The sequence below is a fragment of the Vicia villosa genome, linkage group LG1 (genome assembly GCF_029867415.1).
Source record: "Vicia villosa cultivar HV-30 ecotype Madison, WI linkage group LG1, Vvil1.0, whole genome shotgun sequence".
Taxonomy (NCBI): domain Eukaryota; kingdom Viridiplantae; phylum Streptophyta; class Magnoliopsida; order Fabales; family Fabaceae; genus Vicia; species Vicia villosa.
Genome location: NC_081180.1, coordinates 109,173,913 through 109,234,860, shown reverse-complemented (window position 1 = coordinate 109,234,860; position 60,948 = coordinate 109,173,913). Strand labels below are relative to the sequence as shown.

Here is a 60,948-nt window from a genome sequence, read left to right as displayed (position 1 = left end):
ACTCTTGTAGTCACTATACACATCGAATCTCGATCCAAATAAGTATTGCCTTCAAAGTTTTAAAACAAAAACAACGGCGGCCAACTCAAAATCTTGCGTCAGATAATTTCTCTCATGAATCTTAAGTTGCTTTGGAGCATAAGCTACAACTTGTCCTTTTTGTTTCAACATAAAGCCTTGCAAAACCTTCCTTCTTCTTAACCAACAAAAACATATGCACCTCTAGACGACACACTCGAACGAATCAACCTCTCCTCAAACAAATCTTCAAGTTGACTCTTCAACACTTTCAACATCATAAGCAGACATCCTATATGGAGTCCTCGATACAAGACTAGTTCCAGGAACTAAATCGATCGAAAAATCAACTTTTCTTTCTGACGGTAAATCACTTACATCTTCAGGAAACACTTATGCAAATGCGCCAGCTATCGATAATCCCCCAATCGTTATTTCCTCATGAACATCCAAAGTTGCAAACAACCTAAACAACATCGCACCATCTTGCACAGACTTATTCACTTCCAATATTATCAAGCTGGTAAGACAAGTCTATCTCATTCCAATACGATTCCGTCTACTATCAACAAGAGATTAAGGGTGATCAGTTCCTCAATTTGTCAATAGATAGCCGACAACCATAATGGTAGCGTAAACCATCGTTACTTAACTGCAATAGAATCCTTTACGTCACCAAAAGTACCATACTTCATTAACTCCCAAAATCATCTGAACATGCTAACACACACCTTGTGATAACATTAGAACATAATTCCTTTACACCACTATCAACACTTTTTATTCTTGGAATCATACTCGTCCCTTCGCATTTCTAACTCCGACTTGAACGTTCCAACAACTTCGACAACTTTTCCAATCTCTTGCCAAGGATCCCTTGACAAGGTCTACCGTAATTCTTCGCTTAATAATTATTCTTACGTCAACATCCTACGCAACAGTTACTTAAACTGATAACTTCACAGTCCACCAATAATGCTGAATATGACAACTTCCTAAATTCCATCTTATAACAATTGTCCTTATTCCAAGACGTTCCGACTTGTTAAACAACCAAAATCTTAAATCCATGTTACCTTCGAATTCGGAAACCAACAAACTTCTACATTGCTTGCTCTGTCTCCTTAAGAAATATATTGCACCAAAAACTTACAACTGAAACATATCCAAGAAGCACAGCTTCTTCCCTACTTCGCTCAAACTAACCCTGCAACAAAACGAACAAGTACCAACAGTGTTTCACACACATGTCGCATACTAAGGAATAAAACACTAACATCATTCAACTGTCACACAACTCAACTGACTCGACAACATGGCCGGACGGACCGACCTGCTCTGATACCACTAATGTAACACCCCAAATTCTACCCAAAAATATCATGCGAGAAATCAGAGTATTTTAAAAACTATCAACAATGCATTTGGGATATCACATTTACTTCCTATAAACAACTCATAAACAGATACATAGCACTTTAATCTCAGAGAAGCACAAAACAACCTATAACAGCTCTTAGACAAACCAACTTCATTTTAATATGCAGCGGAATCATAACATTCGAATTTATAAACAAATCATCTTATTTAATCGGAAACAACTTCAAACATCATAGTACTTCTCATTATCCAATTTGGAACTCAACAACTAAAACATGAACAACATAGAAACAACAATATAGACAACCCCCGAGTGCTACGTATCAGAGCGACACACCAACCAGACACGGTGAATCTACAAACTTCCACAGCTATACTTGAGTACCTGCCCATTTCCCATGGTAGGGGAAACATCAGCAGAAGGGGTGAGATATCAAACATTATAAAGGAAAGTATGATAATACATATAGCAAAGATAAAATCATACACAACAATAATGTTAACTATCAACTATAACAATGTATTCAAGTTTACAAGTATGTCATTCAAGCACATAATAACATATACTTCATAATCACAACGTAAATTAATACAACTATCAACAATGGCAAAACATGGTTCATATATTCCACATATATACATATATCATTAATACATATATATATTTGCATTCTCATCATATACGTTTCATTTACATATATCACCAAAATCATGTATCAAACATCACCAAATTTAATTATCACATCTCATGCACACATAACAATCACCTAATCACATAATTACATATATTCAAACATCACATAACTCCAATGTAACTCAATGCAAGACATGTGACTCTATGCATGTGGTACCCAATATGGACCCAAAGTTCCACCGCTTCCGATTCATATAGAATCTAGCCACGCTTCAGATCCGGACAAGACCAAAGCCACCAAATGTAAACATATAGTTTACCGCTTTCCGATTCACTCTAGAATCCAAGCCACGCTTGTGTTTCAAAGCAATTCCACCTATGTTTCAAGGCACACTATGATATGAATGTATGTACAATCTCACAAATATATGCAATTAAGATCATCTCTACCATCTTAACTTTCCACATATCACAACAATTCAACTCTATGAATTATCCACCAATTGTACACAACATTCACAACACACACACATCATTCACATATGAGAGGCCAATTAATCAATTACGATTCACACAATCCAATTAACACTAGTAATCATACTATCTCATGTTAATTCTCATTTTTGTCAATTATACATGAACACACATTTTCAACATCAAGCAATTAGTCATTAGAATTAATGCTAACCAACTAACCATAAAGAATCAATATCAAAACAACATCATTGGCATGACAATATATATTTCTCAACATACATATTCAAGCCAAAACACAATTACAAACAATTTCTCAAAATACCGTAATTTACCGATAAACCGAATAATTGGTCCAAGTTCAAGTATATTCCAATCACATAGACTTATTGGAATCAATTCAACTAATAATTTAACTATCCAATTAATAATTAAACTATATTAATTTCAATTCAACTATTATATTTCTATTCCATTATTTTCCAATTCTATAACAAAACCCATTATTTCACTATCAATGGTTTACTCACAACAAACATAACAATCTAATACACATAGATTATCAATTGCACACAACTTATCACATTTATATTATCACATTCCAACAATCATCAAATACCCAAAATTGCAACATAGAAGAACATGGATATCAAAGTATAGAATTAAACCCACTATAACATACTATCATACAACCCTTTAGCATGAAAGAACCCCACCCTTACCTTGGCAAATATGAAATCTTTCACCATAGCTCTAAGCTTTTCTCCAAAATAAATCCTTCAAACATAATTTGGAGACACACCTAAAAACCAGTTCGGAAATCAGCTTATCAGACGAACTTAAAATCCTCCAAATCAAAATCGCTCCGGTCAGAACTTACCTCTATGAGTCAGGAACGTTGTGTCAAAACCACGCGACGATCCAACGGTTGGATTGAGAGATACATCCGTTTTGCTAAGGTGACTCAATGCTAAAACTTGCTGCGAAAATGAGGTTTCTTCTAGTTTTTCTCTTCCACCATTGTTCTCTTCCCTTTTGCCTCTTTTCTCTTCTTCCTATCTTTTCCCCCAAATGAAAATAGTAACCTCTAAAACCCTAACCTTCTCTTACTATCTCACTTATGTCAATTGGGCTTAACCCACCAATCCATCCATTATGTTTCTATCACTTAGGCCCATTTAGTTATATCTCTCTAATAACTCAATTAAGTCAAACAACACAAACACTCACATAATTAAATACTTAAATAATTATTATATCACATAATAACTAAATAAATAAGTTATTATTAAAAACACCAAACAATATAATTACTAATATAATTAATAAAAATATTAATAAAAATCGGGATGTTACAACTCTCCCCCACTTAGAATATTTTCGTCCTCGAAAATACCATCGACACAACCATCTCATCTCCAAAACTACACTTACTCTCCCCAGAATCACACGAACACAAAGGCGTTCCACACCTTCAACCATACAAAGCTTCAAAATACAAGCTCTCAAAAGATCCTCAAGTTACTGAATCGTCTTCTCCGTTTGACCATCAGCTTGCGGATGATAAACAAAACTCAAACACAACTTAATAATCAAAGTACTCTACAAAACTTTCCAAAATCTAGAAGTAAACTTCGGATCTCTATCAGAAACAACACTCGATGGAATACCATGCCAACTCACAATCTTTTCAAAATACAACTTTGCAAGTCTCTCCATCGGATAATCCCTGCTTATCGGAATAGAGTGAGCAAAATTCGTCAATCCATCTACAATGACCTAAATTGCCTCACAATTAATCGATTTCCTAGAAAAACCCAAAACAAATCCATAGAAATGCTATCCCACTTCCACTCAGGAATGGACAACGGTTGCATCAAACCAGACGGTTTCTGATGTTCAATCTTTGACTTCTGACAAGTCAAACACGAATACACAAATTCCGCAATATCCTTCTTCATACCTCGCCACAAAATAACTTTCTCAAGTCTTGATACATCTTAGTAGCACCAGGATAATTACTCAACCACTTTGATGCCCTTCATCCCAAAAATTCTTTTTCAAATCCGAAACATCTGGAATACAAATTCAATCACGACATCTCATGACACCGTTCTCGTCAATCCGAAAATTATCACCTTATCCTCAATCAATCAATTTCATCTTGTCAACCAATTTCAAATCCGATTTCTGACCTTCTCTAATCTCATCAAGAATACCACAAGTAAGCTTCAACATACCAAACTCAAATCTCGAAATTATTCCAACAATTCCAATTCTTGAATCATCAACATAGACATATGCAATTATTTCCTACTCAATGCATTGGCTACAACGTTCGCTTTTCCCGGATGATAATTCAAAGCAAAATCCTAGTCCTTCAAGAACTCCAACCACCTTCTCTGTCTCATATTCAACTCTTTCTAATCAAGCAAATACTTCAAACTCTTGTAGTCACTATACACATCGAATCTCGATCCAAATTGAAGGATAGAAAAACACTTAGAAAGGGGGGGGATTGAATAAGTGTGACTTTAAATCTTGGACGATAAAAATAAATTGCACAATTATTTTTATCCTGGTTCGCTGTTAACGAAGCTACTCCAGTCCACCCCCGCAGAGATGATTTACCTCAACCTGAGGATTTAATCCACTAATCGCACGGATTACAATGGTTTTCCACTTAGTCCGCAACTAAGTCTTCCAGAGTCTTCTGATCACACACTGATCACTCCAGGAACAACTGCTTAGATACCCTCTAAGACTTTTCTAGAGTCTACTGATCAACCTGATCACTCTAGTTACAATCTGCTTAGTTCACTCCTAAGACTTTCCTAGAGTATTCTGATCAACACGATCACTCTAGTTCCTTACAACTTAATATAATCAATTCTAAGAGTTTACAAATGCTTCTTAAAAGCGATAATCACAACCGTGATATTTCTCTTAACGTTTAAGCTTAATCTCACTAATATATTACAACAGCAATGTAGTGAGCTTTGATGAAGATGAAGATTCTGAGTTTAGATTTGAACAGCGTTTCAGCAAGTTTGATATAAGTTGTTTTGGTGCAGAATCGTTAACCTTGCTTCTCATCAGAACTTCATATTTATAGGCGTTGAGAAGATGACCGTTGAGTGCATTTAATGCTTTGCGTGTTCCGTACAGCATCGCATTTAATGTTATACGCTTTTGTCAACTACCTCGAGCCTTGTTCACGCTGTGTCTACTGACGTAGCCTTTAGTAGCTTTTAACGTTCCTTTTGTCAGTCAGCGTAGTCTGCCACCTGTACTTCCTTCTGATCTGATGTTTGTGAATACGACGTTTGAATATCATCAGAGTCAAACAGCTTGGTGCATAGCATCTTCTGATCTTCTGACCTTGAAGTGCTTCTGAGCGTGATACCATCTTCTGATCTTCAGTGCTTCTGATCTCATGTTCTTCTGATGCTTCCATAGACCCATGTTCTGATTCTGCTTCGACCATCTTCTGATGTCTTGCCAGACCATGTTCTGATGTTGCATGCTGAACCATTTGAGACACAACTTCTGAGCGCTGAATTATGCGTACTCTTTATGTATATTTCCTGAAAGGGAAATTGCATTGGATTAGAGTACCATATTATCTTAAGCAAAATTCATATTATTGTTATCATCAAAACTAAGATAATTGATAAGAACAAATCTTGTTCTAACAATCTCCCCCTTTTTGATGATGACAAAAACATATATAAATGATATGAATTTGCGATCAGAAAGAGTGGACGGCAAAAGACAAATTACACAGCTATAGCATAAGCATATGAATATGTCTCCCCCTGAGATCAACAATCTCCCCCTGAGATAAATAATCTCCCCCTGAAATAAATACTCGAAGAACTTTAATAAAAGACTTCCCTGATTATTTCGGTAGAGACGATCATATAAGCTTCTGCCTTCAGAGAATTCATAGCTTCTGACTTCTGCTTCCATTGGACAGCTTCAGAACTTGAATTTCTTTAGATCCTTAGAACACTCACAGCTTCTGATTCCTGCTTCCATCGTGGACAGCTTCAGAACTTGAATTTCTTTGATCTTCAGAACATTCACAGCTTCTGACTTCTGCTTCCATTCAGGACAGCTTCAGAACTTGAGTTTTCTGGATCTTTTAGAACATTCATATCTTCTGATTTCTGCTTCCCTCGGATAGCTTCAGAACTTTGAATGTCTACCAACATCACTTCATGCTAGATTTGTATCAGAACATTGTTGAATGTACCAGAGCATCATCAGAGCATCTCTACATCCTGAAATGTTACAGAACAAAAACTAAACGACAAAAGTCAGCATGAACGAGTTAGAACATAAAATGTATGTTTGAACACATTATATGTATCAGAGCCATATAGGCTGAAATAATGTATCAGAGCAAATAATGTATCAGAGCCATAACATTATATGTATCAGAGCAAATAGAATTTTGTCAGAACAGGATAGACAATGATATTCTATTATCAGTGCTTCTGATTCATTCTTCTTTCTTGCTTCTGATCTCTGAAGCTTGACAGCACTCAGCTTGCTTCAGTTTCCAAGAGCTTATTCCTTTTACAGAATAACGCTTCTTATGGTTTTGCTTCTAGTGTTTGCTTCTGAAGATTTTCTTCACTTCTTTATACCTGCAAAACACTTAAACCATATAGAACTTGCAGTTCTTGTTAGTGAATGTGTGGGAGCTTTACCCAGCAACTGATAGATTTAATCAAATCATTTATCATTTATCTTCTCCCCCTTTTTGTCATAACATCAAAAAGAATATTTAAAAAGATTCAGATGCATAAAACGACAAATAGAATCACTGGAATGTAAATCAAAGAAACTTTTTCATTGATAATCAAAAAAGGTTTACAAGACAGGAATGCAGGAAAACAGATGCAACAAGGAAAGGAAACTACAAAGACCAAAAGACTAAGATCCTAGCCTACGCACAATCCGCGCCAGAACATCATGAATCCCGTCAGTGCTTGTAGCTTGCCTTGTCATGAAGGAACGAAACTCAGCATTGGCTGCTTCTTGCGCGTCCAAACGAGAAGCCAGCATAGCTTGATTCTGATGAAGAGTTTCCAAGGTCTCCATCAGAGCTGAGGTTTCACCAGAAGAAGAAGCACCAGTATTTCTGCCCAGAGGGACAGCAATCTCAGCAGGGTGATCTTCTGGAAGATCTTCAGCTTGTGCATATTCCATTTCCTCATCTGAGTCTGACTCAGAAGGAGCCTTGGCATATTCTGGTTCAGGCAGCTCAGAAGTTCCATCTTCCAATGCTTGAAGAATAGCTGCTAGGTTTGTTGGAGGAGTAGGACCAGCAACTTCAGCACGATAAACCACTACTGGAAAGACCATGAGAGGTGCTTTTTCAGAAGGGTTCATTCTGAACCAGTTGAACAGCCACTGAAAATCTCCAGTCAGCACAGGAAACCAGAGCACAGAAGACCGGGGTTTCCACACCACGATATCTCTGCAGAGATTTTCTTCTTCCAACTCATCTGCAGGTATCTTCTCTTCAAGAACGCTTCTGTTCCTGATGAGACAGTGGTGGCTGCTTTCACCCACTTCCAACTGACGACCACGAGGACCAGGAGCTTCAGACAAGATCCTTCTCTTAGTGTCAGTAGCCTTCACCAGAAAGTCCTGAAGAAAGGTATCCCAGAGGTTGCTCATAGCATACATATCCAGATGGTTAAGGTAGGCAGCACCCAGGATCTCCAACCAGCCGTTTACATCAGAATGTAAACGCTCCAGAGAGGATTGAGTAGAAGGGGTTGGAGGGATTATGGTGAATCTGAAGTCTGGACGAACAACACTATAGGGATTAGGTGTTCTGGTGGGAAAAGGGTGTGAGAGAGGTGAAGAAATATCGGATGGAAGGGTTGAAGGAGAGGAGATATCAGATGGTGAAGAAGGTGGTTCTGAGAGGATGAATGAGGAGGAAGAGGTGGTGGAGGTCTTTGAAGAGGGGGTTGATTGAGGGGAACCGTCAAGGGGTTGATACACTTTGAGAGGGTCATAGGAGATCCTAACTCTTTTAGGTTTGGTTTCTGGTTCAGCAGATGCCTTTCTCTTTTGTTTCCTATCATTGTCTTGATTCCCAGAGCTTGACGATGGATTCATGATGAATTTTCAGATATTGGAAACTGCTAGGGTTTATGATATGAAAAGAGAGAGAGAGACGAAAAAGAAACCGAATGCAGAGAGAGAGAAATATGAGAGGGAAAAGAAACGTTTGAAGAGTATAAAAAGAAAACTGAAAGAGAGTAAATGATGAAAAGCATTTAATGTTACGTGACTTGAGGAGAGATAATAATGACAAAAGACGTGATTTGCACAGTTACCTAAGTAGACGTCCCCTCAACTGCACGCACGCTTGTCCAGAAATAGTGAACACGTGTTTACCATCTGGATAGCCAGTTATAGCTGTCTTGCTTTTAAAGAGATTCTGAATCAACTTAGACAATAAAACGTTAGTAATAACTGAATCACAATTTCTAATTGATTTCAACCAGAACTTCTTATAAAAGTAATTTCATTTCAGAAGATACTTATATATAAGAGTATCTTATCTTCTCATTCTGGGCTTGTTTCTGAAGATTTATTTTGTCCCGATTATATTAAATCCATCTGGTCTAGGAACAAGATCCCAAACATCATTCCTTGTAAACTGATTCAGTTCTTCTTGCATAGCAATTATCCAGTCTGGATCTTCTAGAGCATGATCAACAGAAGTTGGCTCGATCAAAGATACAAGACCTAATTGACAGTCTGCATTGTTCTTAAGGAATGCTCTTGTTCTGATTGGATCATCCTTCTTTCCAAGAATGACATCTTCTGAATGACCAGAGATGAGTCTGGATGATCTTCTGACAGATGGTTCTTCAGAAATGCTTAGATTCTCCAGAGAAGCTGATACTTGATCTTCAGATTCTTTGCTTCTGAGAAGCTCTGCTTCTGATGCGTTGCTTCTTGGCTCAACAACTTCTGATATGTCAATATCACAATCTGCAAAATTATCAAACTGCTTTGGTTTTTCAGAACCAAGCTTATCATCAAACCTGATATTGATTGATTCTTCTACAACCAATGTTTCAGTATTGTATACTCTGTAGCCTTTTGAGCGTTCAGAATATCCAAGAAGGAAACACTTTTGAGCTTTGGAATCAAACTTACCAAGATGATCTTTAGTGTTCAGAATAAAGCATACACATCCAAAAGGATGGAAATATGAAATGTTGGGCTTTCTATTCTTCCACAATTCATAGGGAGTCTTATTTAGAATAGGTCTGATAGAGATTCTATTCTGAATATAGCATGCAGTGTTTATTGCTTCTGCCCAGAAATGCTTAGCCATATTGGTTTCATTGATCATGGTTCTGGCCATTTCTTGCAGAGTCCTATTCTTTCGTTCTACAACCCCATTTTGCTGTGGAGTTCTAGGACAAGAGAAATCATGGGCAATACCATTTTCTTTGAAGAATTCTTCAAAGGATCTGTTCTCAAATTCACCACCATGATCACTTCTAACCTTTATGATTTTACACTCTTTTTCAGATTGAATCTGAATGCAGAAATCAAAGAACACTGAATGAGTCTCATCCTTGTGTTTCAAGAATTTTACCCATGTCCAGCGGCTATAATCATCTACGATGACTAATCCATATTTCTTCCCTCTGACAGATGCTGTTTTGACTGGGCCAAACAGATCAATGTGCAAGAGTTCTAATGGCCTTGAGGTAGAAACAACATTCTTGGACTTGAATGCAGGTTTGGAGAACTTGCCCTTCTGACATGCTTCACAAAGAGCATCTGATTTGAATTTCAGATTAGGGAGTCCTCTGACCAGATTCAGTTTGTTAATCTGAGAGATCTTTCTCAAACTAGCATGACCTAATCTTCTGTGCCAGACCCACTGCTCTTCAGAAACAGACATAAGACAAGTCACCTTCTGACTCATAAGATCTTGCAGATCTGTCTTATAAATGTTGTTCTTCCTCTTGCCTGTAAATAGGATTGAGCCATCCTTCTGATTTACAGCCTTGCAAGACTTTTGATTGAAGATTATATCATAACCATTGTCACTTAATTGACTGATAGATAAGAGGTTATGAGTTAATCCTTCTACAAGAAGTACATTAGAAATGGAAGGAGAGTTACCAGACTTTATAGTTCCAGAGCCAATTATCTTGCCCTTCTGATCTCCTCCAAACTTGACTTCTCCTCCTGACTTAAGCACCAGGTCTTGGAACATAGACCTTCTTCCTGTCATGTGTCGTGAGCATCCAGAGTCCAGGTACCATGACATGTTGTGCTTTGTCCTTCTTGCAGCCAAGGATATCTGCAATAGGAATAATCTTATCCTTAGGTACCCACATTTTCTTGGGTCCTTTCTTGTTAGATTTTCTCAAGTTCTAATTGAACTTGGGTTTGACATTATAAGCAATAGGAGGAACAGCATGATAATTTTTAATATGAGTTTCATGATATTTCCTAGGTTGTGTCACATGCTTCTTGGTGTGTGTTATGTGAAAACTTTGTGCATGTGAAGTGTGCCTAATATCATGAGAGTGGCCATACTTGAACTGATCATACAATGGCTTGTATGTGAGTTTCATTTCATCAACAGGTTCAAGTTTGTATGGGGTTTCACCCTCATAACCAATGCCAACTCTTTTGTTTCCAGATACGGCATATATCATAGAAGCTAGCTGACTTCTGCCAATACTTCTAGATAAGAACTTCCTGAAACTTAAATCATATTCTTTCAGAATATGGTTTAGACTAGGAGTGGATTTTTCTGAATTAGAAGGAGATCCAACATCATTGGATAATTTTAAAAGTTTATCTTTCAATTCAGAATTTTCCAATTCAAGCCTCTTTGTTTCAAATTCAAATAGCTTTTTCAGCTTTTTGTATTTAATACAAATCTGAGACTTGGATTCCAGAAGTTCAGTTAATCCGGAAACTAACTCATCTCTAGTAAGTTCAGAAAATACCTCTTCAGAATCTGATTCTGATGTAGATTCTGATCCGTCATCTTCTGTCGCCATCAGCGCACAGTTGGCCTGCTCATCTTCTGAATCATCTTCTGACTCATCCCAGGTTGCCATAAGACTTTTCTTCTTATGAAACTTCTTCTTGGGATTTTCCTTCTGAAGATTTGGACATTCATTCTTGTAGTGTCCAGGCTCATTGCATTCATAGCACATGACCTTCTTCTTGTCAAATCTTCTTTCATCAGAAGATTCTCCACGTTCAAATTTCCTTGAACTTCTGAAGCCTCTGAACTTCCTTTGCTTGGTCTTCCAGAGTTGATTTAGCCTTCTGGAGATCAGGGACAGTTCATCTTCTTCTTCAGATTCTGATTCTTCAGGATCTTCTTCTTTGGCCTGAAAAGCGTTAGTGCATTTCTTGATATTTGATTTTAATGCAATAGACTTACCTTTCTTTTGAGGCTCATTTGCGTCCAGCTCTATTTCATGACTTCTCAAGGCGCTGATAAGCTCTTCCAGAGAAACTTCATTCAGATTCTTTGCAATCTTGAATGCAGTCACCATAGGACCCCATCTTCTGGGTAAGCTTCTGATGATCTTCTTTACGTGATCAGCCTTGGTGTATCCCTTGTCAAGAACTCTTAATCCAGCAGTAAGAGTTTGAAATCTTGAAAACATCTTTTCAATGTCTTCATCATCCTCCATCTTGAAGGCTTCATACTTCTGGATTAAGGCTAGAGCTTTAGTCTCCTTGACTTGAGCATTTCCTTCATGAGTCATTTTCAAGGACTCATATATGTCATAGGCCGTTTCCCTGTTAGATATCTTCTCATACTCAGCATGAGAGATAGCATTCAGCAAAACAGTTCTACATTTATGATGATTCCTGAAAAGCTTCTTTTGATCATCATTCATTTCTTGCCTTGACAGCTTCACGCCACTGGCATTTACTGGATGTTTGTAACCATCCATTAGAAGATCCCATAGATCACCATCTAGACCCAGAAAGTAACTTTCCAGTTTATCTTTCCAGTATTCAAAGTTTTCACCATCAAATACCGGCGGTCTAGTATAACCATTGTTACCGTTGTATTGCTCAGCAGAGCCAGATGTAGATGCAGGTGTAGGTGTAGACTTTTCACTTTCATCAACCATCTTTTAAATGAAGCGTTTTTCTCTTCCTGAATCTTTTCTAAACACGGTTAAGTGCTTGCACCTTAGAACCGGCGCTCTGATGCCCATTGAAGGATAGAAAAACACTTAGAAAGGGGGGGGATTGAATAAGTGTGACTTTAAATCTTGGACGATAAAAATAAATTGCACAATTATTTTTATCCTGGTTCGCTGTTAACGAAGCTACTCCAGTCCACCCCCGCAGAGATGATTTACCTCAACCTGAGGATTTAATCCACTAATCGCACGGATTACAATGGTTTTCCACTTAGTCCGCAACTAAGTCTTCCAGAGTCTTCTGATCACACACTGATCACTCCAGGAACAACTGCTTAGATACCCTCTAAGACTTTTCTAGAGTCTACTGATCAACCTGATCACTCTAGTTACAATCTGCTTAGTTCACTCCTAAGACTTTCCTAGAGTATTCTGATCAACACGATCACTCTAGTTCCTTACAACTTAATGTAATCAATTCTAAGAGTTTACAAATGCTTCTTAAAAGCGATAATCACAACTGTGATATTTCTCTTAACGTTTAAGCTTAATCTCACTAATATATTACAACAGCAATGTAGTGAGCTTTGATGAAGATGAAGATTCTGAGTTTAGATTTGAACAGCGTTTCAGCAAGTTTGATATAAGTTGTTTTGGTGCAGAATCGTTAACCTTGCTTCTCATCAGAACTTCATATTTATAGGCGTTGAGAAGATGACCGTTGAGTGCATTTAATGCTTTGCGTGTTCCGTACAGCATCGCATTTAATGTTATACGCTTTTGTCAACTACCTCGAGCCTTGTTCACGCTGTGTCTACTGACGTAGCCTTTAGTAGCTTTTAACGTTCCTTTTGTCAGTCAGCGTAGTCTGCCACCTGTACTTCCTTCTGATCTGATGTTTGTGAATACGACGTTTGAATATCATCAGAGTCAAACAGCTTGGTGCATAGCATCTTCTGATCTTCTGACCTTGAAGTGCTTCTGAGCGTGATACCATCTTCTGATCTTCAGTGCTTCTGATCTCATGTTCTTCTGATGCTTCCATAGACCCATGTTCTGATTCTGCTTCGACCATCTTCTGATGTCTTGCCAGACCATGTTCTGATGTTGCATGCTGAACCATTTGAGACACAACTTCTGAGCGCTGAATTATGCGTACTCTTTATGTATATTTCCTGAAAGGGAAATTGCATTGGATTAGAGTACCATATTATCTTAAGCAAAATTCATATTATTGTTATCATCAAAACTAAGATAATTGATAAGAACAAATCTTGTTCTAACACAAATAAGTATTGCCTTCAAAGTTTTAAAACAAAAACAACGGCGGCCAACTCAAAATCTTGCGTCAGATAATTTCTCTCATGAATCTTAAGTTGCTTTGGAGCATAAGCTACAACTTGTCCTTTTTGTTTCAACATAAAGCCTTGCAAAACCTTCCTTCTTCTTAACCAACAAAAACATATGCACCTCTAGACGACACACTCGAACGAATCAACCTCTCCTCAAACAAATCTTCAAGTTGACTCTTCAACACTTTCAACATCATAAGCAGACATCCTATATGGAGTCCTCGATACAAGACTAGTTCCAGGAACTAAATCGATCGAAAACTCAACTTTTCTTTCTGACGGTAAATCACTTACATCTTCAGGAAACACTTATGCAAATGCGCCAGCTATCGATAATCCCCCAATCGTTATTTCCTCATGAACATCCAAAGTTGCAAACAACCTAAACAACATCGCACCATCTTGCACAGACTTATTCACTTCCAATATTATCAAGCTGGTAAGACAAGTCTATCTCATTCCAATACGATTCCGTCTACTATCAACAAGAGATTAAGGGTGATCAGTTCCTCAATTTGTCAATAGATAGCCGACAACCATAATGGTAGCGTAAACCATCGTTACTTAACTGCAATAGAATCCTTTACGTCACCAAAAGTACCATACTTCATTAACTCCCAAAATCATCTGAACATGCTAACACACACCTTGTGATAACATTAGAACATAATTCCTTTACACCACTATCAACACTTTTTATTCTTGGAATCATACTCGTCCCTTCGCATTTCTAACTCCGACTTGAACGTTCCAACAACTTCGACAACTTTTCCAATCTCTTGCCAAGGATCCCTTGACAAGGTCTACCGTAATTCGTCGCTTAATAATTATTCTTACGTCAACATCCTACGCAACAGTTACTTAAACTGATAACTTCACAGTCCACCAATAATGTTGAATATGACAACTTCCTAAATTCCATCTTATAACAATTGTCCTTATTCCAAGACGTTCCGACTTGTTAAACAACCAAAATCTTAAATCCATGTTACCTTCGAATTCGGAAACCAACAAACTTCTACATTGCTTGCTCTGTCTCCTTAAGAAATATATTGCACCAAAAACTTACAACTGAAACATATCCAAGAAGCACAGCTTCTTCCCTACTTCGCTCAAACTAACCCTGCAACAAAACGAACAAGTACCAACAGTGTTTCACACACATGTCGCATACTAAGGAATAAAACACTAACATCATTCAACTGTCACACAACTCAACTGACTCGACAACATGGCCGGACGGACCAACCAGGCTCTGATACCACTAATGTAACACCCCAAATTCTACCCAAAAATATCATGCGAGAAATCAGAGTATTTTAAAAACTATCAACAATGCATTTGGGATATCACATTTACTTCCTATAAACAACTCATAAACAGATACATAGCACTTTAATCTCAGAGAAGCACAAAACAACCTATAACAGCTCTTAGACAAACCAACTTCATTTTAATATGCAGCGGAATCATAACATTCGAATTTATAAACAAATCATCTTATTTAATCGGAAACAACTTCAAACATCATAGTACTTCTCATTATCCAATTTGGAACTCAACAACTAAAACATGAACAACATAGAAACAACAATATAGACAACCCCCGAGTGCTACGTATCAGAGCGACACACCAACCAGACACGGTGAATCTACAAACTTCCACAGCTATACTTGAGTACCTGCCCATTTCCCATGGTAGGGGAAACATCAGCAGAAGGGGTGAGATATCAAACATTATAAAGGAAAGTATGATAATACATATAGCAAAGATAAAATCATACACAACAATAATGTTAACTATCAACTATAACAATGTATTCAAGTTTACAAGTATGTCATTCAAGCACATAATAACATATACTTCATAATCACAACGTAAATTAATACAACTATCAACAATGGCAAAACATGGTTCATATATTCCACATATATACATATATCATTAATACATATATATATTTGCATTCTCATCATATACGTTTCATTTACATATATCACCAAAATCATGTATCAAACATCACCAAATTTAATTATCACATCTCATGCACACATAACAATCACCTAATCACATAATTACATATATTCAAACATCACATAACTCCAATGTAACTCAATGCAAGACATGTGACTCTATGCATGTGGTACCCAATATGGACCCAAAGTTCCACCGCTTCCGATTCATATAGAATCTAGCCACGCTTCAGATCCGGACAAGACCAAAGCCACCAAATGTAAACATATAGTTTACCGCTTTCCGATTCACTCTAGAATCCAAGCCACGCTTGTGTTTCAAAGCAATTCCACCTATGTTTCAAGACACACTATGATATGAATGTATGTACAATCTCACAAATATATGCAATTAAGATCATCTCTACCATCTTAACTTTCCACATATCACAACAATTCAACTCTATGAATTATCCACCAATTGTACACAACATTCACAACACACACACATCATTCACATATGAGAGGCCAATTAATCAATTACGATTCACACAATCCAATTAACACTAGTAATCATACTATCTCATGTTAATTCTCATTTTTGTCAATTATACATGAACACACATTTTCAACATCAAGCAATTAGTCATTAGAATTAATGCTAACCAACTAACCATAAAGAATCAATATCAAAACAACATCATTGGCATGACAATATATATTTCTCAACATACATATTCAAGCCAAAACACAATTACAAACAATTTCTCAAAATACCGTAATTTACCGATAAACCGAATAATTGGTCCAAGTTCAAGTATATTCCAATCACATAGACTTATTGGAATCAATTCAACTAATAATTTAACTATCCAATTAATAATTAAACTATATTAATTTCAATTCAACTATTATATTTCTATTCCATTATTTTCCAATTCTATAACAAAACCCATTATTTCACTATCAATGGTTTACTCACAACAAACATAACAATCTAATACACATAGATTATCAATTGCACACAACTTATCACATTTATATTATCACATTCCAACAATCATCAAATACCCAAAATTGCAACATAGAAGAACATGGATATCAAAGTATAGAATTAAACCCACTATAACATACTATCATACAACCCTTTAGCATGAAAGAACCCCACCCTTACCTTGGCAAATATGAAATCTTTCACCATAGCTCTAAGCTTTTCTCCAAAATAAATCCTTCAAACATAATTTGGAGACACACCTAAAAACCAGTTCGGAAATCAGCTTATCAGACGAACTTAAAATCCTCCAAATCAAAATCGCTCCGGTCAGAACTTACCTCTATGAGTCAGGAACGTTGTGTCAAAACCACGCGACGATCCAACGGTTGGATTGAGAGATACATCCATTTTGCTAAGGTGACTCAATGCTAAAACTTGCTGCGAAAATGAGGTTTCTTCTAGCTTTTCTCTCCCACCATTGTTCTCTTCCCTTTTGCCTCTTTTCTCTTCTTCCTATCTTTTCCCCCAAATGAAAATAGTAACCTCTAAAACCCTAACCTTCTCTTACTATCTCACTTATGTCAATTGGGCTTAACCCACCAATCCATCCATTATGTTTCTATCACTTAGGCCCATTTAGTTATATCTCTCTAATAACTCAATTAAGTCAAACAACACAAACACTCACATAATTAAATACTTAAATAATTATTATATCACATAATAACTAAATAAATAAGTTATTATTAAAAACACCAAACAATATAATTACTAATATAATTAAAAATATTAATAAAAATCGGGATGTTACACACCATATATCATAGTTTTTAATTTTAACACAGGTAGACTGCCTTTGAATTAATTGGAGTTTATGCTCACATTTTCCATGGATGGAAGCTATGAATCAAACCAAACTCTGATACTAATTTGTTGGGCAACTTTAATTTTTAAGTTATTTCACAAATTGAAGAGTCAAAGAAAGATAAAAGTAATTTTGAGAAAGAAGTGAATTGATTGAATGATGGATACGAAGTACATAGAAAGGTGTGTTTATTTAGTTCAAAAAACCATAACCAACTAACTAACTATAAAACACATATTGTGACATTTTTCTTGTATTCCAAGTCATTCTAAACACTTTGAAATTGCGACTAAAACCAAAATACAAAAATCTTACAAAAAATTATTTAATTATTTTACAAAATTTTTACAGCCCTTTTAGACTGAAACCTTAAAAAACCCATGTATAAATTAATTTTTTTATTGTTTTATCTATAATATATAATGTTTTGTATTATATGATTTTTAAGCATTTTTTGTTGTTAATATGTTAGGAGTTGAGAAAAATTTCAGTAGTGCAGAAGAATTGTTGGATTATTCCTACGAAGATTTAACTACTAATGTTTAATTAGTGTGTTAAAAATATAAAAACATTAAAATATTAAATAAAATTAATTTTCTTATAAGAGTAGTCAAATTTCGTTTGTTTCATAAATAAATATTCTATGAAACACTTGTTATTAAAATATCTAATCAATAACATGTTAATAACTTTTAATTGACGTCATCATATAAGTAGATTTTATGATAATCTATATATCATTTTACACAATGATCTCTTGGAAAACCGAAATGGTCATTTGTCATTTGCATTGTAAAAAATTATGATATTAACGTGTTAGTTTATTGAACAATTTTGTTGGCTTTTAAAATCTAATGCTTCCAATGGTGGGGTTTTAAACCTAGTAAAAAAAAGCCAAATTGTGATTTTTGAATCAGGTTGCTTTCGACGTTAACTATGTCATTTGCTTAAAACTAAAAGACATTAGAAATTTATTAAACAAATGTTAAACGCCACCCTTTGATCTAGAAAAATTATGGTCTCTATATGAGGTGTTTATTACTTTATCTGTGTCGATTATTGTCAGTAATAAGATGATTATAAAATAGGTTAATTAAGTATTCCACAAGTTATAAGGAGAGATATAAGTGATTTAGGTTAATTAAGTATTCCACAAGTTATAAGGAGGGATATAAGTGATTTAGATGAAAATTTTCCCTCTAACATAGCAGGAGTAATATTATTCTGAGTTGTTTGCAAGGTTCAAAGAGAAATATCCAAAATCGAATCTCAAGTTGAAAGGCACACATAACTAGTAGATATTCGTTCTAATCAGAAGAAGGTAATTCCTCTCTCCAACACATCAATCACCATCTGATCCAATCTAACGATTGTCTGCACAACACGTCACATTATACACGAGCAATTTCAACAACTTTTAGTATATAACGGTAAAGTGCGTCATTTCAAGTATTCAAATTCATTCTCTCTCAAACATTACTTTTGATTTTTCTCATTAACTTAGCCTTTAGAGTGCTGACCTTGTAGGCTAGTTCTTCTCTGTCGCATCTGAAGTATTGATCCACCGCAGCAAGACATCATCGCTATGTTACTGTTCATTTCTAGTTCTTGACAATATAGTGGCGTTGTATGTGAAAACTGACTTCTGATTCCTACTAAATTTCTAAGAAAACCCATCATTTTCCACCAAATATCCAAATCATCCATCTAAACCCACACAAAAAAATTCTGATATTCCAAAAGTTGGTCAAGGAGCATTCCAAACTCTCTCGTTCTTTAGATCCCCACAACATCCTCACCAAGGCGAACCATCACACCGTCCACTTTCTCTACCTATTATATCTGAATAGGAAATGCTCTCAAGTCATTCAGTTGTTGCAAATAAATCTCAAAGTACAGAGCGCCAAAGACTTGTTAAGCAACATCTACAACTTAACGCATCAACAAAGCTCATAATTCCTAGCTAAAAGGATATCACCATATCATCAAGTTGGACATTGAGCAACTTAAGGAATTTGAAGATTACACACTTGTTCTTAGACAAGTGGGAGATTGAAGAATTTTGTCTTTCAATCAAGTGTATTAATCTAAATATAATTGGAAAATTTATGGAGATAAAATATTCAATAATATTAGATAATCATAAGGCTTTGCCAGAAGCCAATTATGTTTTATTAGACAAAGATATTTGACCAAATACTAATATTATTGGGTCCTATGAAGTCACACAAATAGTAACATACAGATTAAATTGGGAGGATATGGATTAGAAGAGAAATTGGGAGGTTATGGATTGGAAAAGAAATTATCTTAAAAGGGATTATTAAGTCACATAATGTATGACATTATGGGCTTAATCAATCCTCCTCCATTTAAACCTATGATGATTTCTGTTTGGGCTGCTTTTTTGTTAACTGAGGTCTATGATGATTTATGTTTGGTCTGCTTCGTTATTATTTGAGGCCTATGAATCTATGATATTCTGAGTTGTGACTTAATAGTGCTTATTGATTCAATTAAGTTGCCTTGTTAGTTGTGATTTAATAGTGCCTATGATGAATTCTATTTGATCCGCTTCATTTGACATCAATTATCTGAGGCCTATTTTGTTACCTGCTTGTGTATTTACTTGTTTCTGAGACCTATTCTATTACCTCCTTGTATATTGCCTATGATGAAATTAATTCTGAGGCCATTATATGTTGCCTTGTGAATTATTACGAGGCCATTATATGTTACATTATACTTTACTTTATGCAATAGGTATAAGATGATCTTCATCAAATGGGTATACCCCTTCTTGTATCTAAATCATACTCAAGCAACTACCTATGAACAAGAGTTGTCTAACAACTTAAGTTCCCTCTTCCAATTGTATCAAGATACCTATGGAACGAATGATGAGATTACTCATATTGTATATGAAAGTCCAGAAGTAGGATTTACTTTTGGATTGGGTAGGAGGAATTTTGAGAGGTTTTTAGAAACTATTGTGGGTGATAATAATTCAAAATTTGATCTTGAATTATATCTTGAGGACCCTCCTTTGAAAGTTCCCCCTAAAGCTAAATTTGATGTTTTAACATGGTGGATAGGGAATGCAGCCAAGTATCCTGTTCTTAGTAAATTAGTAAAGGATATCCTAACTGTTCCAATTACAACTGTTGCTTCAGAAGCAACTTTTAGTGCTGGGAAAAGGATTATTGGTCCGAAACGATCATCTATGAAAACTAAGACAGTTTAAATGGTGTTTTGTGGAGGTGGCTGGGTGAAGGAGAAGTATGAGATTAAGAAGGGTTGTACTGCTTCAATTATAAGTAAATTGTTCGTGTCTTTTTTAATTTAATATGTATATTGGTTATTATTCTATCTCACTAATAAATTTTCTATTTGTAGCTTGAGGAACCACAAGATGAGCCTTTGACATATTATTTTGGTGAAGATCCGGGTGTCGCTTCTTCTACAACTGCAACTTGAAGATTTGTATTTGCAATGCCAATGATGAGATTGTTCTGAGGCATCATTAATATAATGTAATGCTATTTTGTACAATTTTGAAAACATAAGTTTCATAACTTATGATTTAACAATGTAATGTTATTTTGTCCAATGGTGATACAACGTGTATCAAAATTATGCACAATATTATTTAGTTTTTCAAACCATTTGGATACAGTTTGAAATTATGTATCAATTTTATGTTATAATTCTGAAATTTCATTTTTTTTGTATATTTCGGGTGGTCCGGTTACCCGGCCGAAAATCATCAGACCGGTCTCGGTCTTCACTACGGAAGTAATGTAAATTTGGTCCGGTCTCGGTTTACCCGAACAAATCAGACCGGTTTCGATCCAAAAAAACCATCCCTCTTGTGGTTCGGTCTCGGTTTACCCGATTAGGGTTTTGGTCCACTCCTCAGGAGAGAAGATACTCGGACCGGACTGAAAACAACCCTATTTGTATTGAAAGTACACCCCACAGATGGTGGATAGAAGGTGCCCCACCCACAGGTGATGGATAGAACGTGTCCCATAGGTGTTCCGTTAAAGAGTATTAACTACGGGGGAGCATTGTGTATAGACTCACACTCGAGAGGGAATGTTGAAAATCAAATGTAAAGAAGAAGTCTCACATTGATTAAAAAAGAAATGTAAGGTGTGTTTCTCACGAAAGTGTGTCCAAAATATAAAATGTTCTCTAGTGTTGACCTCCGATTTGTCTCCAACACTATGTTGGGCAGCAAGTATTACTGTTTACTCTAGGTTGAGACTTTTTTTTAGTAAACTCAAGTTTAAATGATCAAGTGTCTTCGTGGTAAAAGTTGAGTTCCCCATAAAGCAATAGAATTACAAGAAGAGATGTGTTATGCTTACACCAAATTCAATTACACTGTATATACACCTTAGCTTTATCCTAACAATTTTTTTGCGACACAGAAACCTATGCAAAAGAATAATTATTAAAAAAATTCAAAGGCAAGTCTAACCATATATACATACGGTATAGTTGTAGCTTTTTTTATGTAAGCCTAGCATTTCTCTTACAAGAACCATAAACTACTACCACCTTAAAAATATGTGAATGGGTGTCTATTACCTCTGAATACATGTTCAATTTATATAACTACTTAGGTGCACTATAGTTTACGGTGCACCTTGTTATTTCACATCAATACATCGTAAGAGAGGATCAACGGATCATAAACTACTCTTGCATGTATTTATTTGTGTGACATAGATTCTTGTAACATTAATAACATTATTAAATTACTGATTTAATATTATAAATAGTAAAAAGTATGATATATTTAATATTGTAAATAATGAATCTAAATTATTATAATATTATGTATTCCCTCTGTTTCAAAATAAATGTCACATTTGAAGAAAAAAATTTGTTCAAAAATACTTGTCACTTTACATTACCAATACAATTTTATATTTAATCTTCCAATTATACCCTCTAATAAATACTCTTAATTTATTGTTTTCTCATTTAATATTAATGTTATTTCGAATACACCAATACCAATAGTTAATCAGAATAATTTAGTAAAGTCACAATTCTCTCTTTTATTTATTATTGTTTCTTAATCTGCAACAAAAATTTAGAACGAAGAGAGTAATATGAAATAGTAACTTTTTTATAATAATAATCATGTATATGATTATCGTTATATGTCACCCTCGTTATATTCAAATATAATTAGTAACAGCAAATAGATTCAATACTTCATATTGATTTATTTTAGCTCGGTCATGCATTTACAGTCATACTCGATCATGTATATAGTCATACTCGATCAATGAACATGTGGATATTGCTCATTTGCTCTCGCGAATGCGGGAGGAAGATTTTAGTTATGTTACTCATGTACCTTTGCATAACTCATGGAGTACCCAATTAACTTCTTATGTATAGGCCATAGTGATTTTAAATCGAATGATAACTTACTTCACTATTACTATTAGAAGGTTGTCAGAATCGAGTTTTTATCTTGACTCTTTTTGACTAGGTAAAATCGAAACGTAAAATCATAGAGTTTACCTCATATGAAAATTATATTAAATTTATATATACGACATATATATACTTACATAATATTTTAAATGCATTAATTATTTAAAATTTTAACTTAATTATAAAGCAAAAATATATTATATCATCATAATAAAGTGTAATATTCACAAACTTGTATCAAACTACATAAATTGCCCACCAAATCATAAAAATATAACATCCAAATTATTATAAAAAAACAATAGTTTCATAAGTTTTTCAAGTTCAAAAAAATAAATCTTTTCATCATCTTCTTCAACTTAATAAAAAATTCAATCCTTCTACAACATCATGTTTAAATATTAAAGATTATTTAATATTATAACCAAGATATGAATGTGAATAAAATTAAAAATCCTTAGAGAAAATTTTATGGGCCAAAATATAAAATTTGATTTATAAATTTTGACAAAAAAAGTAAAATCAGGTCAAAGAGTAAAATCCAATGATTTTACATGATTTTACACGATTTCACCGATTTTAGAAAGATTTAAATCACTTAAAATCGTTCCAGAATACGATTTTACATAAAAAGGTTTTTACCTGCGATTTAACACGAAATGCTGACCTAAAAATGTGAAATCTATAGAGTTTAGGTTTTAAATCGAGATTTTAACAACCTTGATTAGAATAACTAACACTTACATAATAATGACTTACATCACTATTACTATTAGAATAACTTACACTTACATAATAATGTTACTTAATATTTTCATAGTGGATTAATCTTCTAATGATATTGCAACTAATAATATTTATACAAATGTAAAAACTTGATTTCTCATATTAATGGCATACGAAATATAATCATTAATATATTTTAATAATAGTCTTTATGCATTTTTGTTGACTTTTATTATAATAGATACTTAGAAAATAACATCCTTATAAATAATTAAAAATCTTTTATTATAAATAATCAAATTCAAATTATAAATTCAAAAAATATAAAAATATTGATCTATAAGACTTACACAAGCAAGTAACACATGTGACATAAGATACTTAAATAGTGTAATCTACTATCTATTTATTACTAAGAAATTGACCAAAGTGTCAAAATTACCCTTCCCACTAAAAAATATTACACTACAAATTGGACAAAATAGTAACTAACAAAATCACCCAACCACTTTTCTATTGTCCAATGAAAATCAACTTTTTTGCCAAGTGTCAATTGCATATTTATGATTCAACTTTTTCTCCCAAACACACACCTTCTCTCTCTTACTTAAAATTTCAAATTTCTTTTACATTTCATTTTTTCACACTTTCTTACTTTCATTTTAATTTTTCTTAATTTATTTATTATCACAAAAAATATTAATAATATATTTTTAAATTTTAATCTTACTAAAAATTTCAAATTTCTTTCATATTTCGTTTTTCCATACTTTCTTACTTTCATTTTAATTTTTCTAAATTTATCTATTATCACAAAAAATATTAATAATCGATCATTTAATTATTATCCCCAAAAATATTTAATTATTTCACGGGTCACTATCAACTCAATATTTAATTTTTTTAATCGATCATTACACATTTTCTCTATCTTAATTAAAATTTCAAATTTCTCTCACATTTTTTTCACACTTTCTTACTTTCATTTTATTTTTTTCTCTATTTATTTATTATCTCACGGGTCCCTATCAACATAATGTCTATTTTATTTTAATCAATCACTGTCTTTATTTGAGAGATAATATCTTTATTTTTATTTTTTTCTCCATCTCACGATTTTTTTATTATTATTTAATACAATTAAATTTCCATGATTATTGTTTATTTTACATTTGTTTTTAAATATATTTTATATCGCATCAAATAATTTTTTTATTTCACGGGTCATTATCAACATAGTAGCTATTTTATTTTAATCAATAATTACTATTATTTGAGAGATAATTTTTATTTTTAAATGTTAATATTTCATTTTTATTATCTTCATCTTATGGTATCTTTTTTTATATGATTATTTAATATAATTGAATTTATATGATCATTTTTCATTTATAATTAAACCATTCATTTTTAATTTATACGTATCTAATTAAATTTTATTCAATATTAAATAAATTTACCCGTGCTATATTAAATAAATTTACTAGTATTTCTTAAACATTAAATTCTCCAATATTTGTGAATGAAGTCCAAAAGAAGAGTGGTAGGAATCCTCATTGACTGATCCAGTGTGTTAGGGTTAAACACTTCAACAACATTGTTTAGAGTGCATTTTTAACAATAATTAAGAAATAAATATTTGTGTAATTATTTCAAAGAATTTATAATACAAAAAAACCATGCTTCCATAACTATTCAAACCTAAATGACATTATTTATTCTCACTTGTGACTTGTGAGAAGGTTGAGTTGAGGTTGTTGAATAGAAATAAACAGACACTGAACATGATTACTTTGATACTCCCAACAATATAACCAAGACACTCGAATGATACAGATGCTGATATTGCAGAGGCTTTAGGAATGAAATGTTGCTTAAGAATCGCAAAGGATATGCTATTTCTGAATGACTCAATCTATAAGCAAAATCAAATTCGTTGAACTTAGAACCTTTATGAAGAGGGACAGCTCTACCCCCCGTTTAATTTTGGAACTACTATGGAAGAGAAGCTAATGCAATGGCTCACCTCTTTAGCTTAGGTTTGCTGTTTATAATCCTTACTCTTTGGATGGAAGATCTTTGACAAACTGATTGCATTCTTGGTTTCAAATTTGAATGATACATTCTTTATTTTTCAGTCAAAAAGTAAAGGTAATGTAATTAGGGAAAATCACAAGTAACAACATATTAAAAAAAAACATATACAATGGGGGAAGAGTAGCATATAGTTGGAAGAGGGTCATTGTTCAATTGAGATTAGAATCTTCATAAATTGTAAGAAGTCTCCTTTAGTTCTCTAATATGTGCACAACAAACTGCAAATAGACAGACAGACTAGTTTCTCGAGCTGAGTAAAACGACAATGGCCAGCTTTCAAATATTTTACTTGCAATGGAATATAATTAACCAGGATTTTTTTATAAAACATAATTACTCTAAAAATGCCAGGTTCAACCAGTTATCTCAGTCAGGACTACGGAGTGCCTGATGAAGGAACCAAAAGTTACTTTTAAAGCAGGTACAGAAAGTAGCAATGTGCAAGATTCTTTAGGGCGGTGAGTGAGCAACCTTACCCAGAAGCCACGAGTAAATCACACCCATTGACAATCAAATAAAGAGTTTTTACAAAGAAATATGATTCTTGTAACCAAGGGACTGAAGCCCAATTGAATACAAGTGATATGTACTTTGCCAAACAAAAACGCATAAAGCCTATAATCATAAATTTGATCCAGGTACAAACCTTTCACTTTCTTGTGTATGAAAAAACTAACAACCCTCAAGATACGAAATGGATTTATTACATTGAAAATCACTTTTAACTGAACAAAAGAGTAAGCTGAAGAGCAAAAAAGTAATTCCTCTTAACTATTTCTTGCTTCTACCACAGTCCCATGAAAATATAAACTGAACAATAGGGATCTATCTAGTGCTGAAAATTGACCTGAAACAAAATTTTATAAAATGCTCCTGGTCTTATAGCTCGATCAGCGTACCTGGGAAGGTGAACATAGCAGTCCAGAAGCATCAGCCCCTATCACTGAAATATCACAGACAGCACAAAGCTGCCCCTCCTGGCTTGGCACAAAACGGGAAGTACAATATGGGCAAGCAACATCCTTCTGTCCTCGATAGATTGGCACATATGTTGCCCCACAAGTAACAAATGGGTTTCGGAAGTCATAGTTCAACTGTGTGGCATCAGTCATATTTCTTTCCGCAGCTGCCAGCACTTGCCTTGCAGTCTTCGCTTGGTTTTCAATGGTGGGATTTGTCTCAAGCAGCCTCCTAGCAAAGTTAGCAGCGGTGGCAAGGTTCTTTGCTTTGTAGCAGACACTCATTGCATTCAACAAAGCTAACCTCAAGTGAGGCACCTGAAGGTTACAGTGAGTGAAATAAGCAGCAAGCTCCTGCTGTCTCACTGGATTGTCCTTAGTTTCTCTCCTCTTCAGCTCGATCTGCAGACCCAAAACATACTCTTTGACTATGATAATCAGTTCCTTCACATCATCCACTTCCCTCCTTGACTCCACCACAATCAAAGGAATTGTATGAAGAATATTAACAAATGTCTTAAGAGCCTCGGTGAATTTCCCGGCAGTAAAAAACTTATAACCAGCTCTAAGTTTTTCATCAAGCTGGGATAATTTGAAAGGAAGTGCTGGGGGGCCTCTCACATTTGTACTAGATGAGTCGGTCCAACCTCTTTCAACTGCAAGTGATATGATTGGAGCAGATGAAAATGCACGCAGATAGGAATGACTGCCAGTATGAAGATCGAGAAAAATGGATTTTAAGGGGGCAAAATTCCTTATCCCAAGTTGTCGGTTCAGCAACCTCATTGCAGTATCGAAATTTCCAGCAGCTGCATGCTCAGCTGCAAGTGATGATTTCTGCACCCATATGTGGCTCACTGGCATGCCAGGTGTTGGGGCGACAAAAACTGAAGACTGTGTGCCAATAGAAGCTTTAGGGGTGTCGGCTTCAGGGCCCAGCTCTAAATCTTCCATCTCCCATCCACCTTCTTCATCATTTTCTTCAGCCACTTCTCCGTGTTCCAAAATTTCGGCAACATCTCCATTCTGCAAGGCATCCACATCAGCTATGTCAAGACCCTCACCCCAGTCTCCATCAGCAGCCTCGTACTCTTCTTCATCGGCAACTCCCCGACCTGTATTGTCAAACACGCCATCAAACATGCCTCGCATAACCCTAAGAAGGGGCCAATCACTTCCACCCATGACGGGTGAAGGAGGTATCAAGAGAGACGGTACTTTCCCCTCAGGCAAAGATGGAACATTATCTCCAAGTTCAGTTGCAAGCCGTTCAGCAACATCATGCAACCCATGGACTGATGCAGCGATGTAAGCAAGAGGCAAATGGCCCACCTTCTCCAAGACCTTGACGCGTTCTCGAACATCACCCATATATAAGGCATTGTGAAACTGGCCCATTACGTCAGACTTCACTTCAGCAATTTTCAACATCTTTGAAAGTTTCTCCGAGTTGCCTGTTACAAGATAAAGGAAAGACAACCTCTCGAAATTTTTTGTCTTCTGATAAGCATACTCTACTATGCCAGCATTACCTTGGCGAAGAGCTTCAACCCCTAAGCGATACCAGTAGTCTTTCTCATCAATTGCAGTGGCTGATGCAACTGCAATTTGAATGTTCCCGCTTTCTAAAGCCAAATTGAACCGGATTTTTTCATCTTTCACAAAATGCAGAGCCACCTCAGGAAAGCCCTTCTGTTGAAGATAAGCAATCATAGCCTGCCCACAGAGTTGAGAGTTCCTTATCATGTTCATAACATGGTCATATTTCTTTTTGAAGAGGGAAAGCTTAAAAATATATTCAGTTGCATCAATAGTTATTACACGGCTTTTTCCATCCCGGTCCAAACAAAAGATTATGTTTCCTGAAACCTTTGTGATATAAATGGGAACGTCCAGTGTTTTTATAATCCCGTTATCTCCATTGGGAAGACAATATTTAATGTGATTTAGTGTAGTATAAATGAAAACACCATTGTCATCCCAAGCTCCACTTTTTACACGGATTGTTTCATGGAGAGTGCATTGGTGCACAAGTTTCTTGCTAGCTATTATAATGGCATGCTTGCTAAGCAAAGCAACATGTTCCATGTCATTAGACCAGACAACGTATTTGATAAAAGGGGTCTGGAGATCACCAAGGACAATCCTCTGTTGAAGATCAAACACAACAACCCTATCCTCAGACCTACAAAGTAAGTTGCCTGTTCCTGCATAGAATATAGCATCAGTGGCAATTGGAAGGGCGCTCTTTTTAACAACCTCATTCTTCAAACTTTTGATAAGGACTTGATTGGTGCTCTTCTCAAGCACGGCAAACCGATTACGAGCAACAAATACTGCGGATCCCCCATGACCTTTTTTTGCATCTTGCACATCTCCCCTACCATAACCATCCTTTGATATGCAATACAACTCATAAGATCCACCATCTACATCTGAACACAAAAGAAATGCATTTTCAGTTGGGCTATAGGAAAGAGTCTTTGGACTTTGATTCAAGCTTAAGGAACCCGGCCGTCGAAATGGAAGTACTTGTACATCTCTTTGTGTTGAGAATTCATAGAAACACAAGAACCGATCTTTTGTGTAGAATAAAGAATCCCCACTAACCGTGAACGCAGGCCTTTCCCTCTCCAACTTAAAAACAATCATACCACTGTCATGACCAGCCGCTAACAAATTCATTTCAGGATGTGCAGCGAGAATCCAAAACCTATCATGCTCTCGGCGAAATGTTTGAATTCCAGTTCGCTTTGTTGCATCCCATATCCGAATACTTTTGTCTTCAGAATTTGACACAATGATATCCTGTTTGGCATGGAACATTACACATGAAACATTATTCATGTGCCCTCTCAAAGTATCTACTTCCCATGCCTTTGTGTCTGAAAAAACAGATAGTTATTTTATTAGCAGCAGAAGCTAGTCACACTTCAAATAATACCAAACCAAGTTTTTTTTGCGCTTTCACTATATATTTCATCTTTTAATGCATACAAATTACAATACAATAACTGACTTGACACAAGTTTTTTTTTAACCCCCGACAAATACATGTAATATAAGTTTGTCCACACATACAAACACATGTTAAGATAGTATTATAATCAGAATCACATCAATACTATATGAATTTATGAAATGCAATAAACATAACATATTAACATCCAAAACAAGAAATGTAAAGCAAGCTATTATATGTAAACAATGTCATATCCCAATTAATCAATAACCGAAGAATGTTTTGATATTTACCGTTCATCCTCCAAATCTTAACCTGTCTATCATCAGCAGCAGAAACAATAAGAGGCAGTGTCGGATGAAAAGAAGCCCAATTAACACCCCGGTCATGACCTTCCAACACATACTTAACAACAGCATCAACCCCACCAAAGAGATCAGTATTCATCTGACTCAACCTAAGTATATCATCAGCCGGAGACGCACTCTTCCTCTTAAGCGACCCAATATCCCAAACGCGAACAGTCTGATCCAACGACGCAGACACAACGAGATCGTCCTTGGGATGAAAAAGCGCACACATAACATAATGATTATGACCAGTCAAAACAGAAATGCAGGTCCTTGACTGCCAGTTCCAGATGCGAATGGTTTGATCGTCACTAGCACTCACAATCCAAGGACTCTCGTGATGAAATTGAACGGTTCGGATGTAATCTAAATGACCTAATAGAGTGAACAAACATCTATGCAGTTTGTAGTTCCAAACCTTGATCTTGTAATCATCACCTGCCATTATAAATAAATCTCAAATTCAATTAATAACAACCTAACCTAATCTAATTTAACCGAATCTATAGATCTATGATTTTTTGAGTGATAGAATTGAATAATGATACCTCCGGAGACAAATAGAGGTTGAGAATTGTGAAAATGAACGCCGCGAACGGGACCGTCGTGTTCGTCGAATTTGTCGATGAGGGTTCCCATGCGGTAATCCCATAACTGGATGACGCCGCTGTGGAGACTGGCGAGGATCCAGGGTCGTTTCGGGTGGAAGCTGAGACCCTTCACTCTGTTACTCTTGGTCTCGAATTTGGTCAACATGTTGTAAATCCAGGTTAAGAGTGGTGTTTATGGGGAGGATTGGAGATTGGGGAGTTTGGGTTGAGGGAAGAAGAAGGTGGAAAATGGAGATCGGGAAAGAGGAGGATTGAGATCTGGGTGGGGAGTGAGATCCTTGTTGGTACACTCTTCTCGAGCGTATCCGATTTACTAGTCTGTCCTCTCATAAACCTATTTATTTTTTTTGCAAATAGTAACTTGCTTGTTTCTTAAGTTTTTTTCTTCTCACCTTCCTATTTTAAAAAAAATATATGTGTATTTGTGATTTGTTGAAAAATAGGAGATGAGAATGATGATTTCAACAAAATTGTTGACTAGTTATTAGAATATAACATTTTGTCTATAAATCTTAATTCAATTTATAAAAGTTGAAATTGTTAGATTGGGCGTCATCAACAAGAATTTACGGTTGTATGTGACTTTATAATAGTTATTACAATTATGTATAGACATAAAAAAAAATAGTGCATTTTTATTTTTCATTCATGGGATATTTGATGAGCATTTGGCCCATCTGTAGGGGGTGTATTAGAGAAAGTCGAGAAATATGACATGTGTTAAATTCGAACAAAAGCACCTTCTGATTTAGGATAGAAAAAAATTAGATATTATCTAACCGTGAGAGAAACCAAAGTCAATCTAAAAAAGTGTCAGACTACTGTTAACATGATAGTTCCCAAAACCAATAAAGGAATTCAGCGTATAAATGGCATGTTAGTAGTTTTATCGTAATTTATCTCTAGGTTCGTCCATTACGCCTTAACATTTTATAAATTGTTGAAGAATGAGTATGTGTCTGAATGGACCTCAGAGTGTTAGACAGCTTTCACAAGATTCAAAGAGGTAGAGGTATTATCATATTCACCTATTTCGTCTCTGGGATGGCAAGACATTTTTCATTTATTTGTATGTGTTATTAAAAGTTGTGGGGGGGGGGGTCATTCTAGTTCGCAAAAATGAGGCCTCCTGAGATCCAATGTATTTCATCATAAAGGTATTACAAGGGCCAAAAGTGTGATATTAAAGATGGAAAAAATTGTTTTTACCGTTGTACTCACAGTAAGAAAAGTAAGACATCATTTCTTGGCACATCTCGTTATACTAAGGAAGAACTACCCAATCAAAGAAATTATCTTTAAACCGAATTTAGCAAGAAGGATGCCAAAGTGGAATGTAGAGCTCTGTGAATCTGACATCTCCTACGAATTGTAGAAAGCACTCAAAGCATAAACTTTGGTCGACTTCATTGCAAAAACCACCTTCGAGGAGTCAAACATACTTTTGTGGTGGATAGTAATCATGGATGGCTTTTCCAATGCTAAAGAAAGTGGAGTTTGACTTCTTCTGTTGAGCGACCACGGTCTCATGTTGAAGGTCGTAATAAGGTTTAAATTTCCAAGGTTTAACAATCATACATAGTATAAGGCTTGCTTAGCCAAACTGCATATACCATTTAAGATGGAAGCTAAAGATGTTATAATGAAGTATAATTCACAACTGGTCATATCGCAAGTAAGAATGGAGTAACAGGTCAAAGATGTAGTTATACAATAATATTTAGATCTGGTAAAAACCATTATGGCCAAACTTCACAAGGCATAAATCTTTCATATACCGATCAAACATAATTTGAAGGCAGACCACATATCTAATATATCTAGTTCCAAAGCATTAGATTGTTGTAAAATTGCGATTCATGAGGTGTTGTTAACCCTTATTATAAACTACAATTTGAACGTTGTCCACAAAGAGGTCGAAAGAGAGGACATCCTAACACTTGGGTGACACATATTGCCAAATACGTCACAGTTGGAGAATTACTAGAAGACAAAAAATAAAGCTTCAAAGGTCTGAACAAAGTCTTGTTTGTACTCACTTACTGAAGGTCGTCTCTACATATGTGGCTTCAGGAACCCTTTATTGAAATGCTTGACGAAGGATGATGGAAGGAAGGTCCTAGAAGAAATTCGTAAAGGTTTTGCTAGACAAAACTTAGGCAGGCAAGCATTGGCAAGAAAAACTTAATGATCGGCTACTATTGACCGACGATGAACAAAGACGCAAAGACATAGGTCTATAAATCCATAAATGTCAAAGGCGTGGAGACGTAAATACCGCTCCCCTGACAGAGATGGGTACATTATCCTCCCCTTAATTTTTTTCCTAGTGGAGTGGACATCTTAGGCCCTTTCTCGAATTGTCCAAGAAAATTTAAATATTTGATTATCATCGTTGATTACTTTACAAAATGGATTGAAGATAAACCATTGGAGGAGGTTATGGATCATGATATGTTGCAAGTATATAGCAATACTGAAGTAGTATAAAATATTTATCTTTTCCACGAAGACCAATTTTCTAAGTCATGGATTCTATCACTTCTATGTTTAGCTCGATCAATCAAAATTTAGTTGGGAAATGATTTTGAATAAATAATAATATGCTTAAAAATGGCCTATAGTACATGACTTCTACCTCAAACAGACTCATATAAACCCCTAAATTCAACACGAAAAATGAACCAATTATAGAAAGATAGAGAAATTTGGTAAACGCCTACTTTCTTTAGTGTATTGTCCTGTCTTAAACAAATAACCTACCCATTTTCGTTGACATGGCTTATTTGTTTAAGATTGATATGCGTGCGAATATTATAATGAAGTTTTCTCAGCTGATCCGTGACACACTTTCGTCACCTCAAACTCAATTGTCAAGAATTCGCATTCGGATATCGATTCACACCTTTTCACTGTATGAATGATATCTGGAATATTAATACTTTCGTAAATATATTTAAGTTGAAAGCTTGAATCCCAATATAACTTTAGGTTCTCGTATCAAATTTACAAAGAGTTTACATGAGCTTTGTCATAAGACAATCCTCGTGACCCTTAGTCCCTAAAAAACTACACAAACAAGGTAATCGTTAAAACGGTGAAAGCAAAAACATACATAGTGTTCCTATAAAAAAACCTTTGGATCACCTCCCGGAAGTTAATCCAGTGAGGTTGTAACTCTATTGTGTAAGACTAAGAGGGTGATTGAATGGATTAAGGGATTCGAGTTGCATGGTAGTAGTATGCGTGAGCTCAAAAATGAATGTCTTGTTTATCCCTCATATGAGAGCCCTTTATTTATACCTTTGTACTGGTGAAATGAAGCCTCTATGGAGTGACTCTTGCAGACCCCTAATAATGGCGGCAATCGTAACTTTTGTTGTCATCTTCATGGAGCATAACACTCTGCATAACGGCCTTGATGTCCTCTCGTATCTGTAATTGTCGCAACTGACTAGGGAAAGCTGGCGACCGAGGTGTTGATTCACTTATCACTCTGACTTGGTCAGTGCCCTAAGTAAGGGTAACGCTCAGGCCTACTCGCATGAGTGCTACAAGCCGACTTCCTTACTACGGCTACTAATTTCAGATCTTGAGTTCCTAAATCGGCCTAATTATTGTTTGTATGTACATAAGCCCCTCGATCTCAAAACTCGTAGGGATGAAGTGTTCGGCCATGAAAACCATTAGAATTCTTGGGACGATTTGGGAGATCAGCCTCCTCGTGATCCAACGGTCATCAAGGTTGTAGCGTACGCTAGTGGACTTTCAAGAGTAGTTAAGGCATGTCTTTTCACCTTATGGACTAATGATGACTTTTCTCTCCCTCACATCTCTGTTCCTTTCTCACGTAACACCTTTCCCTTTTTCCTTCATTTTTACTTTTCCCGCAATGGTTGTCATTCGAGGGTGTGATGAATCGGAGAATATATTTGTTCCCCAAAATGCTCAAGAGAGAAAGGCTCTCTGGGAGCAATGTATGAAATCATGCGAGGGACACTTAGGGCAAAATGAAATCGCCCAAATCATCAAAGACGTTTATGGAAACCTCTATGAATCATTTAGAGATTCTGACTCGAAATCCGAATCATCAAGCTCTGTAGAAGTTTTAATGGATATGGGTGGCTCCTTCATAGATTCATAAGTTTTAAGCTACAAACAAAGCACCGTCAACTATAGTGACATAGGATAACTCCTTGCTAGTATAAACCTCCCATCCATTAGGAACGAGGAGGATGTTATCCTGGAAACTTGTGAGGATGGTGAGAGAGCGTATGTCTCTTTCGCCCAAAAGGTATGGCTGAAAAATGCTTTTATTTTTACATTGGATTTCTTGAAGACTTCAAGATTAAAATTGCTTTCGCCAACTTTGAGGCCAACCTTCTAATCGCCTTGAACATAGCCTCAGTTCAACTGCATCTTAATGGTTGGGGATTTATTAAGGCTTTCGAAGTTATTTTTAAAGTTTTAAACCTACCATAGGCCTATTTTTTTCCTTCTTTGAGTTGAAAGGTGCCAACAAGGGAACTTGGGTCACCCTTAACGGATCTCCCAGACAGAGCTTCCTTCGGGCTTATATCTCCGACTATAAAGGATTTAAAGATCGGTTTGTCTGGGTAAAGAGTGGCAACAGATGTCTCAGAGTTCTGTATATGGTGGATTCTCGATAGTGGATGCTCTTTGAGAGAAGATGGTTTCTCGATAGCAGGTGCTCAAGACATATGATTGGTGACATCTCCTTATTCTATGACTTTGTGGCTAAGAAGAAAGGATATGTGACATATGGTGATAACAAAAAGGGAGCTATACTCAGTAAAGATAATGTAGGTATTGTGTTTGATGGTGCAGGTATTTCTTCGGAGAGTATTCTAAAAGATTCGGATGCAAAAAGTGTTAAAAAGAATGAAAGCCTCATATCGGAGAAAGTTGAGGAGAAATCGGATCAAATAACCGAAGAAAAAGAGGAAGATCATCCAAGTGATAAAATTGATTTCCCCCTTGAATGGAAGTCCTCTAAGGATTATCCCATCAAAAATATTATAGGAGACATCACAAAAGGAGTTACGACACGGTCAAAGATAAGTAACTTTTGTTATCATTTCACTTTTGTTTCTCAAATTGATCCTAAAAACTCCAAAGATGCCTTACTCGATGAACATCGGTTCTTGGCTATGCAAGAGGAACTAGATCAATTCAAGAGAAGTGAGGTTTTGGATCTTGTCCCTCCTCCGCGAGACCATCGAGTAATCGGCACCAAATTGGTGTTTAGGAACAAATTAGACGAAAACGAAATTATAACTCGCAACAAGGCTCGTTTGTTGCTTAAGGGTATAACCAAGAGGAAAGCATCGACTTATGCTCCAGTCGCTCGACTCGAGGCTATACGCCTTTTGCTCGCCTATGCATGCTCACAAAGCTTCAAATTATTTCAAATGGATGTTAAGAGTGTATTTTTAAATGGCTACATTAATGAAGAGGTGTATGTATCTCAACCTCCCGGTTTTGAATACTTTGAGTATCCTAACCATGTTTATAAACTTAAGCGTACTTTGTACGGTCTTAAACAAGCCCCTAGGGCTTGGTACGAGCGTCTTAGCAAATTCTTAATAAATCAAGAATTCTCAAGAAGAAAGGTAGACACAACCCTTTTCATTAAGCATCAAAGAAAACACTCTACTTTAGTTCAAGTTTATGTAGATAACATTATTTTTGGGTCTACTAACATGTCCTTGGTTAAGGAATTCTCTAAGCTAATGCAGGGAGAATTTGAGATGAGTATGATGGGGGAGTTAAACTATTTCCTCGGACATCAAATCAAGCAACTCGAGGAAGGGACTTTTGTAAGCCAAACGAAGTATTGCCATGAGCTACTCAAGCGCTTCGACATGGCTAACTCCAAGGCTATGGATACTCCCATGCTTACCGCAGTAAATCTGAATCGGGATGAACATGGTAAGTCGATTGATGTAAAAAGGTATAAAGGTATGATTGGCTCTCTTTTTTATCTCACCGCTTCTCGTCCCGATATTATGTTTAGTGTATGTATGTATGCCCAATTTCAATCATGCCCTAAGGAGTGGTATTTAAAAGGTGTAAACTGCATACTTAGGTACCTTTGTGGTACTCCAAAGTATGGACTTTGGTTCTCCAAGGGAAGTGATTGTTCGTTAGTTGGCTATTCCGATTCCGACTTTGTCGGTTGTAAATCGGATAGGAAAAGCACAAGTGGGACTTGCCATCTCTTTTCAAATTCCTTAATAAGTTGGCATAGAAAAAAGCAAGTTTATGTTGCTTTATCAACTCCTGAGGCAGAATATGTCGCTGTCGGAAATTGTTGCGCTCAAATCTTATGGCTCAAACAACAATTGCTCGACTTCGATATTAAACAAGATTGTATTCCTATCCTTTATGACAATACAAGTGTCATTAATCTAACAGAAAAATTTGGTTCTGCATTCACACACAAAACATATTGAGATTAGACACCACTTCCTTAAGGATCATGGAGAGAAAGGTGACGTCGTATTTGAGCATGTTGAAAGCAAAAATCAACTTGCCGATATCTTTACAAAACCACTTGCGACTGAACCATTCTTCCATATCCGTAAGGAACTAAGCGTTCTTGATATATCAGACAGGCTGCAACCTAAATAGGCTGCATTGCTCTTATTTATGCTTGCCATTTCATGTATTACTTACCTTACTGTCATACCCCAAATTTGACCCACTAAGACTTGTCCCTTCTTATTTATTTTCATTGGCACATCATTTAAAATACATATGTATTAAAAATATATATATATATATATATATATATATATATATATATATATATATATATATATATATATAAGTATGATCAAGATTGTAAAATGGGGGTGTACATTAAAAGTGTGTATTCATTAGGGCATATTATTTATAAAATATGAGGCCCCTCTTCAAATATTCAAAATTATTTTGAAAATTGGATTTTATAAATTCTTGAATTCATTTACATTGACATCTTGAATTTTATAAATATTCGATCTAAAGTCTATTTTAAAATATAATAGTTTACTCTTAAATTATTTATATATTAATAAATAGCAAAATATTTGCCTATGCTTCATATACTTTCAATTGGCTTTTTATTTCAAATAAATAACGTAGCACAATTGGTAAGGAAGCAAGACTTGCAAACAAAAGGTTACAAGTACGAATCTTGCTTGATAAACTTTAGTTATTTTTTGGCTATTTTAATCATATTTGCACCTGGACACAAGTATGTCCAGGTTCTTAATCTTGGTGACCAAGAAAGTCTTTGGGTTGGATCATTTCCTTATTTAGGATTTTTAACCTAATTTCAATTCTATAAATATGGTACTCTCCACCTTTATTTTACACCAACAATCATCCAGAAAATCCATAATATATGCAATTTTCTAACTTTGATTTTTTTTAACAATTGTTTTTTTTCACAATCTTTTACTATCGATTTTTTTGGGGGTCAATGATTTTTATGGGGGTGTTTGTTTCAAGTTTAAAAATCACATTCCCAGAAAAACGTGGATAAGAAATGAGAATACCCATGTTTGTTACAAGATTGAAAATAAGTATTCCTGGATATAAAGATTTCAAGGAATAAGATAACTTCTCATAACTTCTCATATTCCCATGAAATTATTCTCAAGTAAAATGATGGGAAAGTTCCCATGAAATATTATAAATTTTTTTACCCACCTCTCACACACAAGTCAATCCACCCACTCAAAAAATCTTGCTTTCTACGTGCAGGATTTTCATTCAACAACATCATTTTAACCAATCTATCACCATTACTATGTTACAATACCATCTCTAAAAACCATGCCCATGTTTTCACAATACAAACATAAAACCTTCATGTTTTCCCATTCCCATAAACCAACTAACACAACAATAATCTCACGAACATAAACTCCCACCATTGCTAATATCAATACAATTACTACAAATTTGTATAAAGTTTGTTTTTGCAGGAAAATAGAATGGAAGAACCGATCCGTGCAGCTCGCAAAACACTTCGATCAACTATGTTGAGAATAAATGCAAGTGTGAGTGTGGATAATAGTCCCATATTGGAAATGCATGTGGTGACTTGAGCATATATAAGTGGGAGAACCCACTCACCTATTACCTTAAGGTTTTAGGTGGAGAAGTGGTGTGTCTCCCACAAAGGTGTGTTGCTCAAGTGGAATATCCCAAAAATTAAGGAATGCTCCTCACTCGACCCTTCCTCAATTGTTGCGCTAACAAATGGTATCATGAGCCTTTGGTTCGATAAAGGGACCAACTTACTCGTAGTTGAAGAGAGTCAACTGATACATGTAGTTGAAGAGAATCAACGGATACATGTAGTTGAAGAGTCAACGGATACATGTAGTTGAAGAGTCAACGGATACAAGTGTATGTGGAAGAGGAGTTTCCACATGGAGGGGGAGCATTGTAGACTCACACTTGAGGGGGAGTGTTGAGAATAAATGCAAGTGTGAGTGTGGATAATAGTCCTATATTGAAAATGCATGTGGTGACTTGAGCATATATAAGTTTGAGAACCCACTCACCTATTACCTTAAGGTTTTAGGTGGAGCAGTGGTGTGTCTCCCACAAAGGTGTGTTGCTCAAGTAGAATATCCCGGAAATTAACAATGTTTCCAAACTCGACCCTCCCCCGATTGTTGCGCTAACAAGCTACAGCCATTTCTGCGTGGAACCCCCGATCGATGCGACCATGCAATCGACGGCGCATTCGCCCTGCCCAACTACCGAGCCGATCTCCTCATTTCCACCACCGCACCGGCCGTACCCTTCATCACCTCCCTTCGCCGGAATCAAACGCCCACAACGCCGACATTCCGACCAGCCACCTACGAGCCCCGCCGCGAACAAACTTTTAGAACTCACGTGGAGCTTTCCGATCCGGTAACAATTTCTCGCTTTTGTTTCTTTTTTCGTTGATGTTTGATTATGAGATTTAATCTGAGACTGTATTAATTTTGTAATTTATTAATTTGAGAAAAGAATAATGTTGGAGAAGAAGAGAATAAGACCATGGAAAGAGAGAGAGATGAGAAAGTACATTTGTATTTTGATACTGATAAGTGATAACAGTGTCGCGGTTGTTCATTCATATCACATTAAATTTTGTTTTTTTTTTTAATTTTTATCAAAAGCCAAGTGTCATTATGTGAGTGGTGTTTTTTTTTTTAAAGTTCTTACCAAGTGTTAAATTTTATTCTGTTTATTTTATTGTTGCAAAGTAAATAGAGGGAGTAGGAAACTCCACGTTTTTTTTAGTTTTTTCCATTCATTTACTTTTTTTATTTTTTTTATTTTCTTTTTTACAATTATTCAATTACTTTAGTTTTTTTAATTTTATTTTGGATGATGTAAAATAATCATAATTATGATTAATAGGTAATGGGCCTTAGGCCATATTTTTCTTTCTTATTACTAATTCACACCTCTTTCTACTTTGCACCATCCTTTTAATTCATTTATTCAATTGATCTTTATTAACAAATACAAAAAACAATTTCCTCAATTAAAATTCACTCAACATTTCAAACCAATTTTCTTCGCTACGTGCGACAATCACTTCTTCTCGCTCTGTGCGATCAATTCATTCTCTCCCCCGTGTGATTAATTCAAACTCAAACACTTTTTCATAATCTAAAACTAACAAACAAAATATTTGAACTACGATTACTCTGATCACTCAATAAGAGGGTACATAGGCATTTAGGAAACCAAAACGAGTCTAATTATAAAAATCTTTATATGTTTGGTTTTCTTGTAGGTTTAAGATTTTATTCTTTACCCTACTTGTCACTGTGTAATTTAAGCCGTAAACTTTAACCCTAAAAATATTACCTAAAGAGACATTATTAACCTTAAGGAAGGATTAAGGGTGCCTAACACCTTCCCCAAATCCTAAATTCTCAACTTACCTAGAAATATTTCTTCATTAGGTTTTCTCCCATATTTTCCCTTATCCTTAGGATAGAATAAATATAGGTGGTGACTCTGTAATTTAAGTTAAAATCTTAAAATTTAAAGTCGGTCGTAACACTTACTATTTGCAAGCTTTAGTGAGGGCAATTTGTCGTATAATCTCTGTAAAGGTAATATCCTTCCTATCTAATCTCCACTCTTGATCATGTGTAAATGGTAATCTTGACTTGATTAAGTGTATTTCATCTGTTTTGTTAATTGCTTTGTGCACAGGGTTATTAATTATTGTATGACTAAGTGTACATAACATGAAATTTGGAAAATTTTGGATTTTAGATTGCATGAGTCGACCATACCCTCTTAACGGTCGACGCCTACTGAAGTGTTTAATTGTCCTCTTATTTTTTCTCTGTATGCATCGACGCATGACATGTTTAGGTCGACGCATTGCTGATTTTCTCAGCATCCAACGTTATCTTCTTATGAGTGTGGTTGTGTTTCAAATCATTTCCTTTACTCTCTCTCTCTCTCTCTCTCGCCAACCGAAAACCCTCTCCTCTCACAAACCCTAAATGCCCAAACCTCCAAAACTCATCAAACCACTCCAAGACTTAGCCATGGCTTCAAGACCCAACAAGAGGAGAGCATTCAAAGGTAGTTCTTCTCAACACAACTCTGAAACTCTGGTAAACACTCTATCTCTTATCTTTGATGATATGGTTGAAATTTATGAGAAAAAGTTTGCTAAGAGGAAGATAGTGAAGCAATTTGTGCTCTATTTGCAAACTATAAATCGTATGCATCTTCAGAAAGTAATTGACTTGCTTAGGTTTCAGAACATTTTCTCCTTTCTAGAATTTGATACCAATTACAATGAAGAGTTAGTTAAGTTGTTTTATGTTAGAACTTAAGGAGACTTTGAGAGTTTTAACTTTGAATATAAAATTGCTAACAAGGTTCTAAAGGTTAACACAAATGTTTGAAAATAATTTGGGTTGTATCCATAACCATCTCATGCAATTAAGATTTTTGATGCTCGTCCATTTCTTGGGTATGATTTCAAAAGTGCTCTTAACTCTATGTTGAAATAACCTACCATCAAAGAGTGATGAATAGCGATTTGTTCCCAAGTGTGACCATAGGGACGTCGTGCCCACTTGATTGAATCCTTCAATGGACAGTGTCTCATATCATTTGCCCTAAAAGGGTGGATTTTCAAGGGTTGATCAACCAGAAGTACAACTTATTTATGCCATTAAGAACAAAATCATGATTCATTGGCCTTACTACTTTGCTAGCAGGGTGTTTGATCTGAGAGATTCTGGTAGAGGCACTGCACTGTGTTATGCTTCATTCATTCAAGGGATTCTAAATTGAGCTAATATTGGTGTGCCTGACCTCCCGTTTGTAGCCGTGACAACTGACCAAGGGTTCTATCATAAAACTTTTACTATGATGGGTCATCATTAGGATCCAACGCATGCCCTACATCAGTCGATGCATGATCATTTCAAATATCATCCTACCACCCTCGGGAGCGCTCACATCGACCCATTTGGTCGACTCATACTGGGAGTTCAAGATTTACAACTTGCATCAATGCATGACCTGCAACGGTCGACGCATCACTGTATGAAAATTCATCCCACCAGTTTAGGGTTCACTCGCGCCGACTGGCATACTGGAGCGATCGACCGCTCGTTGTTTGTGACTATTTTTATGCTATGCTTTTTGGTCTTTAGTTATTGGATAACACATATATACATGGTTTACATCATTTTTCAGATCAACAAGAAAAAAGTGAAAGATATACACATTGTGCTTCATCATCTTCAACCCCTCATGTATTCATCATCAATTACACATAACAATTTTTGTTAATCAAAGTGCAGAGCTGTGTTGATAACGTCAAAATTGAAGATTGAGTTTCATATTTGGGTTGAGGAAGTGTGGGTTTTTTCTTGGATAAAACCATTGGGTTTTTTTCCTCTAAGATCTTGAAGATTTGGGGGGGTTTTGCACAAGACTTTGCTTCATCGAATTCAGCCGAGTGAAAGGATTGGGAAACTGTGGGTTTGCTCAATCAAGTAGCGGTAACCGAAGGATTATGAAGAAATATTTTGGGTCATACATCGTTCAATCAAAATCAGCTGAGTGAAAGGTTTGCAGAACTTCGTGTGCGTGCAAACGAGTAGCGCTAACTAGAGGTTAGTTCGAAGAGTTTGACATACTTGGTTCAACTCGAATTAAGGGAAGAGAAGAACATAGTATCAAATTCTACAATTGTAAATTGATTAATTGGTGACTATCCTTTCTCTTGTAGAAACTTTGCAACTTAATATCTTACATCCTAATTCTATATTTTATATTTAGGGGCAGACGTACCCTGCGCGAGGACGACAAGGGGAACTGCCTAAACAAACTGTGTGTCGCTTTTCCTTCCGCACCTTTATTTTCATATACTATCATTTGTATGATTTTGGTTTGTTAAATCTGTTTTACCATAGGTGTAGTGATTCACAAGCATCTTACAAATTCATAGCTTTCAGTTTGATTGCTATGTAGTAACATCATCACTATAATTGTGGAAAATAGAACTTGGTGTATTTTGCATGCCAAGTGTTTTATAAATTGACAAACACACAAATTATTGAGTTTACCTTAAACAAGTCATTGAAAATAAGTACTCAGTGATATTGTTTAAGCGCTTGATAAATTTAGTATCATATTGATTCATATTTCATCTATTTTAATTCATTCGGTTTCGCATATCCAATCCTTCCAATAACGGATCGTTTAGATGAGTTTGAATTTGGGAGCTTTCACATCGTTTCAAAAAGCACGAAATTAAAATAAGGGATCTATTCAACCCCCTTCTAGATCTGTCCTATCGTATAACACATTCCTAATTGGTTCTTTCGCCATAAGAATCGTCTTGATGTCTTCTCCAATTCATATGTTCGGGCCGAGAACTGATTCTTTGAGGAAGATATCTGAATGTGCAATTACCCTAAAGCTATATAGTGAAAAGAGTGTGTTGAACTGCTATCTTTTGAATGTTAAAAGATTCGTAACTTTTGCATTGTTCAACATTTTTTAGCGGCTCTTTGGGCATGTAAATCTCCTTGATGCCCTCTTCATTTCATCTGTTCGGGTCATGAGCAAATCTGGTTCCAAACATTTCCGAAATTGCATGCTAAACCAGATTTTAATCCACTGTTTCTTGATTTTGCGAAATTCATAATTCTCTCAATTTTTATCGGTTTGGGACGATTCTAGTGGCAGAATTTCACAAATTTTGTCATCTATATTTTTGCTTCAAGGTTTGAGTTCGTATTATGTTCAAAAGACTTCGGTTTATGGTTTATTTCCCAATGTGCGCATGAAAATAAGCTGAAAAAGTGGAGCAAGCCAAAAAAGAAGATATCTGAGCCAAAGATTCTCGCCACTCCGACACTCATAACTTGCTCAATTTTTATCGGATCAGAATGATTTTTTGGCACGAAGTCACAAATTTCATCATCTACATTTTTGCTTAAGGGAATTTGAGTTTTATTTCATTGGCCAAACAAGGCCCAAGAGCACCTCTATATATTCTTCCCCCCCAAAGTTCAAAAACACTTTTGTTCATTCTCTCAAAATTCACAAAACTTTCTCTCAAATTCTCTCAAGTCTCTCAAAATTTCTCCCTCTCAAGTTTTCCGATCACCACAACACACCACCGCGCCGACCACCACCCAAGCTCGTCGGACCTCCTTATTCTCACCTCAATTCTCACTAGCCCTCCTCTCTCCTCCGCCAATTTGGCAGATCTCCCTCCTCTCTTCGATTTCGCGTGCTAACCACCTCTCATCTTCTCTGATTTATGCTTCGATTACGGTAAATCTCTGGATCTTGATGGATGTTAATTGTTTGATTCGAACTCTTGATAATAATTATGGATTTGGAGTTTTGGTGATGATCTTTGTTGGATCTTGGTTGTGGAATCATAATTTGCATGAGTTGTTTGAATCTTGATGATGTTCTTTGTTTGAATCTTGATTATATAATTTGTTGAGCATGATAATTGTTTGAATCAAGTGTGAAATAATTTGTTGAACATAATAATTGTTTTAATCTTGATGATATAATTTATTGAATGTGATAATTGTTTGGATCTAGATCTTGATTCCTGAGTGAAGTTTGAATAATTTTTGTTCGGATAGTGAATTGTTGAAGCATGATAATTACGGAACTCACGCGTCACACTTATTTTCGAGTTCATGGATATTTGGATAATTGTTGTGATAATTGTGAATTCACGTGTCGCTTTCAAATTCACGAGTCGAATTGTTTTCTGTTGTTTGTTCATGAGTCGAATTATATGTTGGTCGAAGTTTCATGATTCAGATTGGTTTTTGTGTTTGTTCATGAGTCAATATTATTTTTTTGGATTGCTTTTCGAGTTGTCTAAAATTTGGTCGAATACTGATGTTTGATTAAATGTGCTTAAATGTTGATTTTCATCATTTTTTTGGTGTATACCGGTAATTACAATGATATTGCCCCGTGCATGCAAATGTACATTAATCGTATTTTAATGTTTGTTTAATGTATGTTTTGACTCAGTTTGATTATTAGTTGATATCGGTTTGGTTTTGGTTGTTTTTAATCAAACTTTTGGACCTTTGCATGAGTTGAATCAATGCTATCCCAAGCTTATAAGGGCACCTAATTATTGATTTAATTATTGTTTAATGCATGTTTTGAATCAGTTTGTTTATTGGTGGATACCGGTACAACTTGGTTGATTTTAAGTCAACTTTTAAGCGATTTCATGTGTTAAGTAGTTGCTTCCCGGAAATGGTTTTCACATGTACATGTTGATTTAATTCATACTTGTTACATATTTGAGCTTGTTAGCATGTTTGTTTGACATTGATACCATGTTTGTTTGACCTTCATGATAACTTAATACTTTTTTAGGGATTCACTTGATCCCACTACTTGTCTCATCTAAAACTTGTTAGATGCTCCTCGGTCTTTAAGTACATGACACCCTAATTCATGTTTATGATTCTCCTTTCTTGACACTTTCTTGTTGTGTGGTTGTCTATTGCCTGTTTAGGCACACTTGATATTACTTTTTTGCTCATATGTACCCTTAAGATATCTTGATCCACCATGATCCTTTGATTATGGTTGAATCAAGTTGACGTTAGGTTGATAACCATGCATGATAACACTTAGGTAGGATTCCTTGTATCCTAACTTTAGGTCCACATTGCATGAAGACATTAGGACATAGTGTCCCCTTAGACTTTTGCTTTTTAGTTGCATCCTAATAAAACTAAAACTCTTTTACTTATCAAAAATTCAAAAAAATTTAAGATGTTCAAACATTTTTAAAGTTAAAGGTGAATATACTCCTGTACCTCTTGCTTAAGAGGGCTACTTGAAAGATTCACCTAATCCAAAACACCAATCAATTCAAGTTGCTTTAGGGATCATTCTTGGTCCATAAAAAACACAACAAACAAAATAGAAAATGTTGGGAAGAACTACGATGCTCAGACTTCTCCATTGCACAGTGGGGGTACGTAGGCATAGGGTTTAGGAAACCCTAGCGAATACAATTATTTAAAACCTTTGTTTTCCTTTTAATCAATTCATGTATTGCACTCCCCTTAGACAAGTAAGCATTAGTTAGATAACACACCCTTTGATTAGAAACAACAAGAGTGAATCCCGTGGAATACCACAAACGTGAGGGGTGCTAATACCTTACCCTTGTGCAATCGACTTCCGTACCCATCTCTTGGTCGCAATACCATCCCTTTTACTTGTTAGAGGTTGTTTGGATATTTCCTTTTCCTTATTAGGATAAATAAAGTTTAGTGGCGACTCTGTTGTTTTTTCATGGTAGCAACACTTGGCGCTCAAGACAAGCTTATATTTTATTAGAAAATATATCTGCCAAGATTTTCTAATCCGTTAACATTATGTACTAATCAATTAGGATGTCGCACTTCATCCCTTCTTATGCATTGTTGGGCCTTTTGCTGGATTTTCCATTCTTATGTACTCCTATTGTCATTATTTGCACCCCTTTGCTAGAAAACACTAAGGAACTCATATTTTATTAGGTAGAAATATTTAATTTAAAATGAGAAAATAATTAAAATAATTGTTTTAAGGGTTTAATCAGTTTTTCTTGATCATTTCAACCTTAAAAATAATTTTACCTCATTTATCAAGAAAAAGTCTTGACAATCATTTTCCAAAGGGGAAGAATACATAACGATATATCATTCTCTATATATCGTTAAATGCGAGAGTTGGTAAATTCATAAAATGTATAAGTTCATTACAGACTTATTCATCTTACTGGTCATTTTAGATCATCAATTTTGAGATACTCTAAAATATTTTGATTTGGTCACAACGGTTAACATTTGTCATCATCGTTTATCTTCGGGATCAAAGATTTTCATAAATCATGTATACTTCTAGAGTACACTAATGCTTTGTACAAATTTCTCAATTAATCTTTAAAGCTTTAAGTTGTAAAGCATACCTGCAAAACATTTAAGGTTTCACTTTTGGTGCCCATATCATTAGGGGTGGAAATAGGCTGGGCCGAGCTAGGCTTTGCAAAGCCTAAGTCTGGCTTGTCAAAAAAGCTGAAGCCTAAGTCTGGCCTGTGGTCTGTTGTAGGCTTATTTTTTAGGCCTGAGCCTGGCCTTTCGAAGGCCTAGTTAGCCTGTTAACCTATATAAAAGCCTATTTGTTTTAGACATAAATATATAAACAATTAAAATAATGTTTAAATAGATTAACTAACTAAAAGACCAAGAGACTAAAAATTTGTTTGCATTGACTTATTTTAACTTACATCTTAGCATAAGTTCTAGGAGACTATTATCTTAAGAGAAGTTATGAAAACAATGTTCATCAGATGTTTTCATCTTATTTTCACAAGTTCTTCAAGATAACCAAATTTTATTTATATATTTTAATTCAAAGTATAAAACATAACATAATGATAATAAAAAAGTATTCATATTTATTTAAATAAGCCGGCCTGATAGGCTTAAAAGGCTTCTTTTAGGGCCTGAGGCCTAGCTTTTTTTTTTAACTAAATAGGCTTATAAAAAAGCGTATGCCTTTTCTATTTAAAAATAATGTGTGGCCTGACCTGAGTCTATATAGGCTAGCCTATAGACCCCTGTTATCGGTCTGGCCTATTTCCACCCCTACATATCATCTACTTGGGCCTAGGTGCATTAGTCATAGAAGATTTAAGGTTACCTTTAGATCTTTTTAGTTTAAAGCAAAAGGATTTCAAGTGTCCAATTTTCTTACAGTGAATGCATTTATATACTGAAAACTTTTTTTTATGAGATCTTCATATTTTGATCTTGAAAATGTATCTCCCTCGCTGGATGTCTTTTGCATGTTCTATCTTCTTTATTGGAAGATGATTCTTCCATATTTCTCCCGGAGGTTGATGTTTTACCTTCTCTTCTTTGTTCAAGTGTTGAAGACACTTTTTCATCTTCCTTGGTGTTCCTTGAACAAGAGGACCCTTCATCTAATATTGATCGTTCAACGAATGAGTATGTTTTTACAAAGGATTTAATTGGAGTTGTATGATAGGAGCAAGACGGGGATGATGATTCTTTGGTTTTGGAATTGTTCATCTTTAAATAGTTGAATCAACTTGTTCACCTTCTCTATGATTTACTTCTTTATTGATTTTTCTTGAAATTCATGAAGGCCCCCATCTATATATTTAATATTTGGATTAATTTTCCAATTCTTAATTCTTATATGTTTGTTAGTGAAACATTTTTCAACAAAATTCATATTTTTCTAAAAATAGAAGAACATCCATGACTAGAATCTACAACTTCATTGCCTCGTGTGTTCATACTCTCTAGTTTGATACTTGGAGAAACTCCATATATATTTTCCAGAGTATCCCACATTTCCTTGACGGTTTTACAATTGTGAATAGTAAAGAGTTTACTATCATATAAAGACATTATTATAAAATTATTGGTTTTGAAATCTGTATCTATCTCTCTTTTTTCTTATTCGGTCCAAAGAGACTAGAGTTTATCCACTACTTGATCATCTATTTGAAGAGAGGGGTAAACCAGACCTTTTACAATGGTTTCTCACAAATTATGATCTAAGCTTTAAAAAAAAATTGAACCTAGCTTGCCAAATACAAAAAGTTATATTTTAAAAAAGTGGTGGTGTATTTAAAAAAAATCTTGTGTCCGAAGTCATATTCCTCTTGAGACGATTAGTCCTTAAATAGAAGTTAGGCTCTGATGCCACTTGTTGGACTTGAGACTTAACGCACAAGAGGGGGGCGAATTGTGGGGTTTGGAAAAACTTGGTTTTGAAAACTTTTGGCAAATCAAATCAGAGTATAAAAACATTTTCGAAAAACTAAGTAGCGGATAGTAAATAGCAAAAAGTAAATTGCAGAAATTAAATGGTTAAGGGAAGAAGAAGAACACCAAGAATTATATAGGTTCAGTAAAAAACGACTTAGTCTTGTCCCCAAGAATTAGTCTTGAGTGTTTCCAATAATTTTTGAGAGCTTTAAGTAGGAAAGACTCACGAATCCTCCTATACAAGGAAATGATGGTTGATCTTCAATCAAATATTACAAGATGATAGATATAGGTGTTTGTGTATTTTCTTCAATATATTACTAAGAATTAAGTGGCCAATCTTCTTTACCAAAGATGGATTGAAGCGATTAGTCTCATTTCTATGAACTAGGACCTTGGAGCGGTTAGTTTTCAAGTTCCAAAATATCTGAGCTCAATACCTTTGGTTTAACTAGGAAAAAGCAAACAACATACGAGACTTTGACCGGGATGATCTCTAACCTATAAAGATTTTAATACTAGGCTAATCTTCAACCTATTTTGGTTTTAACTCGGCTAACCAAGAAACAATGAAGATTTTAACAATGGCTAATCTTCAACCAAAACCTAGGACTGATCACACAATCCCGAAACCTAAGCTTTTATCAGGTTTAGCTTCAAACCACAAATAATCCCTAATTGGACAGTATTAAACCAAGGTGTATATAAAATATTCACTTGGTGAATTTTACAATTCTACCCTTTCCATAATTACAAGAGTATCCTCACTCATAAAGGAACTTTTCTCAATAGAGCATTTGGCTATAACGTCTAGTGAGAGAAATTAAACAAAACTTTAGAGAGAGAGAGTGTAAGAGATGGAAGTGTTAAAACATAATTATGGATGGATTGAAATGAGAAAAGGAGCCTCTATTTATAGGCTTGAGATTTTCCAAAAAAGGAATTTCTAATCATTGCATTTTTATGTTAGCTAATCGATTAGAGCAAAATGCTAATCGATAATATTTTTAAAAATAATCGTTTATAAGTACTCAAAATGGAAGCTTAAGATATATAGTTGTTGTATAGAATTAAGGTTTGCTCAAACTAGATTAGGCCTTAAGTTTCTGGATTTCTAATCGATTGGCTATTTCTTCTAATCAATTAGAAAAAACTAAATTTTTTCCATGGCTATTTTGACAGCTCCTCATCCATCTGATACAACTTCCATATGTTTTTCAAAGTGTTTTCTTTTAGTAAAGTACTTTGAAAAAGGTTTTAGTGTGTATGCTTATAGCCTTATACTTTTTTCGAAAAAGCCCATTTGCTTACATAAATTCATTCACTTATTAATTTAGGAGATTAACCTCTTTTGTACAACCCCTTTGTCAGATATTATCTTTTAAGTTGACGCTGCTTGAGATCACTCAAGGCTTTTAGATTATTTCCACTCAGTTTGCCTTCTTCGGATAGTCAAGTTTTTCAATCCATAACATTTGGGTTTGCATCTTATCTGATGTTGAATAAGTTGTTGTAACATCTTGTCCTACTGTCATAATAGGTTCAGTTGTTATGTGTTTTGACATATATTCTGCCAAATGTTGTGACATCCTACACCAGAACATCTTAACAGTCAGACTAGTTTTTTATCCTTGAAAGATTTGATTGAAAAATATGAGAATCTAGAATATTCAGATACTCATTACAGACGCATGCAATCAAGGATTGTTTGGATATATGCAGATTAGTCTTTGTTTTTAGAAAAAGAATCTTTGAGATTTCTTTTAGAAAACTAAGATTTAATTTGTTCCTAATTTGTGAAAAGATCTTGCAGCTATTTTCAGAAAGTAGAAGAATGGATTTGTTTAAATTCCAAACTCATACTACAAGAGTCTATAAAAACGAACTTCGGAAACCTAGTTTTGCAAGTATTCATACAAGGGAAATCGTGGGTGCAATAAGGGTTGTTGTTTTGGGAATCTCTTAAGTTCTTCGTGTGTTCTTTCCTTTTGTGTCACTCTTGTATCTTCTGATACATTGAGATGGACATGTGTTACCCCTATTGAAGCTTTTAAGCAAGAAAGTTGAGTATTGTTCTTGATCAAAGCTTTTAAGCAAGATTAAATATTATTCTTAGTTACAATGCTTAACTAAGTATTTTTATTTGTAATCTTTCTATTTGGGTTTCCTTGGTCACAGGGTGTGTGACTGTTATTTATCATTGCGGTGATTAGAGGTGGGATGTTGACTTCTCACATCTAGATGTTAACTTATAGGCAGAAATAGCGTTGGCTAGTTGTCATACCCCAAAATTTGCCCACCCCTTTTTCAAAAAATTCGAAACTATTTCAAAAAATTGAATTTTATAAAATCTCGGGTTCATTTACATTGACATCCTGAATTTTATAAATATTCGATTTAAAGTATGTTTTAAAATATATTAGTTTACTCTTAAATTGCTTATATTTTAATAAATAGAAAATGCTGGTCGATGCTTCATACACTTCCAATGGGCTTTTTGTTTTAAATAAATAAAATAGCTCAGTTGGTTAGGAAGTAAGTCTTGTAGACCAAAGGTCATTGGTTCAATTCCCACTTGGTGCATTTCTATGTTTTTTAACTATTTTTTTTATCTTTTTTGCACTTGGACGCACCTGGACACAAGTACGTCCAGGTTCTTAATCTTGGTCATCAAGAAAGATCCATGGGCCTCTGGGTTGGATCATTTCCTTATTTAGGACTGATGTTGACCTAATTTTAGTCTATAAATAAGGGACTGTATACCCTCTTTTTATCATCAATAATCACCAACAATTCTCTAACAATTCTCATTCTCTCCCGATCAACAAATCAACAATTTTCTGAAACTTTCTCTCATCAACAATAATCACAAACAATCATCCACAAATTTACCCTACACAACACTCACAATTTCGCAGATCTTTTTTCATAGGCTTTTTCAAAAACCTTTGTTTTTTGCCGATGATTCTCAATATGAGGCCTCCCTTTTATTTACAATTTTCATTTTAATTGGTTTGAACTAGGGGTGGCAATAAAATCCATTAAGAGAATATCCATCCAATCCATCATATAATTTATCCATCTAATTCATCCATTAAACAAAAAACAAGTTAAATGGATTGATTCAATCCATCCATGAAACTACATGGATGGATTCAATCCATCCATCTCATTTTATAAATCCAATGAATTTTAATTTATTATTTATTAAATTAATTTTTTACTAAAAACAATCTAAAATTAAACAGTTTTTTAACATTTTTTTGACGATATTTCTTAACATTTTTTACTCTCACAATATTCACGCCCATTGATTTTCATTCCTGTATCATAATATTAAAAAAAAAAAATTGTTGTTTGTGGTGTAAACATGAAAATCTATATAAAAGTAAGTAGTGTGGACAAAATATGTATAGATCAGATATCAATAACTTATTTCTTTATCAACAGTTTTACTATTTTAGATACTTGTATTGTATACTATAATACCTATGTAGTATATTTAATATGCAGAGAGTGGTTTGTTTTCTCTTTGAAAAAAATAAATGATACTCAAACTTAGATGACATTGTCTATATTTAATTTTATATTAACGTTAAAATTGCATAATTGATACGCATTGAATTTATTTAATTTAATATTTACATTAAAATAGTTTAATTAGTACGCATTAAATTTTAATTTTTTTCCGATACAATTAGTTAATGGAGAAATTAATTGATTAAAATTAAAAAGTTAATCAAAAAGTAAAGTTATTCAAGACGTTAGTGGATTAGAATTAAATATAGAGATAAACATTTATAATTAAAAGAATTTTAAAAAAAGTTCATAAAAAAAGTTGTTTTTGTAAAATTAATCAAAAATTAAAAAAATAAAATATTTAAGTTAATTTTTATGGATGAATGGACATCCATCTACTAGAAATACTTTAATGGATGGATTATATCCCTTAGTGGATGGATTGGATTATTCAAAAAAAAGTTTAGTGGATTGTTAATGGATTAATGGATTGTTTTGATCCACCCATTACCAATCCAAATTCATCTAATTCATCCATTTTGTCACCCCTAGTTTGAACCACATGATGAATATTTGATGGTTCCGTTTTTTACTCTGCAATTTTTACTAACGATTTTATCCCCTCCCTCTTATTTTCAAATTGTGTTTTATTTATTTATTTACAGTACATACATATCAATTTTTTTGGCATATACTAACATTGTTGTTATAATAAAAAATGTTACATTCAGTCTTTGATTTCTTAAATCACACTGTATATACAAAAGCTAGCCTGTGCGGTACATACTCTCTCCTGTACAAAACAATTCAATCCAAACAATATGCAAACCATTCCTTGCTCTTTACTCTTTAGTTCAAAAGACCAATAATATACATTTTTTTCTCTTTGGCCAAAATACAAACAACAATCATCGCCCAACAATTTCGGGTCCATTTATTTGCTTGAATTTCTTCCCCCTCATTGGTTGCAATCTCGTGTTTGTTTGTGTTTTAATTTCGTTGCAGTTACTAACGAATTTATGTGTGCTCTCACACCACCCTGTTGCAATCTTGAGTTTTGGGCTTTTGTTTAGCCCAACGAATTTATGCGTGCTCTCACACCACCCTGTTGGCCAGCGCACTCCCTTTTGTGTGGGCAGTTCATTTTACTCTGGGCCTGATTACCATTGGGCCAGCTTTGATTTTCTTGTATTATTGTTAGCCTTTAGTTGTTTTTTTAATTACTTGTTAATTTCCTTATTTCAATTGATAAAAGTACCCAAAAAAATCATGCTTTAAATTAATTAGATTTTTATTTCTACTATTAAAAATTTTCAGAATATGTTAGTTTATTTTTCCTACAAAAATATGTTATTTTTAATATTTTAATTTCCTTTTAAATTTAATATGCTTATTTTTATATCTTTAGTTAATCTTAATTAATTGTTAATATTCTTTATCATTTCTCATTTTTATATTTGCACTGACGTTTTCTCTTCTGTGCAAGGTACCTTGAGTACTTAGACTATCTATTGTGGATATTCACAATCTGTTTAGTTTTTGTATAGTATTTATTTTTGTTGTTTACTTTCAATTGGTTTTATTGTAATAATCGTAGTTTATTTTCTTCGCATATTTATTATCTGTAAAAACCCCCATCCCGAAGCCTTGTAATAGCGTATGATTTTAATTTTTGCTTTTACTTTCCGCACCATATGACTGCTTAGATGTATGTTTTAATAGGATTGTATGATAAGATTAAAACCAACCATTAGTTCATTAACCTCAAGATTAAATATCTGAATTGAACACACTCTTTTGCACCCACTCACCTCTAAGGTACGCCCCTCTTGGTTGCCTTCGATTATATGGTCGTGTCCCTCGAATATAGAGGTACCCATTAGCAAAAGTCCCGACGATTAAAAAATCATCACAAAGATCATAAGTCCCTCGATGACCCTCGATATTGCCTACAAATATATGATCTAGTTCCTTGAATGGTTGCCTACGAAATGATGACTGTCCCTTCGAATTTGCTAAAGGTACCTCAACATGTTGCCTTCAACGACCTCCGATGACCTTTCGATTGTCCCGTACATCCAATCAATGGGACTACCTACCCCGAATGGTAAGGATAGCCCTATATCTCTTAGGAGAACAAAAAGCATAGAAAAAGACCAAACTTAGGGTAGTGTTCTTAATTTGCTTGCTAAATTAAGAAAAAGCTTTTCGCATCTCTCTTTTCAAAGACTAAGGCTACGCTTTTAAGCTAAAGTCCTTAAGCCTTTTTTAAACAAACAAACAAACATGAGCTAAGCAAATTAAGAGCCCGTAGATAACTACGGATGAAAAGGATGCTAGCACCTTCTCTTTTCATAACCTACCCCCCGAGCCCGTTTTTCTTAAAAGGTATTTTTCTGTTCTTTTTGCCCTTCCAAGATATTGGATAAAATAAAAGTCGGTGGCGACTCTTGCTCCCCGCAATATTTGGTTTGAAAAAAATAAAAAGTCAGTTCTCCCACCGAGTTACACTAGTGATTAAGCAAGAAGTTGTAAACTGTGACTATTTAGGCTTTGAACTAATACTACTAATAATGGATTTTCTTCCTACCTTGGTAGCCCCATGATTAGGTGTTGTTGCACTGAACTGGGTTAACAATTCATTGTATTATTTATCTTTCTATAATTTATTTTTCAGTTCTGATAATTTTGTTGTAATTCAGCAAATGTTATAACATTTGTATTGACTTTGTGTGTTGTTAAGACATCTGTCTTGACATCTGTTGTAAGTGCTGGAATTTCAGTCTTTATAGTTGTCATCATCAAAAGCTAAAGTATTCGTTAAAGGTCTATCACCTGCAAAACAAGGTTCCACAAGAATTTGAGAACACAAGAGAAGTATAAGAAGAAGAAGAGGAAGAAGATAGAAGGAAGAACAAAAAAGCAAAACAAGGAAAGAATTCACCACAAGTCTTTAAGAATCTAGAAATCTCAATTTCGAAAGTTTGTTACTTTTTTGTCCCGTTTAAACTTACTATCATGTAGACAATAGTTGTATGAAACATATCCCTAAGCCAATTAGGATTGTATATGGATATTTTGTATAGATCGAACATTATTGTGGGTTTAGAGTTCATCATATGTGGATTTGATTTTGCATGAGTTATTTGGTTTTTGTTGTTTTTGATGGCATATTCGTGTTCGGAGGAGTGTTTTGAGTAAGATTTATGTTAGAATTTTCTCGATTTGGGTAGGATTGAGAGAGGTATGGGTTTGCACTCAAGAATATTCATCACGTTCTAAAGTGTTCTTGCGAATACTCATGTTTTTTTTGGAAAAAGAAGGTGTTTTGATCCTAGAGAGAGGTCAGAGCGTTGATGTTTAATGTTTGTAGAGAGAAAGAGAGAGACACACACACACATAGAGATAGATAGATAGAGAGAGAGAGAAGGGGAGAGAAAGAGACAGAAACAGAGAGAGAAAAGTGGATGAAATGAAAGAAGGAGTGTGGTTCCCCTCTCTTGATCAAGTGCTATTTGTGTTGGCAGCCACGTGGCGCCTTCGAAGCCATTGGATTGTGGCTCAAGGGGATCGTGTACATGGATCCCCACAATAGATTTTCCCCTTGATCGATTGATCATGCATTGACTCCTTGGTAAACCGATCGAGGACCCTGGTTGCTTTTGATGTGAGATTGATCAAGGCCATCTAATAACAATCTGATAGCCACACGTGCTCCTCAGCCTCTTTTTTGTTTATTTATTTAGATCTTTTGGGCCTCTAACAACTGAGTCTTTTGTTTTTCTAAACCAACACCCTCCCAGCCTACTAAGTGCACCCCTCCTTTGTTTTTTATTTTTGTTTTTATTTTATCTTCATGGTTCTTAAGCCCATTGTTTAGATTTATGATTGTATCACCATGTCACTCATGCACGCCCTGTGGGTATTTTATTTATTTGAATTTTTTAATTGATTTTTTTAATACTTTTGTTACTTATTTTATTATTTTATTTGTCCTTTTGTTTTATCAATTGGTCAATTAATATATAGATAAAAATTAAATAAAAATTAATTACCCCTCCTTATCTTAGTCAATTTGAACTTAAACCATTTACCACTTAAATCTGATTTATTTTCAATTAAAACCAAACCTTTTTATATTAATCCAAACCATTTTCAAAGTAAAAAACCAAAAAGCATTTAAAAATCAAAATCATTTTCGAGTAAAAAACCAACTGTAATACGGTGAACTGACTTTTATTATCGAAATGTCGCGGTTAAGCATGAGTCGCCACCGACTTTTATTTTATCCAATAAGAAAGGCTAAAAGAACAGAAAAAGACCTTTTAAAGATTTTGAGTTCGGGGGGTAATTTATGCAAAGGGAAGGTGTAAGGCACCCTTTGCATCCATGGTTATCCATGGGCTCTTAATTGCTTAGCTCACTTTGTTTGAATTGTTTGAAAAGTAAGATGTGAATAAGAAAAGATTTTTGAAGAAGAACTTTAGCTTGTAAATAAGCGTAGTCTTTTTGAAAAGTATTTGAAAATTAGTGGGAAAAAGAGTTTGAATTTGAAAAAGAGCAAGCAATTAATAGCAACTACCCTAAGTTTAGAAATTCGTTCTTTTAGCTTTTCAGGGCGAAAGGGTCTATCCGTACCATAAAAGGGTAGGAAGCCTTTCAATTGGATGTTAAGGGTCATCGAGAAATCGTTCGCCATAAGACAGTCCCTTGCCATAAAGAGGGCAGGTAGTCTAAGGGAAGGACATAATAGTCATTTAATTTTCTTAGGCATCATGCGAGGATACCTTAGCAATAGGGACGAGGCAACATCGAGGGAGTTTCAATAACTTTGAAGGCAACATTGCTTTAGGTATCCTCGGAATCGAGGGACTTGACTATCTTTACGTTTAAAGGCAACAGGCAACAATAAGGCAACAGTATAAGGCAACAAGGCAACCAGAGGGATTACACTAAAGGTGAGTGTGTGCACCAATCACGTGGTTGTATTCAGATAATATTTATCTTATAATTAGTTATCTAATTCTGTTAAAGGCTTGCACTCCCTAAGATTACTAACCACGCAGTTAAAATGGCAGAATTTAAAGGCAGAAGTTAAAGGTCCTACGCTATTGCAATAAACACCTGCGGGGATGGGGGATTAAAACAGAAAATAAAATAAAATAAATGAATAATTAATTTAATTCATCTTGAGCCTTAACATTCCTCGAACCTCCGATCGACTTTGATTATCTGAGAATTATCTGAGAATTAAACAGAAAAACAATAGGAGTGAGTGTAGGCGGAATTCTTTAACAGATGAAGTAAACCCTAGTTGAACCTAAGGCAAATGTACAATTAATAAAAATTATTTTTAAGAAAAAGAATCGGAACTTAGCTTTTTGATTGGCATGACGCGTAATCGGAAGATCTTGGTTAACCCTGAAATTTGAACAAAGAAAAAAAAAGTTAGTGCATTGACTGATCTAAACCCTAATTGAAAAAACCCTAAAAAGGTTTACAAACCCTAACCCTAAATGGGTTTACAAACCCTGACCCTAAACCTAACAGGTTTATTCAAGAAAACTTATTATGACTTACAGGATTTGTAAGGCTAAAAGGTGTATTAATGGATAACACCTACCATTTGACAGTGATTAGTGATCATGATTAATTCAGGGTTTAAAGCAGTTGGTTTAAAAATAATAATAATAAAATAATAATTATCAACCTAACCCTAATTAATTTAAAATTATCAATTTAAATTAAATTAGCTAACATTATTTTTGTATATATAAAAAAAAAGATTGAAATTTTAAAAGAATTAGTTAAAAAATATATTTTTTATTAAAAAAAGAATAGAAAAACTAAGTAATAACAACAAAACTGTAGATGTTATTGATTGGCTGTATTTTTTGGTAAAACAAATAGTGTCTTTATCATGTCAAACCTGGTGTCATGACATGCATTGTTTTGAAGTTTTTCTTGTGCAGGCTTTTACCTGATGTCAAGACCGATGTCATGACATCCGAAGCTGCTGTGTTTTATTATGTTCTCGGTATGGTTGTTTGATCTGTTAAGACCTTTGCGCGCCTCTTTTGGAAACTTTGGATATTGATTTGTTTCAGAACAGCTTTATGCGATGGTTTTTCATAGGATCTTTGCTTTATGGAAATGGTCTTATTTAGGTTTAAAACTAATATTGGATCCAAGGCCCAGCTGTTGCAAGGTTATTTATAACAAGTGAAGAAGCTGCTGGACGTGGGTTTTTTGGTTTTAGGGTTTGCCGTCCAGAAGTTTGCTGTCTTTTTGAGTTAGTTTTCTTGTAAGCCAAACAATCATCATGATGATTGTCTTGGTCTAGGCGTTTTTGTTTTGAGTTGTAAGAAGTACTCAAAGCTTTTAAGCAAGAGTACTATTGTACTTGATCAAAGCTTTTAAGCAAGATCAAGTTGTGTTTTTGAAGAGTGTCTTCTTTAGTCATTCGTCTGTTAGTTCTTCATCACTGCTGTGATTGAGGGGGAGTGAGTAGGATCTCTGGTCTAAGTTGTTTAGATTGAAGTTGCATTGGGTAGATATTAAGTGAAAGGCGTAATATTGAGTTGTATTACCTTGAATTGATATTACTTATAGTGGACTTCCTCCCTGGCTTGGTAGCCCCCAGATGTAGGTGTGTTTGCACCGAACTGGGTTAACAATTTTCCTGTGTTGTTTTCTGTTTACACTTTGTTCATTTGTTTAAAAACATTCAGATAGTGATGTCGTGACATCCTGTAAGACATCGCGTGTCTGAGTCCAGAATTTCAATTGGCATCAGAGCAGGCACCCTGCCTGTTTTTACTGGGTGAGATCTAGGGAAAGTATTTTCTGGTTCGATGGACAAAGAAGGTGGTGGATTTATAATGAGACCACCCATTTTGGATGGCTCTAATTATGATTATTGGAAACCTCTCATGGTGGCTTTTCTGAAATCTGTGAACAGCAAAGCATGGAGAGCTGTGAACAAAGGATGGGAACATCCTGTTATTACTGATAAAGATGGCAACAAAACTCTTAAACCAGAGGAAGATTGGGACAAAGATGAAGAGGCATTGGCGCTTGGCAACTCTAAAGCCCTAAATGCTTTATTCAATGGAATTGACAAAAATATATTCAGACTGGTTCACCAGTGTGAACTAGCCAAAGATGTCTGGGATATCCTAAAGACTACTCATGAGGGCACCTCCAAAGTGAAGATGTCAAGACTTCAACTGCTAACTACAAAATTTGAAAATCTAAGGATGAGGGATGATGAAAGTATTAAGGATTTTCATATGAATTTACTCGAGATTGCTAATACCTCAGGAGCTTTGGGAGAAAAAATGTCTGATGAAAAGTTGGTGAGGAAAATTCTTAGATCCCTACCTAAGAGATTTGATATGAAAGTTACAGCTATAGAAGAGGCACAAGACATCAGCCAAATGAAGGTAGAAGAGCTAATTGGATCTCTTCAAACCTTTGAGATGGGAATCAATGAAAATTCTGAAAAGAAGAACAAGAGCATAGCCTTTGTGTCCAACTCTCAAGAGGAAGTAGAGGAAAGTAGAGAAGAGAATCTATCTGAATCTATAGCTATGCTTGGCAAACAATTCAACAAAATTATAAGAAGAATGGATCAGAAGCCAAGACCTAATGTCAAGAACATCTCATCTGACATCAGTAGATCTTATGACTCTGGCAGAAGAGATAAACCAGAAGAAAAATACAATCACAGTAAAGGGATCCAATGTCATGGATGTGAAGGGTATGGAGATATTAGAGCTGAATGCCCTACTTATCTCAAGAAACAAAAGAAAGGATTGTCAGTCTCCTGGTCTGATGAAGATTCTGAGAGTGATTTTGAAGAAGAATCAGCCAAACATGTCACAGCCCTTACTGGAGTTTGCAATTCTGATGAAGATGCTAGTGAAGATGAGCTAACCTTTGAAGAACTGGCAATTTCCTACAGAAAGCTGTGTATCAGAAGTGCTGAAGTATGTCAACAAGGTGAAAAGCAGAAGAAATACATAGCCCAGTTGGAAGCTAAT

General features: G+C 34.9%; 1 protein-coding gene and 1 long non-coding RNA gene across 4 annotated transcripts; one reads left to right on the top strand and one right to left on the bottom strand.

Moving 5' to 3' along the window:
• Positions 1-18,886: 18,886 nt before the first annotated feature.
• Positions 18,887-21,490, top strand: LOC131614156 (uncharacterized). Of its 3 annotated transcripts, none has more exons than XR_009287632.1 (3): positions 18,887-19,292; positions 19,385-21,181; positions 21,254-21,490. It is a non-coding gene; the product is annotated as an uncharacterized LOC131614156 (long non-coding RNA). The 3 variants fall into 3 exon arrangements; XR_009287631.1 differs by having other exon boundaries at positions 18,888-19,287; positions 19,385-21,174; XR_009287630.1 differs by having other exon boundaries at positions 18,888-19,287.
• A 5,153-nt stretch (positions 21,491-26,643) lies between these two features.
• On the bottom strand, positions 26,644-31,370 carry LOC131643816 (coatomer subunit alpha-2-like). Its single transcript, XM_058914139.1, has 3 exons — positions 30,960-31,370; positions 30,355-30,849; positions 26,644-29,984 (listed from the first exon to the last, which is right to left on the bottom strand). Exons 1-3 carry the CDS (start codon positions 31,165-31,167, stop codon positions 27,031-27,033), a joined length of 3,657 nt encoding a protein of 1,218 aa, XP_058770122.1. The 5' UTR covers positions 31,168-31,370; the 3' UTR covers positions 26,644-27,030.
• Positions 31,371-60,948: the final 29,578 nt, after the last annotated feature.

Bases quoted from the DNA above. Each gene is read 5' to 3' on its own strand.
- LOC131643816 (XM_058914139.1), bottom strand. From the start codon at position 31,167: ATGTTGACCAAATTCGAGACCAAGAGTAACAGAGTGAAGGGTCTCAGC. The intron at 30,850-30,959 runs GTATCATTATTC...TTATAATGGCAG, and splicing joins ACCTCTATTTGTCTCCGGAG to GTGATGATTACAAGATCAAG. The intron at 29,985-30,354 runs GTAAATATCAAA...CTGTTTTTTCAG, and splicing joins TAAGATTTGGAGGATGAACG to ACACAAAGGCATGGGAAGTA.